General features: G+C 45.4%; 1 pseudogene; it reads right to left on the bottom strand.

Annotated features, from left to right (window-relative positions):
- Window positions 1–48,283: 48,283 nt before the first annotated feature.
- LOC127687811 (60S ribosomal protein L13-like) lies at window positions 48,284–63,558 on the bottom strand (annotated as a pseudogene).
- Window positions 63,559–72,089: the final 8,531 nt, after the last annotated feature.

Here is a 72,089-nt window from a genome sequence, read left to right as displayed (position 1 = left end):
CTCCGCCCACCCCCAGGACTGCACGGAGATTCCCTGCCTTCAGGATTTGGTCACGAACAAAGGAGCAGTACAAGCCCATCATAATTAAGGTTTTTAAGGTTTCTGCTTCAGTTATTCTACTCAAAAAGCATAATCTCTGGGAAGCTCCAATGATGAAACTTGTTTTTACAGAGACTAAGTGGCCCCAACATTACAGGGGCATCTTGGGAGAGTCCAGGAGGACAGAGACCAGGGGAAGACAAGACACGCTTTCTTTTCTGAAAAGGACTTGGCAGGCAGCCTTCCCTGGCTCCCGTGAGTTTTGGGAGATTGATCCTGCCACCCTCCACCCCAGCCATGGTGCCGCCATATCCCCTTCTGAGCTAATCCAGGTCGTGATCTGGTGAATAGATCTGGGAGACAGTCCTCCAACTGCTCACGGGCATTCAGGTCGCTCAAGGAACCCTCCTCTTGCCAGGCCTCTCCCCAGGAATGTGTGTGTTTACACTCAGATCCCACTCACGTCTAGGTACAGTCCATGTCACTGGCCCGCCAAGGGAAGTATGTTCTCTCTAGAATAAACAGGGACTGTGCACAGGACAATGGAGCAGGCATCCATCCATTAGGACGGATGGAGTTAGGGCCCAGATCCTTCCATTCAACTTAATAAACACCCATTTTAGTGGCTCCCTTATGTGATAAACTGTTTATTAGTCAGGTAAGATTCAATAATGCAATATGTAGCTTCTGGGAGGTCACAATTTAATAATTTAACAAGCTTTTAAAACCACTTTTTCAGTATATGTTTGTGTGTGCAGAGGTGTAGGTGGGGTTAGTGTATGTGGTGTGGTAGGTCTGTGTGTCTGTGTATCTGTGTAGTGTGTATGTCTCTCTGTGGGTGTCTGTGTATCTCTATGTGTCTCTGTGTGTAGTTATGTGAGTAGTTGTGTCTCTGCGTGGTATATATGTCTGTGTGTGGGGTGTGTGTGTCTGTGTGTGTGGTATGTGTACCTCTGAGTGTGTGTGTGTGCATCTGTGTCCATGTCTGTGTATATGTCTGTGTCTGTGTGGTATGTCTGTGTGCCTCTGTGTGGTTGTGTGTGGTGTGTGTCTCTGAGTGTCTGTGTGCGTGTCAATGTCTGTGTCTATGTGTGTATGTATGTGTTTGTGTGGTGTGTGTGCTTCTGTGTGGTTGTATGTGTGGTGTGTGTGTGTCTGTGTAATGTCTGTGTCCATGTCTGTATCTATGTGGCATGTGTCTCTGAGTGTGTGTGTGTGTGTGTGTGTCCATGTCTATACTTCTGTGTATGTGTAGTATGGGTGTGCCTCTATGTGGTTGTGTGTGTGGTGTGTCTCTGAGTGTGTGTGTGTGTGTGTGTGTGTGTGGTGTCCATGTCTGTGTCCATGTGGTATATGTGCCTCTGTGTGATGTGTGTGTCCTGTGTCTGTGTGCCTCTGCGTAGTTGTGTGTCCCTGAGTGTGTGTGTGTATGTGCGTGTTGTTTGTGTCCATGTCTGTAGTGTGTGTGTGTGCCTCTATGTGTGTGTGTCTCTCTCTGAGTGTGTGTGTGTGTGTATGTGTGTATGTGTATGCGTGTGTGTGTCAGGGGTGCAGCATATCACATGTGTGTGCACAGGTCTAAGGCAGGAGAAGATATCATATGTCCTGCTTTTCACTCCTCCCTTGCTGCCTTCAGGCAGAACCACTCGCTGAACCCCGAGTTCACTCTTGATTAATCTGGTGACCACCAAGCCCCGTCCTCCATTCTCCATGCTCACAGCTCTGCATTACAGCAACATTTGGCCATGCCAGGTCCACGAGCAGGCTAGGGTGGCGAGCCAGAGAGCCCCAAGCATCCTGTCTCCATCTCCCTAGGGCTGGCATTTCAAGTACGCACCACCACACCCTGCTTTTCACCTTGAGTTTTGAAGATGTAACCAAGGTCCTCACGCCATCAGGGCAAGCACCTCACTGACGGGGCAGCTCCTCCAGCCAGCTGACAATACTCTTCTTTCAGTGTGTGACAGAAGCCTGTCAGGTTCTAGTTACTGATGTCATCTGACAAAGCTACTGAGGCTCAGCTCAGAGACACTTAGTAACTGTATGTGGAAAATACTGGGCTGGAAACCTCCTCTATACTAGGGTGCTGGTGAAGATCTGGACATACCTCAGAGATCTGAAAGATGAATGTCTTGTTTAAACATGACAGGAGTCAGTTTTATTGAGACTAGCCCATATTGATCTCCTATGGTGAATACGCCATCAGCATTTACTATGCAAACAAAATAATGACTGTGTGCTCAAGCAGTCCTGTGGCATATGTGCACACTGCATGACCGATCCAGGCTACATACCACATCACATCCCTTCAGTTTGCACACAACCATGGGAGGAAAATAGAATCTTAGGTCATTCCTCAAAGAGGTTCAGGAGACTTGTCTTAGTTAGGGTTTTACTGCTGTGAACAGACACCATGACCAAGACAACTCTTACAAGGACAACATTTAATTGGGGCTGACTTACAGGTTCAGAGGTTCAGTCCATTATCATCAAGGTGGGAGCATGGCAGCATCCAGGCAGGCATGGTGCAGGCAGAGCTGAGAGTTCCACATCTTCATCTGAAGGCCACTAGCAGAATACTCGTTCCCAGGCAGCTAGGACTAAGGTATTAAAGCCCATGCCCATGATGACACACTGACTCCAACAAGGCCACACCTCCAGATAGAGCCACTTCCTGGGCCAAGCATATCAAAAACCACTACAAAACTCAAGTCAGGCTGGTGAGATGCCTCAGGAAAGGCAATTGCTACTGAGACTGATGATCTGGGGGATGAGAACTAACCGCCACGTGATGTCCTCTGACCTTCACAAGCAGGCTGTGGTATGAATATGCCAAGATCCACACACACAAGCAAATAAATGCAATCTTGAATGTTTAATAAGGAAGGACCATGTCACGATTCAGTAGATCCAAAGATGTTGGATCCTGGCCTCCCAACTCCAGAGCTCATCCACCAGCCTGCTTACATCCCCATAAGTTATTCTAAAGCTTCTGCCACCAAGTACCCAATACTACAGAGATTAATATTCAGAGTTCAGGAGACAGATGTCGGAGGAGGAGGAGGAGGCGGCCATGGGACCACGTACCTACAGAATCCTGGAAGGGACTGGAGGCGATTCCTTTCACCTCAAGTTCCCAGCAACCCCTGACACCGACTCTGCTCTTCCTTGGCTGTATTCACCAACTCCATCTCTGCATGTTGCCATCTCTTTGTGTGTGTCTCTATCTCTTACCCTGTAAGAATCCTGACCTATTAAACTAGGACCTACCCTAATTCAGTGGGACCCCTGTCTTGGTTCCACCTTCAAGAAACCTAACTCCAAATTAGGTCACCTTCTACAGTGTTAGGACTTGACTTTCTGTATCTGAGGGCACATCTCAGCCCACACTGCAACATGGCAACTTTCTCTCTACTTCACACCCAGGTCAGACTCCTGATCATCCATGCCAATGAGAAGCCATTATCCAGCTGAGAATTGACAAGCGTTCACGGATAACAGAAGAGGAACCTGGCCCCTGAAGCTCTCACAATATGGTGGCTGAAGTCTAAACCAGGAATGAGGTGCTTCCAACTCTGGCACAACAGTCTTTATATCTCCATGTTGTTGTTGTTGTTATTATTATTATTATTATTCCAGCACCAATTGAGTGTCTCCTTCCAAATTCAGAAGTATTAACTGTAAACAGAATTGGCCACAATGACACCTTTTCTAAACCTGACTGCAGAAGCTTCCGTCCTTAAAACAAAACCAGGGAAGCATCTATTTATGAGCTAGTAACAATAAATAATGCATGTTTCTGTGTCTACAACTTCCATGTTCCTAACAACAAGTAAGCCTTGTACTCACTGTCGTCTGTGGGGTGTCGTTCATTGCAGATGGTACAGTTCCCTTTGCCTGGGCTGTATGTGTTGAAGGCATACTATGGAAAGCAAATAGCCTGCTGTAAGAGTGGAGGGGAGCCTCCACTATTACCCCCCATCATGTTTGCTTATGCATCTAGCATTGATCAGATTATATTTTAAAAAAAAAACCTCAAAATGTCTATGGCCCAAATAATATTAGTATTCAGAAATAAGTATGAGTATCAAGTTACTCAAAATCTACATGACCCAGGCAGGAATCTTCATTCCCAAAATAAATTGCTCATAAAATGCAATGTCTCAATGAAATAGTCAAGTTCAAACCAATTTTGCATTGCCAATTTTAAATAAACCCACACCATGGCTTCACCTATCATATCTGAAAGTGAGCAGGCGCCTCGAATCAATCAGCTCACATTGGCAAAGAGAAAAATAATCCCCCGTCAGAGTAAATTGCACAAATCCATAAATAAAGCCTAGAGTCATGGAACTCTCTGCCCTATGGGCATCTCAAGACTCAACATGGCCCCCAGCTTGGAGATGGAAGAATCCCATTTTAATAGACAAATATGTGGGAACTTGACTTATACCCAAACCTGGATCCCAATTGTACCCAAACATCTGTAGTTTCTAAACAGAGTTACACTTGGGATCAGGAAATTGAGAGCAAAAGACTGAAGGAGGAATTGATTTTGGTTATTGTTGTTATTGTAATCAGGAATCATTGTGTGCTGGAAGAGGAGAAAATGCAGAGGAAAAAGAGGAGGGGATGGGAGGAAGAGGAGAAGGAAGAGGAGGAGGAAGAAGAGGAGGGAAAGGAGGAGGAAGAGGAGAAAATGAAGAGAAAAAAGAGGAGGGGATGGGAGGAAGAGGATAAGGAAGAGGAGGAAGAAGAGGAGGAAAAGGAGGAGGAAGAGGCAGAAGAAGAGGAAGAAGAGGAGGAGGAAGGGAGGAGGAGGAAGAGAGGAGGAGGAAGAAAAGAAAACATTATCTTCACAGCTCTATGTCTCCCTGTGTCTTGGGCTGTGCACAAACTAACATAAGTCCAAGAAGATTGTTTACAGGAGAAATACTTTAAATGCAGTTGCAGAGTGCTTTGAAGTCACTGGTCCTATTTTGCAACCAGAGAAATGGAGGCGAGGGACACTTGCCAAGATGTCAGGTGCCAGTCATGTTAGGTACCATCACCTTATGCTTGGAATTTTCTCCTTCTAGAATGTTCTGTGCCTTTGAATCCCAATCGCTCATTTCTTCAGAAACTGCCTTTTCTAACACGTGTGACACACTGGAGCTGCAAGCAGCTCCAGCCTGCTCATCCCAGGACAACTTAGCCAGTTCCAGCCAAATGGACCATCTCAGTGTTTGATCCACAATCTCCACTCCTTCACCCAGGTTACACAAGCCACCCACTCCGCCACAGTCACCCAAACAGTCATGTGTAAATATAAACAGAGTTAGATAAACTTGCACAGAAGGGTGGCTTTCACATAGCCAGAACAAGTCATACTCTTTCTGCATCACTAATCAGCATTAGCAGCAGCAATGGATATTGATACCCACACAGAGTCACAGTCCCAGAGACACCTCACCCCTAGAGTGTCCTTGCAGGAGCCTAGGGGCACAAAGAGCCATTCCTCCAAGTCCCCCAGTGCCATCTAGAGACACAGGAAGTATAAGATGCATGAGACTGCTGTTGACAACACATGCCTGATATACCAATACTCTCACTGGCATCCCCAATGGCACTAGGGAGCATCTTGTCACCACGTTATGGGTTGGCAGTAGTGTTTAATCTTAGGTTTGTCATAGGTCAGTGTGCTTGGGTCCTTCCTTTATCAAAATGCCCTGGTGTGGAACACAGTGCCTCACTGTTTTTCATGTGTTTGTTTTCTTACTTTGTGGGTTATTTTCTCCTCTTTATTTTATCTTCTGTAATCCTACCTAATTTTCTTATGTCCCTGCCTTTTCACTGAACTTGATGGTCTTCTAGTTTCCAGCCAGGATTAGTCAAAGGCTCATTTTCTATCCATTGACATAACATTTTAGTTTGGGGTTTGTTTGCCTATCTATCTAATCTATCTATCTATCTATCTATCTATCTATCCATCCATCCATCCATCCATCCATCCATGTATCTATCTACCTACATATCTATCTGTCTATCTATCATCTATCTATCTATCATCCATCTATCTAATGGTTTTGTCTTGCCCAGACTGCCCTCCAACTTACTAAATACCCATGGCTGCCCTTAAACTCCTTATTCTCCTGCCTACACACCTTCAACGCTGTAATTACAAATGTGCACCACCATATCTGGCTTTAATTCACTACTTTGCAGAGCAGGAGGCAGTTTGGGCAGAAGGAGCTTGGGTGAGGGGGGGGTCGCGAAGGCTTGGGCATCTGGTGGGCATCTTGGACGTGGTGAGAGAGGAAAGAAGGGATCATGGGAAATATGAAACAAGTGTCTTTCCAGGCCCCTCCCTGGACCACACCCTCTGACATTCCAGGGCAAGTCAACAACCAGTTACAGGTCACCATCATAAATAGACTATGCCCAGGATGCCAGCCTGGCTGAGGTTTGCCTACCAATCATGAATACCAGCCTAGTCCTGCCCTGTTCTTTTCTCAATCACGTCTCATTGAACCCACAGCTTACAGATTTGGTTAAGTCAACTGGCCAATGAGCTCCAGGGTCCTTCCTCTCTCTCTCTCTCCCCAGCTCTGAGGTTACAGCCACCTGCTGCTGTGCCTGACTTTCCACAGATGTGCTAGAGATCCAACTTGGGTCCTCAGGCTGGCAAGACAAGCGCTCCATTGGTTACCCGGCGTCTCCAGGTCTTTGGCAGGTGATTGTATCACTAAGATTAATGCAATAAGATAAGATAATAAACACCCACGAGGGGAAATGCAGCATCCCTTCCCTTGGCAGTTCCTGGCTGGTGGGAAGGCAAAAGGAACAGATACAAACTTTTCAAGCAAAACACATTTTTAAAGCTAAATATTGAAAAAAATAAATAAGGATACTTCTGGAAGATTCTAGCTCTTTCTCAAAATAGCAGCAGCAGCTGCTTAGTACATTCTTCAGGTACATTAAAAAGAAGAAAGAAAAGATTAAAAACAGAAAGGCAGGGTGGGCAGCCTCCAGGTCCTAAGAAAATCCAACATTACAACTCTCTCTAGATTATAACTTCCCTACTTTTCCTACCCCTTCATGAGAGATTTTTAACTTTTTAATTGGAAGCCTTTTTTCTTGGAAACCTCTCAAATATAAGTCATAGTCAGGGTTTCTTTTCCTGCACAAACATCATGACCAAAAAGCAAGTTGGGAAACAAAGAGTTTATTCAGCTTACAGTTCCACGTTGCTGTTCATCACCAAAGGAGGTCAGGACTGGAACTCAAGCAGGCCAGGAGGCAGGAACTGATGCAGAGGACATGGAGGGATGTTACTTACTGGCTTGCTTCCCCTGGATTGCTCAGCCTGCTCTCTTATAGAACCCAAGACCACCAGCCCAGGGATGGAACCACCCACAAGGGGCCCTCCACCCTTGATCATTAACTGAGAAAATGCCTCACAGCTGGATCTCATGAAGGCATTTCTTCAACTGAAGCTCCTTTCTCTGTGATAACTCCAGCCTGTGTCAAGTTGACACACAAAACTAGCCAGTGTACACACACACACACACACACACACACACACACAGCCCAATGAACACCAAATGGAGGCATGGACAAATCTAACTCAAAGAGGCCAGAGCACATTGGCCATATCAGCATGAGGTATTATCTAATTAACCACAGGCAGCTTCCTCCTCAAATCCTTTCTAAGCAATGAGAACTTCAGTTTCTTTGGACAAATTTCATCCTAAGTAGACCAGTCTCTCTAAGTCTTCCGGTGCCTAAAACCGATAATGATGTTTGGGAAGTAGAAGCCAATGTTTCGAGATGGCTCAAAGTTAGGTCCTTGGCCACCATGGTGGTCTCTGTACCTGCCAGGTTCTTTTCAGAACTTCTCTTTCTTATCATTCTCAAGTGACATTTGACAACCGTAAGCCTCTGGGGCTTAGGGGTCATGGAGGCATTCTCTATCCTAGTTCGTGGGGGAGATCAGCTCTGAGGGTGACACGACTCTCACGATGTACAGGGCCCACCCAAAGGCTCCAGCTCCCTCCTGTGAGAGAACTTGATGTGTGGTTCACCTCAATAGATGCGCCACCCACGTCACTTTGGCATTAAAACTACAGCTACCATTGTCACGCGACCCTGGCTGTGCCTATCAGAGTGTCCTCAGAGACATGTCACATGATACAACATAGTGATGGGTCGTGTGTGTGTGTGTGTGTGTGTGTGTGTGTGTGTGTGTGTGTAACATTTATTTATTTAGGGGCAAAGTCTCACTAAGCTGCTCTTGCTGACCTGGAAGTCACAGAGATAGATCCAAGTACTGGATCCCAAGTACTGGGACTAAAGTTATGCAACACTTCACCCATCTGCATTTTTGCTATTTTCTTTTTCATGCCCTGTACCCTTTTCTGTGCCATCAGGTCTTGTCCTTGCACCAGGGCTTCTCCATCTATTCCCCACAGCACCTGGAGTCATTTGTCTACACTGTGTTGAAAGCGGGGCTTGACACACTATATCTTCTGCATTTCCTCTCTCCAGAGGAGTCTCTCCCCATTCTGGTCTCCAAGTCTACTCAAGAGCTGCCATTGTTTGCCACAGTGTTACCTTGTGCTGACTTGACTTCTGTTGCTGTGATGAAACACTCTGAGCAAAAGCAACATGGAGGAGAGAAGGATTTAGTTAGTTTGTACTTTTTAGTCCTATCACAGGTACAATGAGGGGCATGGAAAATGGATACACAGATACTGCTTGCTGGCTGTGTCACAGACTCATGGTCCCAGGACCACTGCCCAAGGAATGATGCCGCCCACAGTGGACTAGGCCCTCCCACATTAACAATCCAGACAATCCTCCATAGGTATGTCACAATACAATCTGATGTGGCTAATCCCCCACTTGAGACTCCTCCACTCTCAGAAGACTCTAAGCTGTGTCAAACTGACAGCTAATGCCATCTAGAACACTCTTCAGCCAGCATCTCCTCACCTCTGCTCTCTGCTTTGAAGAGAGAGATGCCTTCATTGTTTCCACTGAATACGAATTCTGGGAGGCAGACATAATGACCTAACGTCCAGCTCCATTTAGCCACAAATTCCATAGAGGAGGTAAGATGTGAAGGAATGGGGTCCTGGTTTGTCCAGAACTCAACCAGAAATGTCACGGGGAATCTAGCTAGCAAAGACAAAGTGACAGAGAATATGACGGGTCACAAAGGCCAGCACCATGCAGAAGCTGAATTCCTTGACAGCCTTGCTCCTCAGAAACCCCCAGCGCCCATGGCAAAGCAAAGAGCCCCAGCTGGAAACTGCCATCAGACCCCATGCGTAGCTCTTAATATCCTGCCTCTCGGGTGGCACAGAAATTCCTGACAACTGCTCCACGACAGGATTAAATCTCCTGTTCTTCCCACTCACAAGGGTTCTTCACCACAACCCACATCGAGACAGCTGCTCCCAGTTACCAGCAGCCATTCACCTGCCTCACCACACCCAGAGCACACCGCCTGCTCACTGTCCCATCCTCTCTCCCCTCACCATGGTGAAGTGAATCCTTCAGCTTGCTGTCTTCCTCTGTGTTTTCTGCACTCTTCTCCCTCCTGCCCCGACTGCTTAGTACAGAATAGCCGCCCGCCTTTGCTCCTCTGCTTCTATGCCTCTGGGGAGTGGGGTGACGGGGAGGTGGAGCCCTGCTTTCATAGAAACAGTTTTTAAGCAGAGAAAGGAAGAAGAATCCCAGGGGGGGGGGAAAGAAGAATCTGAGATGAAGATTAAAAATTGGTTATTAAGCATGAGGTAGTTCTCAATCAGCAAATACCAGTTGTGTAACATGCTTCATTCCTAAAAACCTAAAAATATGTCACATCAGCTCTAAAGTGCTGGCATAAGACTCAAACTGAGTGATCAGTAGATGCAAATACGTTTACTATCAAGTCCATTGTCTTAAGCCACAGTCCCTTGATTTTGTTTTCCTGGTTCTGCATATGCCTTCTAAGTTATAAAGTACACAGACATGTACATGTATATGTATATGTGTATGTGCATGTGTATATGTATATGTAAACAAATAAAGTATTCATACACATAAATATTCACCACTGTAGGTATTAAGCTTTAATGAGGCTTCAAGTTTCATTTGTGTTTTAAAATAAAGATAAATATATCCAGAGACTCTACTGTATTTTCCCATATCACAGTATACCAAGTAGGGTCCCATTATCAGCACACTCTACATTGAAGATCATAGATACATGACATGGGTTTTGAGGTATGTCGTGGGGGGAAATGTCTCCTGCCCCATTTACCAAAAGCAACTTGGTGGGGAGAAGAATGTGTGTGGCTTATAGGACACAGTCCATCATGGAGAGAAGCTCTGGAAGCACCCAGTGAGTTCGCATCTCCCACGTTCATTAGACATTAAGAAAATGCCTTCACAGGCTCCAGCCCTAAGTTTGGTCTGATGGAGACAACTCCCGCTTTGAGATTCCCTCCTCTAAGGTGTGCAGCTGACAAGAAAACAAACCAGGACACCTCCCTGGTCCTACACATTCACACCTCTCTTAGGAAAGTCCTACGCTATAAAGATGGCAGCCCAAGTCACAAAGGAGAAGCTGAAAGAGATGAGAAGCATGGGGAATGGAGCTCAGCCTCATCAAGTACAAGGCAAACATGAGTCCAGTGACAAGTTCCTGTCCTCAAAGATCAAGGGCAGTGGTGGGGTGTGGTCTGCAGATGCTGCTGGGGGCGTGTCTGATTCCACCACCTCTCCTTTCATCAGAACGACTATCCAACTCCACCAAAGCTGGAAACATGAACTCCAGAGGCTTCTGCAGTGCACCTGAGAGAAGGGCTGAGTCCCATTTTTTTGTTTTGACAGCCTATGGATGTTGATAAATTGTGTGTGTGTGTGTGTGTGTGTGTGTGTGTGTGTGTGCGCGTGCGCATGGGGGGGTGTCTGTGTGTGTGTGTGTATGTGTATAAATGTAAGGATGTGTATATATGTACACAAACATAAATAATAAAATACACAGGATTGCAAAGCGAGCCAATTACACTGAAAACAGCTATAAATGTTTAAGAAACAGTCTTTGATATTGCAATATATGTGTTCTCTCCTAACCCATTAAAATAGAATCTAGTAACATTCTCATAATTACTGTAATTTGGAAGTGCTGATGCTTGTAAATGATATTTTGAGATACCTTCAACCACTGTAATGTGATTTGAAACTGTATTCCCATTGCCTTTGGAGTCACGGCATTGCAAGTTCTCCCAGATACCACTGCTGCTTTCAAAGCCAGAGCAAATGCTAGGTTTCAGGCCAAGGATGATAAAAATTAAATTTAATTCTTTTTCAAGTCCCGACTCACTGAAGTTCTGTAACTCTTTCCTCCAGAGACTCCCTCTACATGTTTGCAAGAAGACACCCAAAGATGTCCCATGCAGTACTGTTTGTGATAACTAGCAACCAGAAACATCAAATGATACTTAGAGTGAGATCTATTGGCGAAATGGGAAATTACAAAGCAGGTAAAATGGATGAAGCTGCGTGCATGTTAAGCTCCCAAACGTGTGGGAAGCAATTCCTGAGACAGGTGGGACCACAGTACTTTTCTACCTGTGTGCATTTTAAAATGTGACACCCAAAATGGCTGTTTGCTATTTATTGTAAACAATCATTCTACCTATGGATTTGTACCTGCTAACACACAACTAGAGCAGAGACTAAAAGGGTTTACAGGAAATTCCTTTTAATTGCTATTTGGGGGGAAGGAAGGAAGATAATCACAACTATAAAGAAGAAAATAATGACTTTAGCTTGTATATTTTTATATATCCCATAGCAGATATGGGATATATACACATAGCAGATATATGATAAAAGATAAATAGATAAATGGATAGATAGACATATAGATGATAGATAGACAGATGATAGATAGATAGATAGATAGATAGATAGATAGATAGATAGATAGAGATAAATGTATATATGATAGACAGATGGGTAGAGATAGATGATAGATGGATAGATAAATATATATAAAAAAGAGAAGTGATGGATATATAGGTGACAAATGGATGTAAATTGGCAGATATATGGTAGACAAGTGATAAATGGATGGATGGATGGATGGATAGATAGATAGATAGATAGATGCATAGATGCATAGATGCATATAGAGATACATGGATAGATATATAGATACACAGATATAGAAGACAGGATAGAAATATAGATATGAAAGGATAAGTGATAAGCTTGTTGATAGATGATAAATGGATAGACAGAAACATGTGATAGATTATGGGTAGATGATAAATATTAGAAAATAGATGGACATATAGAAAGATTATGGATGGATATAGATAAATGTATTGTACATGGATAGATATATAGTAAATGGATGGCTAGATAGTTAAATAGAAACAGATAGACAATGAGTGATGGCAGCAGGTCGGATGGATGGATGGATGGATGGATGGATGGATGGATGGATGGATGGGTGGATGGATGGATGGATGGATGGATGGATGGATGGGTGGATGGATGGATGGATGGATGGGTGGGTGGATGGATGGATGGATGGATGGATGGATGGAGGGATGGGTGGGTGCGTGGATGGATGGATGGGTGGATGGATGGATGGATGGATGGATGGATGGATGGATGGATGGGTGCGTGGATGGATGGATGGATGGATGGATGGATGGATGGATGGATGGATGGGTAGATGGATGGAGGGATGGGTGGGTGGGTGGATGGATGGGTGGGTAGATGGGTAGGTAGGTAGGTAGGTGGGTGGATGGGTGGATGGATGGGTGGGTAGATGGGTAGGTAGGTAGGTAGGTGGGTGGATGGGTGGATGGATGGGTGGGTAGATGGGTAGGTAGGTAGGTAGGTGGGTGGATGGAAGGAATGGTGGGTGGGTGGTGGATGGATGGATGAATGAGTGGGTGGGTGGATGGATGGATGGGTGAGTGGATAAAATCCTAGTTATTTGTGCATTTTACCTTTTAAAAACTCAGTTATTAGGTGTGTTTTGCAGTTGAACAAGGTTAAAGTTTTCAGAATCATCTTCAACAATCACCTAAAGTCTTTTAAACACCAAAAAGTGTTCAGTGAAAGAAGAAACAGAAAATAAGTGCGGGGTGCCCATTGCTGTGCCATCAGTCTCTGAACAACCCTGACAATGTTAGGAAAACCTTCAAAATCCCAAAGAGCTGGCCACAATATTTGGTCAAGATTCATATAACTCCACAGAGAGCTCATCTTCAGTAATCATGGTTGCTTCCTCCTCAGATGTGAAAATACAAGTAAGGAAGAGAACAGAAGACATCAGTGCACAAGGATGCACCCAAGAGAGGTTGTTGAGCTTTTGTTCAGGTTGTACTTTAATTCTATGGGCAGCATGGGGCATGGGAAATGATCCCAGGATGCTCCAAAGGAGATTTTGGCACCTTCTGTGGCAAAGATGTGTGTCAAATAGCTCAGGAAGCCAAGGCCAGTGAGACAGCTCAGAGAGTAAAGGCTCTTATGGCTAAACCTGATGGTCTGAGTTACATCCCCTCAAAAGAAAACTAGTTCCCTCAACAACTCCTGTGACTTCGACACATGCTTCATGCATGTGTGTGCCTACACATGGGGGGGGGAGAGAGAGAGAGAGAGAGAGAGAGAGAGAGAGAGAGAGAGGGAAGAAGGGGAGAGGGGGGAGAGGGGGAGAGGGAGGGGGGAGGGGGAGGGAGGGGAGAGAAAGAGAGAACAAACAAATACATTTAACAATTAAAAAAACAACTCAGAGCACAGGCTGTGACATGGCTCAATGGATACATGCATTTGCCATCAAGACTGACAACCTAAGTTCCATTCCTATACCTGGGGCTCAAATGCTGGAAAGAGAGAACCAATTCCTCTGGATTATCCTCTGAAATCCACATGTACACACCATGGGTGGTGAGAAAACACACATACACACACACACACACACACACACACACACACACACACACTGAATGAATGAATGAATGAATGAATGAATGAATGAATAAAATTTAACTTTAAAAGTTGTTTGGTTTTTTTTTTTAATCCAGCCATTTCAGAATGCATGTATGAGAATGGAGGTAGAATTCAGGAGAAGCAATAGAAACTATTTCCCATCATGAAAAAATGTCAACCCAGTAAGAGGCCTCAGGTTTTGGAGACCTAGCTGGAAGATCTCAAAAGCCCAAGCAAGCCATCTAGCAGCTGAGCTGTAGCCCAACCCTTTCCAACAGACTGACAGCTTCACAGCACCCCAGTGTCAGAAAAGTGTCTTCAGTGACACATGGTCACAGGTCATTGTCTCTAACTCTTAAATGACAACCAGAAGAAGATGATAAAAACAGTGGTGGGTAAATATTCTCTGGTTTAAGCATCTTCAATGGTCTGAGTTAAGGGTCATGTGCCCCAGCTTGCATAGCCCCAGTGATGGGGACCTACCTAATCACCTTCTGCAGGACATTTGTATCCCAGAGAAGGGAAAAGAAGGGGTTGAGTCTCCTCATCTGAAAAGTTTGACTTCAGTCTTCTTATTTTCAGATTTCAGAATATTTAAATATTCATAATGAAGTATTTTGGAAACTGATGTCTTCATGCAAAATTTGTTAGTGTGGCACACACAGCAAATAGACAGCAGAAACTAACATGACATAATATTTTATTCTGCCTTCAACCTGACTCATGAGGCCCAAGTGCAAGACTTTCTACTTAGGGCTTTGTGGCTGGCATGGGAAAGTGTAGGGATTCAGGACATTTCAAATTTCAGATTCTCATATTGTAGATGCTTAACCTGTCCAAAGCAGTTGGACCAGAGGGAAGAGAATTGCTTTTCTTTTGCATGCTGTGTTCATGTGGTCGGTGGGACTTCTTGGAGGATATATCCAGCAGAGGCCAATCAGACTGGACCCCACTCAGAAAGATCAATTCGGGGATGAATTCCTTAAAAATCTGTACACTCCAGACCATTTTCCTATTATTTAAACAAAAAATAATAATTCCTTTGAACTACTTAAATCCAAATTCTCTGTTGGGATAGGCTATTTTTAAAATAAAATAAAATTCTGTTAAATAAAAGAGGCTAATCTAAATTCACTCTCGGTTTTCAAGTTTGAAATTACTTTCTATTTAAAAAATATATATTGCCTTCAAAGAGCACATTTCATGTGCTTATACACAACAGGCAGCTGGTGATAGCGGCTATTGACATAGCAATGTACTTCCTACAGGTGCTGAGAAATAAGGACAAGGCATAGAAAAGTAACGAAGGAACTTGGAAACCCAGTGGGACGTTCACCTCCTGGAGTAATAACACTTGTGCTCTTGCTCTCATCAGGGCAGACTGCATGCTTCAGAGGTATTTGCACCCAACTTTGTTTCTGTAAAAAGCCTCAAAGTGCTCATAATAAGAGCTGCTGGCAGGATCCTGACAATCTTCAAAAATATCTGTCCTCTGGAAGAGTTTGTCATGCCAGAGACAGCTCTTCCACAGGCAGCCCCTGAAACACCAGGCAAGAGCTGTGTGCAGGGGAAACCTAGAGCATCCAGAGGAAAGACGCCTCAGAGAGAACCCTTGGTGCAGGTGAGAGAACCTCTGTGCCCACGAGTCACAGGGGCTGATGCTGATTTCTGTGACTCTGACCCTAGAGTGCTTCAGGATTCTGTGTCACTTGCTTTGGACAAAGAGGAAGGAGGTGGCTTGGCGGCACAGATGGTGGTGCCATCTACTGTGGAAACCATCCATAAAGGTATAAAGGTGTCATCCCTTCTCCAAGGTCAGGCCTCAGTGTTTCCAAGGCAGTGTGGATGAGCCATACAGCTGGGCACATTTGAAAGTCAGCCTGTAGGGGCTGGAGAGATGGCTCAGCGACCAAGAACACTGACTATTCTTGCAAAAGGCTTGGGTTTATCACTAGTACCCACATGGCTCATAGATACCCATAACTCTAGTTCCAGGATATCCAATACACTATTCTGACCTCTGTGGGCACTGCAAACACATGGTACACAGACATACATGGAGACAAACCGTCATACACAGAGAATGAAAATAAATAAATCTTTAAAGGATCAGCCTACATTGTTCTGGCTTTAAAGAGCTTTAGTTAGCTAGGGTACTGGCTGGCATTCAAGATCTGACTATCAGGAATCTGATCCCAAAGTTACAGATAATACTTTCAAATCGGGACATTTCTGAGCTAGTCAATATGTTGTGACTGTTGTTGTAAGATCACAGCAACTCTCCAAGAACAGTGCTGGGATAATTATTGGCTTATTGGTGCTAGGGAGATAGCCTAGCTGGTAAAGTGTTTGCCTTGCAAGCTCAAGAGGTTTTCAATCCTCAGAACCCGTATAAAAAAATAAGTCATAAAAGCATATGCTTATAATCCCAGAATTAGGTAGGCAGAAACAGACAGATCCTGGAGCTCACTGACTAACTGGCTTGATAGTACCTCAGGTTGTCATATGGCCACACACATATACTCAGGGGAGGAGTGTGGCCAAGAAGGGTCACAGGAGCCCCAAGGTGCCCACAGTCACAGAAAAGGCATCTAGGAACAGAATGAATGATGCAAAAATAGCTCTGATGACAAATATGGGAAGTTTGCCCACTTTTAGAATTCAGCCCCTTATAATCTGAGACAAGATGAGAGAAAGCAACAAAATATCATTAACCATACATATGCACGCATATCTACACACACACACACACACACACACACACACACACAATTATTTTATGAAAGAGAAACCAGAGGCTAAGAAACTCTTACCACAACATAGCCTCCAGGTAGGGTTAATGTTCAACCTCATGAACAAATGAGGCCAGAGAGAAATCTGGTTGTACGACTCAAAGAACAGCATTGAAGATGTCCATGCATGGACCATCCTATTCTAGCATGAATGATAGATGGAGACCATTTACCCAAGGTTGAGAAGAAAATGAAAAGTCCATCCTTCATGGTTATCTGGCACATAAATAATGAAAAATAAAGTCAGAAGGTAATGAGTCATCTGCCACATATTTTCTCTGCTAGGGGTTCATGGTTGCTAAAGTGTAGAATGTGCCATTAGAAATGAGATTAGGAGAAAGATACTACTCAGTGTTTTGAACTGTCAAATGAGAACATCACAGAAATTGTGTGAGCATTCACATAGAGCACGGCACACCACAGCCTTAGCATTCAGCTCTTCCTTGCTGTTATACAGTTTGTAAGAGACAAGAACTCAGGAAACAGATTGAACGTTGAAAATCAAGGCACTTAATGGTCAGTCAGAGAAGCCTTAGGCATGTCAAGTGTGTTGAAAAGGGATAGAGGCTGGGCAACCTTGTGCCACTGCTAACTGGTGGTGTGAGTTGTATAGTCTTGGCCCAAATCAAGACTATGCAGAGATACACCAGGGTTCGCAGGGCCTTCTTTGATGGTCCTACTGGACTATCCAATATTACATGGTGGGCTCCAAGGCCAGAGCTTGTGGTCTTAACTAGCTGGTCGGGCTTGGTCAACCTGTACATTTTGCTGACCCTTGGTCTTCAAAACTTATAAGAATATCCCATTATGGTCTAGAAGGAAGTCTGGAGAAGAATACAAGTTCACATATGTATAATATTTGCCATGGCTGACTATTAGGTATGAATCCTGGATCAGCAGCAGTTATATTTCTACAGGGCTCACTCACTCATATCAGCACATAGAAGGTGTTTGAAAACTAAGAAGCCAGATCACACATGTTCCTTAAATTCACAAGTGTAGAGAAAATGCATCCAGGAATAGTACATATGTCTTGTCTTTTGTTCACAGGGGTCTAGAGAATAAGTCAACAGGAAGGCAGCTGGTGAAAAAGTTCAGCAGTGTTGCTGAGGAGGACATATCCTGAGAGTCAGTTAAAAACACAACACTGAGACTGACTCAATACTACAATGTCTTAAATATGTGAAAATATGTGTGATTGGGCATCTTCTACAAGAGGAAGTCAGAAGTGATGAATAGTAATAAATTCAAAGTCAAGAAACAAGAAAGGGAAAGGGGAGGAGTGTGGTCATGAAGGGTCACAGGTGCTCTGAGGTACTCACGGTCACAGGGAAGGCATTTAGAAATATAATGAATGGTACAAAAATAGTTTTGATGACAAATATGGCAAGCTTGCCCAGGTCTTTTAGTATCCAGTCCCAAATAATCTAAGACAAGACAAGAAAGGACAACAAAAGGAAAAGAATCATTAATCATCCAGGGCTGAAGGCAATGTTGTATATGAAGTTAGGATAATTAAAACAGAAGTGGCTGCTGAATTTGAAAGAAGCTAATATTTTACAGCCAGAAAAGTCGGTCCCACTGGGGAAGAAAACACTCAAAGTAAGGAAAAGCAAATACTAGGAAAATTCATGGGTTAAAAGGACAGGTAGGGAAAAATTTTAAAGAAGTATCTAAGCATACATTCTAGATTGTTGAGGAAGGGATGGGACTCAAAGTAACTGGTACCCATTCTGAAATGAAATGGCAAAGGATTGGGACATGATATCCACAGAGGACTGTGGAACAGAATGTGCAGCCCTGAACACTATTATACCCAGAAAAACTGTCCTTTGTATGAGACTGAAATAGAAAGTCTTCTGTTCTCAGCTAGATGAGAGGTCTGGGCATAGATAAATACAATCCCTACTGATGATGTGGTTTAAGATGTATGGAAGCCATGGACATCTGTCTCATCATGTCAAAATGAGAGATTGAGTAATGACACTTAAAACTTGGAAATGTAAATTTGAGCTGGGAAAAGCTAAAATTAGGTCCAAACTGCTTCTGAATTTTGGTCCTAGACCTATTACTATGCCTGTTTGAGGCATGCACTTTCATCAAAAAATTTACAAAAATTGCGTCTTTCTTCCATAAAAACAATTGGTGATCTATAGCTTAAGGTTTAAACTATCTTTACACATTGATGGGATCAGTTCAACCTAAAACTTTATCTCTTACTCAGCAGCTTTTTCATTCCTTTTGGCTACTTAAATACTCCCCTTGGGCCTCTGAGAAAAACCCAGATAGGCCTGCAACTGGGGTGGGAGGCCCACAAGGGTTTCCCATTTTATCTGTTCTCTCAGAGGTGCTCTGTCCCTCCTCCCCCAGGTGAGAGGGCCCATAATTCTGGCTCTTGGGTGTCTCTGCTCACATTTGTACCTGACACTCCTTTACTCTGAATCTTCTCTCCTTCAGGCTCTTATTCCCTAAACTCTTCCTCAAAGCCTCCCTATGCTCCTCTATCTAGAGCTTTGGTTGGTTCTTTGGTACGAAAGTGGTTTTGTTTTGGTGAAATAAAAGAATGAATACTTATTAAGAGGTCCTAAATGCACAGCCTTATGGCCACCCTACACTCAAAAATGACTTTGTTTTCTTTATTTAAGGAACAATAAACAAATAATTTAGAAGACCAAGAGACTTGAAAGAATTCTTCCTGTCCCTGGAAAGAAAGGGGAGTCATCTGTTGGCAGATCCCATGTTCTTTGAACAGTATGAATACTCGAGAAAATGGCAAGGAGCTTCAAAGACACTGTTCACTATGGATTGAGGAAAGGATGATGGGAAGAGAGGATGGTGGGAAAGAAAGAACTATCATAACACATCGCCTAATCCTCCCCAATATCCTGTACCCTGCAACCAATCACACATGGGAGCAGGATGGAAAAGTGACAATCCATCTTTACCCAAGAGACACATAACTCTGCACTCCATTTCTTCTGTATTGCTCATCACCCCAAGAGTATGATGGATGGGGGTGCTGAACCTGGCAGGACCTAAAGCCACCAGGATCATGAGAGAGAGTCCCTTCTTTCACATATATGAAACTGCAGCTGCATCAAGCAAAGACTTAGAAAAGTGAGTCAACAAAACCCAAGTATTCCTCTTCCTTCATGAAGTCGTCAGTCAAGCCTCATTTTTCTGTTGTAAGAGCCAAAGCAAGCTCCCTGAAGACAAGGCTACTCCAGCCCTCTGATTGGTAAGAGGCCTCATTCTGCATATCTCCTAGGATGCTGAGATTCACAGTCAGTGGAGTTTATTTTCCTAGGGGAAATCAGAAGCCATGACATGGGCAGATTCTCACTGCCTGGCTTCCAAAAAAACAGAACCAAGTGTTTCTGCTGAGCTACAGATCAATATCTCCAGCTGGGAGCTTGTTTTAAATTTAATTGTGTGTGTGTGTGTGTGTGTGTGTGTGTGTGTGTGTGTGTGTGTGTGCCACAACTCGCTTGTGGAGGCTAGAGGAAAACTAGTGGGAGTCAGTTCTTCCCTTGCACCATGTGGGTCCTGTGAAGGAGGATCCAACTCATGACCTCAGGCAGCAAGCACCTTTACCTGCTGGGCCATCCCACTGGCCCATCTGTAGGCACCTCAAACTCAGATTCTCTAAGACTTACTCATAATTGGCTCCTTGAGTCCTTTTCCCTATAAGCTCCATAAAATAAATCACCTACGTTAAAATAAAGAGGTCCTACCAAGGGCTCCTCCTGCCTTCCTCTTCACATCCAAATAGTCACCAGATAATGTCCATTCCAGAACCTACATGTGGGAATGCCTGCCCATTTTTCCATAGCCAATGCTCTCCCTAAGTGTCTGCCATCTGTCCCCAGAATTCTAAGCCTGCTTCCCAACTTGCCTCTGCCTTGGTCTCACCTCTTGCCAATCCATCTCTACTCAACAGTCTGAGTAATTTTCTTAAAACACAATCCAAATGATGTCACCCTCTAGCTTAAAACCCACAACTATCTTCCCATTGCCCCAGGACAGTGTCTACATTCTTCAACAGAGCCTTTGAGGCCACTCCAGTCCCAGCCCTGCCTTCCTCTCCTCTCCACTCCATCCTGCAGTTAATGAAGCTTGTCCTGCTCTCTGTGGCCTCCAGACTGTTACAGAAAAGGCTTTCTCCTTCTGGAAGATTCTTCCCTCTTCTCATTGCCTGGCTGACTATGCATCCCATCTCATTATCACACGCCAGTCAAACTCACTCAGTGATGCAGTGACAGGGACACCTCTTTACATCTGTGTCCCGCAGAAGCCTTGGATACCATGCAATGGCCTCCCCAGGACCACCACACCCCAGATGTTCCCAGGATCCTCAGCAGGTTCTGGCTGCACTTCATTATCACTGCCTCAGTGAGTAACAGCAGCAGTGGCACCCGTCTGCCAAGACAACACATGCACATATCAAACAGGGTGCACGATATGTCACCTTTTGAAATTCCTGAATAACTCAAAAACTCAAATAAGTGCCTGATTACCTTTGGATGACACACTAAGGAGGGCATCATAAATATTTGACTAAAGCCAGGCCAAAAATCTTTTGAGATTTTGCCTCATGAACTTACAAAACCAACTGCTCAAGTATTTCCTGGTCATCCATCCTCTGGGTTCTTGGGGAAGGAGAGTTTTATTCATGGCCAGTTTTCCATGTGTTACTGCTGCTGCTGCTTCTGCCTGAGAGGGCAGCTGCTGTTTCTCTTGACCACTGAGGGACTTTGGGATCATGTTGATTTCAAATCACTTCCCATGTTGGGCTCTTGATTAAGAAGCTTGTGTCCATTCTGAGGGACAGCAAGAAAGGGAAGGATGTTGGGTTACCACCCATTAGAAAATCTGGCTCCCTGCCTGGCCGGTCTGCTCTGCGTCTCTGTTGACTATAGGAAGATCTGTTGAGCAGTCTTGAGCTTCTGTGTTTTCCTTGACAGATGATGAGAAAACAAATGGTGAATGTCCTAGTTTCTTTTTTGTTGCTATGAAAAAATAAATCCCTGACCAAAGCAACTTGAGGGAGAAAGGGTTTATTTCAGACCACAGTTCCAGGTTAATAACTCACTGTTGGTAGGGAGTCACATGCTTGACAAAGCTACTCACACCTCATCCACAGCTGAGGGCAGAAAAAGAATAAACACATGCATGTCAGTTTGCATGTGTGCTTGCAGTCAGCTCCATCTCTACACTCATATGTACTTAAGGACCCCTGCCTAGGGAAAGTTGCCACCGGAAGTGGGCTGGGTCTTCCCATATCAGTTAACTTAGTGAGGACAATCCCCACAGACAGGCTAACACAATGCAGAAAATACCTCGTTGAGACTCTCTTTCTAAGTGATCCTAGGCTGTGTCAAGTTGACAATCAAAGCTAAACATCACTAGTACCCATGTACTAGTGTACCATAGTACACTATGAGGACATCTTGGGCGTTGTTAAAGACAATGTGGACAATTGAGATAACTGAGTAGCAATTCGGCCAGCTTCCTGGACACCTCAGGGGACTCTTCTCCTGGATGAGTTTCCTGGAAACACAGCCCTGATCATATGACAAAGCAAAAGAACTCATTTAGAAAGTCATCTGTATCCAAAGATTGGACGCATTTCATAACGTGAACCCTGTATATCATATATGCTGGTAAAAATGTAATCATTCCAATAGACACGGGTAAGGAATATAGACAGATTAATATATATGTTTGAAATCATCATGCCAACAGGTGAATGAAAAAAGTAAGAATATTTGATATTAATGAAAAGATTAGGACTTATGATTTGTTTTTTAAATGCTGGTGGTTATGGAGTTTAGGGGCTTGTAGAGAAGAGGACATCCTCATACATACATACATATGGACACACATACATACATACATACATACATATGAATAAAAATGTAAAGGCATTCTTTGTAAATGTCAATTTTTTTCCATTTGGTTTGAAGGTTTCATACATGCACGTAATGTGTTTTAATCAAATCAACCTCCACCCATCCAGTGCCTCCTGTACGCCCACCACCATTTTCCCCATCTCCAAGATCACAGACAATTTTAAACCTACTGAATTTACTTCATGCTGCCATTATGCACCTGTGTTATACCACCCACTGGAGCATGGGTCTATTGGTGGCCCCATCCTGAAGATCTCACAGGGTGCTCTTTCAAAACTCCAGAAGGAAGTGTAAAGAAACGGGTTAAATTTTCAGTAGACAGTGATCAAACACCTGGAGAATATCAAGGTTAATAACACAACCACAAAGTCTCCATTGCTCATTTTTAAGGAGTTTTCCTATACAATCAAATACTAAAGCAAACACATGAAGACCCAAGTTTGGGGTAGAGGCAATAAAATAAAGTTTTAAAAACTGGCAAAAAGAATTAGGAGGAAATAAAATTATTATAAGACATGTGAAGACCATACTACTAGCATAATGGTTAACAGCATGAAAGATAGGCTGGAGAAACTGGGGAAACTGGCTGGGAAATAGAATAAAATATTTAAGAGAATAGAAGAAAAACCATAGATACAAAAGAAAATGAGCATGGAAACCCACAATATGTAAAACTGATAACGGGTGAATTTAACAACTCCATTATCAAAATTAGTCAGAAATAAAAGGTAAAACCATCAAGCTCTAGATCTGTCAAAGTATAACTTGAAAAGACTGAAAACACAACCTCTTTATAGATAAAGTGAATCCCTGACCAGAGAATAGAGTTGATTAACTCCGGAAGTAAAGACAATGAAAACATTATTGGGAAGAAACGGCAAAGTAAACTCAGGCACCAGGACCTAACTGACCTACCTTTAACTGCTCCCTGGAACATCCAGGGTTAAAAAAAAATGTAGAACTAGCTCTTATTTGTGGCATCTTCTCTGCAGTTGACTGTGTTAAGATGAAGCTGAGTGTCTCTTCTTCAGCCACTGGCAGAAACTCATTGAAGTGGATGATAAATGCAAGCTTCGTACCCTCTATGAGATGTGAATGACCACAGAAGTAGCTGCTGATGCTCTGGATGAAGAGTAGAAAGATTACATGGTCCAGATCTGTGGTGGGAAGGACAAACAAGGTTTCCCATGAAGTAAGGCATTTCGACCCATGCAGAGGAAGCCTGCTGTTGAGTACAGGGCGTTCTTGTAGAGCAGGCAAAACTGATAAAAGAAAGTGCAAGTCTCTTTGTGGGTGCACTGTAGATCCAATCTGAGTGTTCTCGATTTGGTTATTGTAAAATTGGAGAGAAGGATATTCCCGGACTGACAGATACTTCTGTGCCTCATAGGTTGGGGCCTAAAGAGCTAGTACAATCCAAGAGCTTTTCAATCTCTCTGAAAAAGGTGATATTCACCAATTTGTTGTCTGAAAGCTCTTAAACAAAAAAGGTAAAAAATCTAGGACAATTCAGGGTCTTGTCACTCCAATTCATGTATCCTATAAGGCAATCACTGACTTACTGCTCTGAAGAAAATGTATTAAAACCAAAGCCAAACAAACAAACAAACAACAACGAGGAGGCTGCAGAATATGCTAAACTTTTGGCCAAGAGAATGAAAGAAGCTGAAGAAAAGTGCCAGGAACAGATTGTCAAGCTATGTTAGCTGTCCTCTCTGAGAGTTTCTGCTTCTAAGTCTGAGCCTAGTAAAAAATAAGACTCCATGAGTAATAAATAAATAATCATACCCTCAAAAAAAGTAGAAATATTTCTTGAGCCTTCTGGTAGTGTGTAAGGGATAAGTTTTATACCCAGAAAAATTATCCTATAAAGTATTCCAACAAAAAAAATCCTTAAACACCAACAATTCAGCAAAATGATTTTCCTCTTTTAAATTCTTCTAATTTTCATTTGTTTGTTTGTTTGTTTGTTTTGGTGTTGGATGTAGAATCCAAAATCAGACCCATGCTAGGACAACTGTACCATTGAGCTATATGGCATCCTACCATGACATCCTCTTTAAAAAACAAAATATTCTTTGACAGCTTCCTCCATGTATTGTCCTGGTTTGTGTACTATTGCTGTGATGCACAGTACAACCACAGCAATTTAGGGAGAAAAGGGTATATTTAGCTTATGATTGCAACCATGGTCAATCATTGCAGAAACCTAAGGCAAGAGCTCAAACAGGAGCAGACACAGGAACCATGGAGGCATCCTGCTTAACAGCTTGCTTTTCATTCAGTGTACCTTTCTATACAATCCAGAACCACCTATCCAATTATGTGATGGCTAACAGTGGGCTATGCCCTTCCACGGCTATCATTAATCAAGAAAATGTCCTACAGACATGGAGGCAGTCATGTCTGTACTCAGTGTACAGCCCCTCTTCCCAAATAACCTTTGCTTTGTGTCAAGTTGACAAAATGAAACATTCTGTCCCCATTCATCCCTTGCACTCTCTTATCCCCTTATGACCCCCACCAACCCTTCCCACCTCCCCTAAGTACCCATTCGCTGTCATGTCTTTTATTTAGGTTTTGCTCTTGCATGAGCCACTGGTTTTAGCCATGTGAGTTGGTAGGGAGGTGAGTGTAACAGTGCACCCTCTGCCCAACAGATTCCACATTCCTATATAGAGTTGCTAGTCAAGTCATGTTCGTTGCTATTCACAGTGGAATCAACCTAAAAGTCCATCAGCTGATAAATGGGTAATGGGAGTGTAGCACATATACACAATGGGATTTTATGCAACAACAAAGCAAACAGATCTTATAAAATATGCAGGGGAACTGATGATGAACTTGAAAATAATATTCCAATCGGGTCACCCATGCCCAATGAGTTCCTCTTAGAAATCACACCGCACAACCTAGAATCAGAGAAGACGCTATAAGGAAACTGATAACTATTCTGTGAACTAAAATGAATTTAACAAAGATTATCCAAATATGGGGGAATAAAAAACACTTTCTTTTCTCTAGGACTCTGAACTTGCCAAAAATTGAGAAAGACGATGTGAAAGGTTGCATGTGGTCATCTCATCATCTTGTGAATCTGAAAATGTGTGTGTGTGTGTGTGTGTGTGTGTGTGTGTGTGTGTGTGTTAGGTGTGATTGTGTACAGGTATATTCCTGTGTGCATGCATTTTTTTCTAATTGTCTGTAAAGAATACTGGTGTCTTCATTGCTAGGGGCTCTTTTGTGTCTGTAAGTGCACATAGCATATGTGGCCTTTATGAGGAGGATAAATTCAAGTACAGACTTTGACAGGAGGCAATATAAGGCCACTTAACAAACCAAGTGGCTAAAGCAAGATGAGTCAGCCTTACATGCATGCACTGCACGTCAATTAAAATAGCAGCAGAGCACATAAAACAATGTTGGAAGGAACAGAAATGAAATACAATCAAGTGTTAAGGTATTCAAAGGTATCTCTTTTTGCCACCAATGGGAACAACTCAAACATTAAAAACTACGACCAAACAAACAGTGCAGGGTATCTGCTAATTTGAACACATCTCGTGCAGTTTACATAAAGTGACATAGAATCTATGTGTACGACTGACAGAGCAGTCAGTGTTCATGATCCAGCCATAGAGCCATCCTTACTTGTTGATTGGGAAAGGGGGGAGTTTGTGTGATGTTAGCTCTCACAGAAGCAACAGCAAATCTGGGGTCTCCTGCCATGATCAAGCATCCAGAAAACCTCCTCAAATCCCGAAGCATAATGAGGCCTAGTAAGGGAACTGGCTCCCTGTCACCGCAGTTGAACAGTGGGGAGGCCCACCCAGCCCCATAAACAAGGTCTCCTCAAACTGAGGATACATGGACTTCCCTTTCTCTCCCCCCTCCAATAACGTTGATTAGAAGAACACACAATTTGGAGTGGGATACATCCCTGGGGTGTGTCTGATTGCTGGGTTCTGCACCAGAAACTGGAGCTCTGCAAAGTGTCGGATGTCTTTATAAAGTAAAATTTTCAATGAGACTGCATTTACACCTGGCCCCTACTGGTTTGAAGCCACGTTGAGAACTGAAGGTGCCAAGACAAAGTTTGACTGTTTCAGTCACCAGATTAATTAATAAAAGCAGGAGGAAAAGAGAGCAATAAAACAAGAGGCAGGAAAATAGATGGAAGTTTCGATCCTAAAAAAATGAAAAGGAATGAATTGGAAAGCAGACAACAGTCAACAATGAACACACTAAGAACAAGACTACAAGAGAAAAACCCTTAAATTAGTTAACCAGGGGCATGGGTCTTAGAATGAAGGATGGCTACCTAAGTCGAAAGGTCAGCATCAACACAAACTAAAGATAAAGGAAGAACAGAAGAACAATTGAAATGTTTCAAATAACAAACAGGTCACTGCGTTGCTTCATGCTGTGAGTAATATAGATGCTTATTTTAGAACTCATAACTGAACGCACTGCTTTCAGATGGATACACTTTGGATGTATGTGAAGGCAGAAGACATTTTTTAAATATGAGTTTCCTGGAAGCTCCTGCCTTGGCAGAGATGGCTTTGCCGAGACAGTCCCCAGGGAACCAGTTCTCACCGTTCTTCTTTGCCTCTTTGAGACTGTGGAAAAGGAAGAAGAAGCTACTAAATTTCTTCTGTGAAGCCTGCAAAGTGATGTTGTGAGACCCACCAGAGGAGATATGCTAAAACTACAGCCTGATCTCACCTATGAATATTGATGGGAAATCCTAAATAAAATATTAGCAAATAGAATGGCGCTTCACATTAAACCGACTTGAAGATGGCTGCCCTAGCATAACCCGCAGCCTCTTTGGCTCTCTGCGTCCCAATCCATGGAAACAATAGTAAAGCTATTTTAAAAACAAGCCAATACATCCATGTGCTCAAAACAGGAGCTTCCAGGACGCCAGAGCGATGTGTGAGAGAGAAAGAATGCAAACAAGAGAACTGCTCCTTCAACTGAAGGGCTTGGACATGTTCCTTCCTGAAGCAGCCGCCACACTGGTGACAGTGAGGTCATGGTTTGGGGGGGGGGGGGGAGGGGGCGCGGTGGCGAAGCCTGCGAGGACAAAGAGAAAAGGCTTTAGCTTTATTGCTGTACAGCTAAGCCTCCAAGTCACGGTGACTCAACGCACAAGGTGTTTGCTTAGTCATAGAGAGTACTGTCACTGAACGGAGAGATTTGCAGAGACCAGTCTTCAATGTGTGGTTACCCCACAGACCCCAGGGATCAGCACCCAGCAGGCAGAAGAGCTCATACAGGGAGGAGTGTCCTTGGGAAGTTACCTGAGCCAGCTTGGCATGCAGGCGTATCACTGTCTATGCTCCACTGATCAGTGTTCTCATGCAGGGTTCCAGTCAGCCGCATCTCTGAGAGTCAGCCCTTCATCCAACACATGGCTTAATTTACCCAGGGCATCCATGCTGCTGCTCAGGATCTGTGTCTTAGTCTCAGCCATCTCCATCAGCTGCTTCCGGTGTGAGGCTCAGCTGCTTCCGGTGCGCGAGGCTTTGGAGAGTGGAGACAGAGCTAGCTAGTTCATGTCCTGGAGGGCCCTGAAGATAGAGCAGGCATGGGCAAACAGGCAGTGAGGATTTCAAAGCAAAAGTGGAAATGAAAGTTTGGAGGCAGACAGAGACAATATCCTGGAAGGTAAGTGTGACTAAGGAAGGGGGTACACGTCTATAAGTAAATGGAAATAGCTGCTCAGCCAGGGCAAACTGCAGCTCTGAGAATTAATTTTCAAGAAGATTGAAAACTAAACACGAAACTGGAAGTGGGGGATCCTTTTCAAAGCAAAGGCAGATGCCAACTACAAACATGTGGATAGTAAACAATCAGAGACTCCATTCATCGAAGATTACATTTGTAACAGACAAGAGAAAGTTACCAGAGTACAGAACAGAGAGGTGAAAGGTTGAGGGGGGGGCTCAATGTAAAATTCTTAAGAGGCGTTCCAGAAGAGGTGGAGAACTGGAGCAGAGACGTGGATGCTGGCCCCTGGTGGAGAGGACCCTGAAAAAGCTGAACCTGAGACTGTCCCAGTATAATTCAGAAGTCACTGTGGGAGCCTATTGTAAGAGAGACGGCCAAAGGTCATGGCGATAAAGAAAATCTTATAGGCAGGCAGACAGAAGAAAGTTCATGGTGAGTCTTGATCTGCTGGAGTCACAAGGAAAAAAACTTGGACACTTGGACTAAGTATTGAGTGGAAAAGCCAGGGAAGAGCTGAGGTGCCCAAGAGGAGGAAAGGGGGGATATATTTAAGAGGAGAACACACCAGTTATTTTTTAGTGTTGCTTAGTAGAATTCAACCCTACGGGCAGTCAACATAATCAGCACTATAGGACTAGAGATGCAGTTCAGAGGTTATGAGTACTTGCTGTTCTTCCAGACAACACTGATTCCATTCCCAGGACCTATGTCAGGTTACAACCACCTGTAGCTCCTACAGTCTCCTACAACTCCAGAGATGTGATGCCCTTTTCTGGTCTCCTTGGGCAGGTACACATGCATGTGCACACTCACAAATCATTAAAGAATAAATTAAAAGATCTTCAGTGTTAGAAAATAAAAGTTATTAGTTTATCATGGGAATTTCTTGAAAGGGCATCGAGTGCACTGGAATATCTCTGTGCTTTGATATAAAATAGGTCATGAATGTCCTGGGAAGGGAGAAATGTTATAAGTAAACTACAGTCTCAAAAATAAACCGAAAAGAAGAAAGAAAGAAAGAAAGAAAGAAAGAAAGAAAGAAAGAAAGAAAGAAAGAATAAAGAAAGAAACAAAGAAAGAACAAAGAAAGAAAGAAAGAAACAAAAAAGAAAGATCTGCAGTTTTAAAGAGGAGAAAGGCAAGCTAGGTATATGTAAGAATGTATGTAATCAAACAAAACTGAGTGTAGTGTTTATGAGGAATGCAGGCTATAAGCCTGTGTGCGCACTCCTGGACACTTGAGGGTTCAACCAGGGGAGTAGTTTCTGCTGCTGGTTAGCCAGCTAGAAGCAAATAGAGCTGTTTTCCACCATATTGCCAGTGAACTTGAAAAACACATCTGTACAGTGGCTTTTCAAAACTGTTTTTTTTTTAATTCCCCAAACATGACAGAATTTCACGATGGACCAAAAGTAAACAAACAAAAAAGAAAGAAAGAAGTCGGTGAACTTAATGACATAATATGGAGGGATTGTGGAAGGTATTCTCTACTCTTTGTACTTCTCTTTCTAAATTTCCTATGAAGATTAGATAATGATTCTATAATCAGGGAAAATAAACTAAAATAGAAACAACTATGCCAGTGGAAGTGTAATTTTCGGATAAGTATGCTTTTGTGTAAATATAGGAAACAGCGCGAGCCTCAGCCTGGGGAAGCTCACAGCCGTTGTGGACCTGGACATGACGGGACCACATGGAAGTGCCTGGGATAGAATGTTGAGTGGGAGAAAAGCACACACAAAATGAAGACTCCACCCCTCCCCCAATAGCTGTTGACATAACAGTAGAAATAACGAGTCAATTACAGAGGTAGGGAGTCTATCATTTGACTTTATACATAGAAAAGACTCTGCTGGTTTCCAATCCGTGCCATCATGACGATTATTGGCACACACGGGTCCTAAGAGGGAAGCTCACATCTTGCTTTCACACAAAGAATAGGTGAGGAAGCGTGCTTGTTCCAGAGGCCAGTGTGGCTTGTAAGTGGAATGTTTCCCATGGATTCACTCAGTGGAGGTCTGGTCCAACCTGTGGCACTGTTGAGAAGTGGGTCCCAGTGGGAGACAGTGAGGTCATCAGGGGTGCTGTCCCAGAAGAGATCCATACTCTGTGTCTCTGGTTCATTCTGATAAGTTGCTATGTAAGAGGTCCACCCTCTCCTAACAGTCCTGCCATAATTCTCCACCATGATGTGGTGCAGCCTGGAGGCCCTCTAGAGCGATGCCAGGCAGCATCACAGTCTTGGCTCTCAAAATCCTAGGTACGAAATAAACCACCTTTAAAAACATTTCACTAGTAAACTTTGTCTTTTCAGACATGTATGCTATGTATGCTTTAGTTGTAACTCTGCTGCTATCTATGGCGAAACACCATAGCCAAGGCATTTACAGGAGGAAAAAGTTATTTGGGTTTTGGGTTCCAGAGGGATAAGTCATTCCTGGTGAGGAGGGACGGTGGCAGGCATGGCTGAGAGCTCGTATCTTCCATTGCAGGCACAAAGCAGAGAGAGCAAAGTGGAAGTGGTATAAGTCTTTAAACTCTTGGCACCCCCCCCCCACCCACCCAGGGACAAGGTCCTCCAGAAAGGTCCCACATCCTAACTTTGCCCTAAACAGCACCTCCAATTGCATACCAGGTGCTCAAACATCTGAGCCTATGGGAGACATGCTCATTGAAACCCTCACAATGTATTTCGGACCCTGTTCCCTCAATACCCTAATCTATCTCCCTCTTATGCTCCCTGGACCCCTCTCCATGAGTCACTTTCCTTGATTTGCTGGCCTGGGTTTAGTTCAGTGTCCCATGATCCTATGTTTGGACCAAATCATTAGACCTTGATGGGCTTGCCAGGAGTTACAAAAGCAGATGCCCTGCTACCCTCTTTCCAAGACTATTGGTTGCCACCAGATCAGCACTATGTGTGGTAAGATCCTTTGAGTCTCTTCCCTTCAGCGCCCAACCTCAAGCATTTTGTTATAGCAATGGAAAATGGACCAAGAGGAGGGGGAAAGCATCTAGATACTGGGATGATACTGAGCAGTAAAGATTTGAAAATGACTTTTCTATATGATTTTCATCTGTCTGCTTCAAGAACATGAGAAGAAACCAATAAACTCGCAGAGTACATCTCTTTAACCTTTGACCTCCCACACAGCTAAAGAGCACTTGGTCGATTCTTGGTTAAGAAGTATCTTCAGTCTCCTTGCCCGCTCCCACAGACAGCCTAGGCTGTTCTGGCTCCGATAGTCCATGACTTAACCCAGCTCGTCCCTTTGTCACCTCTGGTACAGTTAATCTTAGTTGTCAACTTGGTTGGATTGAGACACACCTGGGTGTTTAGCAAGTACACTCGGGATAAGTGTTTATGTTTCCAGAGATGACTGACATGAGGAAAAGCAACTGAGGGTGGGGGTGGGCTGCCGTGAATGTCATATCCGATAAGCTGGTCCCAGACTGGAGTGAAAGCGGACGACAGTCGGAAGCCAGCAAATGCCTGCAAGCATCAATCTCTTGGAGACAGCATGTACCATCGCCATACCTGGCTGTGGGCCTCAGACGCCAACTTTTCAATATGGCCTCACACAAGAACTCTCCGGGAAGCATCCATGCCTCCCATGTGGACCTCGGCCTGCTTTTCTGGGCTTGTTCTCCCTTCTGAGGCTTTCGGTTTCTTGAACCAAGCAGCAGCTGCCATTTTGGACCTATACAGCCCCCAACTGTGGAAGCCAGTAGCAAACCCTCTTTTAGACTTGCGTTGCAGATTTCTCTTGCCTGTTGGGTTCTTTCTTTTTTCCTCTTTGGAATACTGACTAGTTTACCTACCTTAAACATCCCCCTTACTCTGCACAAACTGAAGCCTGGGTATTTCTCAATGGCAGTCACTGCTGTCTCCATGTAGACTGAGCTTCCCCAGAGTCTAAGTAGAGAGCACTCGGTGTTCATCCATGGCTCTCTTGCTGATCTACCCATCCAGAAGTCAACTGCAGCACCTTCCTCCATGCTAGACCTGGGTCCCATGGGAACTCCCATGTCTCATGGCCTTACTGCTTTCAGTTGATTCAGAAATGGATTCTCTTGACTCCAAATGTATCTGGAATTGTTTTGCTCAATCAACACACCCACAAAACCCACCCTAAACCATACCACCTGTCCAGATGCCTCCACACTGGGTTGAACATCCTTGGCCTGGGTGGTGGCTTCAGTCTTTTTCATTGTATTTTCTTATTTTAACACAGATTCTGGTTCTGTAGCTTCTCATAGGCCACACACATCTCTCTAACATCTCTCCCTCTCTTCATGAAATGCTCAACTCTTCACTTCCAGTTTGTCCTTGGCATTAGATTGGCTGAATGAGTGATTGATTGATTGATTGATTGATTGATTGATTGATTGATTGATTCTAGAATGTAAGTTCATTAAGGATGAGGCCCTGGTATTGTCTTATTCACAGATAAATTTTCAAAGGCAAAGTCCAGGCTGGTGTGTATCTTGTCTTTAGTAAATTCTGAAGTAAATTAACAAGCAAAGTGCAATGTTCTGTTCTTAGTCTGTCATCGCAACTGGCTTGAAAGCACTGTGTGTTTGTGTGTGTGTGTGTGTGTGTGTGTGTGTGTGTGTGTGTGTGTGTGTGTGTGTGTTATGTCTGTCACCTGGAACACGCATAGGACATTAGAAGCTTTCATTGGATTGATGAGAAGTGGAATATTTATTTCAAGAGTGCATAAGCAAACTGATCCTTGTGGCACAGGCCTGTAATACCAAGTAGTTGTACTTGGGAGACTGAGACAGGAGAATTGAATATTCAAGGTCATTCTGGACACTTAGTGAGAACTTGTCACAAAATCAAAAGTAAAAAGAGGGCTGTGAAAGTAACTCAGTGGCAGAACTCCTATTGAGTCTTCAATAAGCTCACATCCCTGGGTTCAACCCCGAGGGGTTGGGTTGCAAAACTAACCAGAAAGACTTACCTGCATGAAGAGGTGGAGGTGATAAGAAATAGCCTATGCCTTGCATCCCAACTACTTCAGTTCTGTAATGGTATACTATAGGCTCACTACCCTAGGTTTGGACCATATGTCTCACTCTGTCACCTGAGTCCTTCCTCCTGTCCCATGTCCCCCTCGGTTCAGTGGGTGAGAAGGCACAGAATGAAGGACTTGAACTCCAAGAACAGGTAAGAACGCAGCAGCAAGCTCCTTTATTAATTCTCAGGAAGTGCCCTATATACCCTCCATCCATGTCCCATTGGTCCCAAGCAAGCCTGTCCTCTGGTGACTGACATTTCTGTGGAAGCAGCTGCTGCCCTGGCATGGGGCCTTTCTGTCCCTTCTACATCAGTCATTGTCACTCCTGTCTTGAACAGTCCCCCATGACAGGAGCTACCACCCCCCATCTTAGGGATATGAACGCCAAGCACAGAGATGTTGGCTCCATTTGAGGAGGAGGTAGATGTGAGTTAACACTGACCTCAGGCTTCTTGGCAGAGTGCTTGGGATAGGCACTCACTTTGCCATTGGCTTCTCTTGTCTTTTCAGAGTTCTAGTGAGGTGGTTTTCCAGAGCTCTCCAATGCCACTAGACACGCATGGCGTTTAAGTATAAATCAATGACAATTAAATGCATGCTGGATCCAGTTTCTTCATGTTACTAACCACATTTCTTTTCACTAACCACATGTATCCCGTAGCTGTCATACATACCAGAGACCGGAGACCAGAGCATCTCTCTCACACACGGCCTCATGAACAACACTGACTGAAAATACGCAAGGGCAGAGAATCCGTTACATATTTATCCTTTTTTATTTTTTTTGAATGAGCTGGGAAAGAAGAGCTCCAACAATTAGCCTACAGGAAACTTTAATAAATATTAACCACCCACTCCTCAAAGATGTCTTTTTGCATCCTGATAGCAAGCAGGCCTCTCCTTGCTGCAAATAGCCAACATTCATATAAATCAAACTCTCCCCACTGGCACAGGGGGAGACAGCTTCAGGACCAGCATCCCCAGTGTGCCTGTGACATGCACACAAGTCCTTTATCTGCCTATTTTACTCCTAATTAGAGATGTTTATTGTGTTCTTTGTCCACATGGATTTTTTTCTTCACAAATGTATTCTACTACTTAGCAGTTCTGAACTTCCATACTCTAGAGAGAAAGCTTGAAGTCAGAGTCTATTAAGGATGTGTGTAACACTCAAAGTTTTCCAAGACTGATTTGATTTTCTTTCATTTCATTTTCTTTTCCAGTAGCTGTGTTCCAGGAGCTCGATAACCCCTTGGTTCATCACTGGTAGCCAGCATTGTGCTTAACTGCATGCCACAAGTGACAGATGTTCAGGTGTCTTCGCTGAGCTGGGCACAAGGGAATCAGAAAGATCTGCTGCTTTTGGCTTAGAAGTCAGACCCTGGAGCCGCAGGGCCTCCCCATCTTCTGAATAGAGGGAGTGAGTACTGGCATGATCTTGTTCTGCAAATTGTGTGATTAGGATTCATGAAGCATTATGCTGGGCATTAAGAACGGGAGATAGCCCAAGAGATAACCCAGTTCCCACCTCTGAGGGAAAACGGTCTGAAAACCAGTAACACAGGCGCACAGCCTGTGCCAGATGCCAGCAAGTAATTGTAGGAAGTGAAGGCAAGTTATATGGACAGAGTGGCAGGAACAGACTCTGTCAATCTGCATGTTGTGAGAGACTTGATGACACAAGGGACATAGGCAATGAAAAAGCCATGTAGTGCAGGGGCTAACCTTGGTGTGTCTACACAAAGACCCAAAGAAAGAGCAAAGGAGACCTGGACGATGACATCAGAGATGCAGGCAGAAGGTGACAGAGGAGGCTCGTGGGTATCAGAAGGATTTGGATTCAATTTGGAGTTCTGGTCATTGAGTGGTGACTTCATGTGACTGACGTCCTAGGGGAAAAAATGTTGCATACAAGAAATAGATATGATGCAGTTATGAAAGAAAGAGGGGTGGGCGTGAAAAGACAGCAGCGGCAGTCGAGGAAGAGGGCACGCTGTGTGGAGCCTGGTCTGAGGGAGGCCAGCTGCACATGCATGGTGTAGTATGTGGTGTGTTACAAATGATGGCAGAAAGCTTGCAAGGTATGGGAGAAAGGTGCCTGACTGGTCTAGATTCCACGAGCGTGAGAGAGGGGCAAGGAGATGGCTCAGGTGGTAAAGTGTGTGCCTTGCAAACAAGTCAGCCGCATTCCCCAGAGCCTAAACAAACAGTCAAGTGTGTGATGGCTTACACTTCTGACTCCTGTGCTGGGGAAGTGGTGACAGGATGGGGCTCACTGGCCAGTGAGAGACCCCGTTCCCAAAAGTAAAGTGGACAGATGCTGAGGAGCAACGTCCAAAGCTGGCCTCTAATCTCCACCTGCAGGGACATACTTACACAATCTCACACACACACACACACACAGAGAGAGAGAGAGAGAGAGAGAGAGAGAGAGAGAGAGAGAGAGAGAGAGAGAGAGAGAGAGAGAGAGAAATGTGAATTTCAAGTGGACATTCATTCTTCTGTGTCACTATGGACCATATTATATCCAAGAGGTCTTAAGGCAAAAATGAATTTTTCATTTCTCTGGAATGCAAGCTTAAGGGTTCCTCTAGATTTAACTGCAATCAAACTAACTATGCATGTGACACGTGCTGGCCATGCCAAAGTGACATGTTGTTGAGCAAAGCAGGATGAGGAACCGTTAGGCCCCAGACACAGTTTCTGAATGAGTTTCTGAAGGGCCCAGGTAGGCATGGCTCTGATGCCTTGGCAAAGGGACAGTGACACTCAGCCCCTTCCAGTATCACCAGGGCTCAGAGGTCAGACCAATGGCCGCCATTCTAGCTTAGCTCTGGGAAGAGCCTTCTCTCCAAGTCTGTAGTAAGTGAGGCTGACATGTATTTCCTGAGGACGACAGCTGAAGTCGACCATCATGGCCTCCTGTTTATCTCCCAGAAGTCACCTGGATCTTGAATGGGTAGAAATGAGCAGTTTGTTGATGTCACAACTGCTCAGACCTGTAAGGAGGAACTGCCAGTGTTGGAGATGTCACCAAATCGGCTGCTCAAGCTTATGGGGAAAGAAGGGTTCCATTTTCAGTCCTGTCCAGCCCAGACTGGCTACCTTTTCTCCATTGCTTGATTCCCCCAGTACCCCCAAAATGCACTGGCAAAGCGAAAAGGAGCAGTGCACTTGAGCGGTGGTGCACAGGTCCTGGGGCTGTTGAGGAAGTTAGATATCTGAAGAATGCAGATGTGAGTTGATGTCTGTGCTGTGGAGTGCTGGGCTCACGCACATCCACCAGGATGGGAGGTTAGATCTGTGTTAGCGCCTCTTCCCATCGCTGTGAGGAAATATCTCAAAGAAGCCACTCCAGGTAGCAAGGGGTACATTCTGACTCATGGTTTGCAAAGATAAGATCCATCACCGTAGGAAAGGCACAGCAGCAGAGAGCCGCAAGAGCTCCCTCAAGTCTGGACAGACCAGAGAGCGGAAAAGAGAACTGAATGCAAGACCAGGCTGTAAACTGTTAAGGCGCACCCCCCCAGTGACCTGCTTCCTCCTCCTACAGGTCCCTTAGTTGCCCCAAACAGCAAACCAGATGGGACCTACATGTGCAAATCCAGGAGCCTATGGGGAACTTTTTACAACCGAACTATACCAATCAGAGAGGTGGGAAGAAATGGGGAACAGCAGGGAGGTGAGGCAGAGAAAGAGTCTGCCTTCCAGAACCTGTTCACAGAGGGAGCCAAGGTGTGAAATAAGAAAACACCTGCCTTCCTGCGATTGCTACTAAGAAGCAGAATAGGACATTAAATAATGGCTCATTGGCGTGTACATCCTCCAGCAGGGAAACAAGGAATGATTTCCGAGAACTATATTACTACTGTGTGTTTACTTATCTTTTTCTCTTCTTACCTGATAATCATCGGTAACTCCATCTTTCTTTTTAGGGACACTTGAGAAAATGGAAAAGGTTATAGAGGACAAAGACCCACATACAATGACTTGTGTTCCCTGAGCAGACTGTGCAGTTGTTTGTTTTTGATGAGATGACGAGATAGAATTGTTCAAAGAAACTGCTACTCAAATCTCATCAAGCTGTTTCTGACTCCCTCTTGCTTGTGCATAGCCCCACCCAGCACAGATGCTCCTTGGGAAGCCATGAGCCAATGCCAGTGAATGACTGGGGGCAACACACACCTCCCCATTGTGGAGGTCCATGGGGTTTCTGCACCATTGAGGTCTTCTTCAGGTCAAGTGGCAAAATTAGGTCTGTAAATTGTTTCCCAGATAAACTCAGTTGTGGGTTCCTCCACCCCATCTTAGTTTAGCCTTTCTCTCTGGGACACTCTCATTCTCCCAACCCTGCTCTATCTGCTGCCTTAAAGATACTTTGTGTCTGCTGTTCTCTGCCATCACCTGTAGCCCTTAGTTCCAGGGTCTAGCAAGGAGCAAGCTTGCTTTCAAGTTCTTCCATCTATCTTCCCAATCAGCCCTATGCCCCTCAGGATTGGGACCACAGTATATGTATATCTATAGCCTGTGCAAAGCCAAGCCACTGTTCCTTGAGTTTTGTCCGGTACATTGATGCATTTCTAAAATTTGTGAGTTACTCCTAGAGTCCTGGACATGCGCTCTGACACTCTCTGTCCAATAATGCTATCGGATGGCTTTGTGTTTCAGAGGCCACCCTGATGGTTCTTTATGTGCATTGCAGAAGGGACGCCTGCACTACGCTCGATATTGAGACACTGAGAAGGGGTGTCTGCTGCAAATGCTCTTCTGCCTCGTTTCTTGCTCTCACCTAGAAAGCAGAGGACACAGAACATCACAGACTCTGTGCGCCGTGCAATCCCACTGCTGGGGATTATAACACAGCCGTGTCACTGAAATACTCTGCAGCCTTGAGTGAGTAACTTTCCAATCCTGTCCACCTCAGTGTCTAGCTCTGACCAAAGGGAAAAAAGAATGTATCAATCTCGCAAGATCGGATGCTAAATGTAGGCAGGTCACAGCATCCTGCCCGTCACACAGTCCAAAAAGAAAAAGAAAGAAAGAAAGAAAGAAAGAAAGAAAGAAAGAAAGAAAGAAAGGAAGGAAGGAAGGAAGGAAGGAAGGAAGGAAGGAAGGAAGGAAGGAAGGAAGGAAGGAAGAAAAGAAAAGAGAAGAAAAAAGAAAAGAGAAGAAAAGAAAAGAAAAGAAAAGAAAAGAAAAGAAGGCCCCATCCTCACTGTCATCATCTCTGTGCCTCACGGGTAAATTAGGACATTTGATGAAACCCAGAGAAATTTCTGTTGCTCCTCCAGAAAATCTTCCCTATACCTCCTGCAGGCCTTCCATGGGCCTCACCTTCCTGGCCTTGCCTTACGGTGCTCACTTTCACAGAATGCCCCTTTCATAACTGGCTCTGATGTGGCTGTCTCCATCTTGGTCACAGGGCTGGCTCAGTTCTGTCCTCTTACTGTTTAAACACTGTGAGCTGGACCAGTCCATTCCTTCAGACTTCACACCAGGGTGTGAGCTGTCACACAGGCACCCATGGGGGAGGACCTCTCACAGTCTGGTGGAGAACCTCATCGCTTCTGAGTTCTGAGTATGTTCTAGATAGGCTGTTGGGCATGGCCGCTCAGCTGATTGACAGCTGAGTGGGCCAGGGAAGGTAGCAAGGTACCAACTCTGATGGACACGGTGTCCCGGTTACCGCTGCATAGCAAGTGATTTCAAAGCTTAGCAACTTGAAGCAACTCATTATTCCTAACACTTAATGGTTCTGCAGCTCAGGAATGTATTTATGAAGAGACTACAGAATGTGTATGGTATTGGCATAAAATACTTCTAATACTGTCACAATATCATGCCTTCAAAAGTGATAATTAAAATGCTAAAAAACAAACAAACAACATAAAAAACAAAAAAACTCAAGTTGGATTGTATCAGTCATCACATAGAAATGTCTTCCTCAGCTTACTGCTAGTGCGTCTGTCAGCGACCAGATCAGAGTATGAAATTGCTCCACAGACCAGCCTCTATTATTCAAAGAACCCAGAAAGAATAGGCTGTGGAATTATGCTGATTTTTAAATATAATTTTCCAGTAGTTTAAAAAGAATAAGTTTTTCATTTAAAAGAGCCAGCAGGATCAGCAGGCCACTAAGTTCTGTTGTAGTCAGAAATCAGTGGGTGGGAATATAAAGTCACTTTTTTTTTCTCCTCCTAAATGGAACTGGAGAATCAGAAGATCTAACGAGTTGTAATCAGCCAAATTTCCTTTAAAAAAATAAATATAAGAGAGAAGAGTTGGAGTTTCCATCTTACATTACATTTCTTAATCCAACGTAGCAGTGGCAAATTGCTTAGCCCAAGTGCCTTTCTCGATATAAAACCCTTTTGAGTGGGGAGAGGGAGGCCCCTCTGAGAATTCACAATCTATGAAAAACCAAAGATTTAGAGGCCAGGCTACCCCAGGGCCACTTGTATATGAGACCTGTGGACTGTGTTTATCTAGTGGTGCTTCCCCAAATCCCACACCATGGGGCTGCTCAGGGTCACCAACCCTGTATGAAAGGCAGGCATGGTTGGCGTGTGGCCAGTCAGAAGGCATGGGCACAGGGTTCAAGTGCAACCAGAGATCTGCCACAGGAAGCTGAGATTGGAGCCAGAGACTCTACCACCCAAAGGCTGAGGGTTGGCAGGCCACTTGAGCCAGTGCTGCTAACGGCTACGCTTCCCTAGACCGTGTTCTTCATCTTCTCAGCACAACTTGAAGTTCTGCACATTGGTGGCTCAAAGGTCATGTGATAGGAAGGCCCAGAAAGGATGCCCCTGGGCTCCTGGCCTATGTGGGTGCAGGTGAGAACTGTAAAAAGTAAACACGGGGCACATCTGAGCGGTTCTCCGTAGCACTGTGGCGAGTGATGACCCAGTGTGATGGAACACTTACTGATATTCCTTTGTGCCTCAGAGCTCTTCCTCAGTGGCGGGTGTGAGAGCACACGGTGTGTGTCCATGTGTGAGGCTGTGGATACGCAGAGCAGATCCTATTCATGCTGAGATCACTAAGGTGACCTGCAACAGAAAATGCATCGGGGGCCTTCCATGTGAGGAGGTAGGTAGCTGGGTTTTGTGTTTAATGGGGATCTAATCACCATATATATTACAAGAAAAATGCAGAGTCCAGATGTCTGTAAAGCAGTAGGAATGCTGTCAAGTGCTCACTCCAAAGCTCCCAGGAATTTCCTGGGAGAAGCCCAGTTCTGCTCCTGTTGTAACCAGAGGGTGAGGCACAAGTAGAGAATGTCACCAAGAGATGCCTCCTCTCCAACTCCCTGACTTTGGGAGCTTTCCATGTGGCTCTAATTGTGACAGTTTGTATATGCTTGGGCCAGGAAGTGGCACTATTTGGAGGTGTGGCCTTGTTGGAGTAGGTGTGTCACTGTGGGCGTGGGCTTTAAGACCCTACTCCTAACTTCCTGGAAGTGAGTTTTCTTTTTTTTTTTTTTTTTTTTTTTTTTTTTGGTTTTTTTTGTTTGGTTTTTTTTTTTGTTTGTTTGTTTTTAAAAATCATTTTAATATTCTTTTTGTTTAAATTTGTTGATATATTTATTTACATTTCAAATGATTTCCCCTTTTCTGGACCCCCACTCCCTGAAAGTTCCATCAGTTCCCTTCCCTCCCCCTGTTTTCCCACCCAACCCTTCCCACTTCCCTGTTCTGATTTTGCTCTATACTGCTTCACTGAGTCTTTCCAGAACAAGGGGTCAATACTCCGTTCTTCTTGTACCTCATTTGATGTGTGAATGATTTCTGCTAGTAGCCTTCAGATGAAGATGTAGAACTCTCAGCTCTGCCTGCACCATGCCTGCCTGGATGCTGCCATGCTCCCGCCTTGATGACCTCTGAACCTGACCTCTGAACCTGTAAGTCGGCCTCACATATTTGTTGTCCTTTATAAGACTTGCCTTGGTCATGGTGTCTGTTCACAGCAGCAAAACCCTAAGACATTAATCTTGCATTCAAAAGCCACAGGTCCATGTCTAACAAGCTTAGGTAACTCCTCTTCCCCCGGGACATGGGTGGACAACAGAGATCTGGCCAATTAGGACAACCTGTAATTAGATATGGGTGACATTTGGGTTGTGTTCAGGACAATCCACATTAAGCTCCTGATATTGCAAGACACACATAGCTGTAGACAAAGAAGGGTGAAGAGATACGAAGGTGTTTGTGTTCTGTTTGTCCAGGCAATCATGAGAGTTGGGGGAATATAAATTGTGACCAGTGATGCCTAGCTGACACAGGGTTGCAACCAGGAGGAGCTCGGGATCAGTTTTGCCCCAGAACCACACAACTTCCCCAGCCAGGGCAGTGTCAGGCCCCGGATGTGTTTGGAAGATAATCTTGTTTAGCTAATATGTTTAGCTTCTATCCTTTCACGTGGAAGAAGGGAGCAAGAGCTATTATCAAGGAATGCTGTGAGGTTTGAATGGCATCACAGGACTATCAGGGAAAGCATGCCACACTCTATGGAGTCCCGCGGATGACAAGCCACAGCCCGTGATGATTGGCGTTGCTGTTGTTGCTTATAGATGTTGGGTCTCACCTGAGCCCGCCCACCGTGCTGTGGCCTCAAATTCTCCTTCTATACCTCTGTCTATTTACCCGCAAGCTTCGTGTTGCAAGGGGATTTAAGGCAGTTTACAGAAAACGCAATGGCGGAATGTTAGATAGTAACACAAAGCTGAAAATGGGAGAGAAGAGGGAGGAAACATTGTTATATGTCACGTAGTGCAGCCTGGAGCTTCTGGGCCTCACACACTACAAGCACCAACAGAAGGGAGAGAGCTTTAGCAATCCGTTGCTTGGCTAACAAAATGGAGAAACAACAGGTGGATCGAAGGGTTGCACCATTATAGCTGAGAGTTTCAGGGACCCAGACAAGCAGCTGACCCCGGCTGGGTTAGGGCCCAGAGGAAGAGAAGCATGGGATATTTACCAATATATCCACAGGCTACAGGCTGAAGCCTTCTTTGTCTCCCCTGCCATGCAGTCTTTGTGAAAACTGTGCCAGGCAATATGGCTCCTTCTAGAACACTCTAACACCTCTGTGCTTCCTCAGCAGTCACGGATATCAGTCAACTTGGTGAAGCGAGGACTCCCTCCCAGGTGATAATTACAGACTGGATTTTTGAATAAAAGAAAAATTGAAAAGCCTCAAAATCCTCTGGGGATTAGCTGACCCTGATTCTCAGCGATGGAATTTAGTCAGAGAACTTTCTTCTGCTCAGTGGTGTGTCAGATCCACCCTGGGATAGCAGACTTAACTAGTAACAGCAGCCAACAGTGAAGAGCCCCCACCACTGTTTATTTGCAAAGAGAGAAGCCTTCCTTCCACTGAGGACCAGGTAGTGGAGGCACAAGCTCTCCAGACCAATAGCATTTTCCAGTTCCTTCCCTCTAGGCAGGCTGGTCGCCCCTCCCACTCCTTATCCTTACCCTATCTCCTCCATCTCTCTCTGCCTCTTCCCTGTATCCCCTCACCATCTCTCCCTCCCATTCATCTCCTTGTCTCTTTTCTCTTCCTGGCTGATCCCGAATCTCTCTCTGTTTCTCTCTCTCTCTTACTCTGCTTTCTCTCTGTGTCTGTCTCTGTTCTTTCTCTCTCAGATGTGGGCTTATCTTTATTGTTTTGAATGTTGGGTTAGCATTTCTAGCATGTGGTCAATCTGGAAGTGCCCCTCTATGTGGTGCATTTTCGTGTGTGTGTGTGTGTGTGTGTGTGTGTGTGTGTGTGTGTGTGTGTGTGAACACTCCCATGTGTATAGATGAAGGCCAGAGGACAACATCAGGCTCCCTCACTCTCAGCCTTACTCTGAGTCAAGATCCCTCAGTCAACCTGGAGTCAGGCTCGGGTCCAGCAAGCCCCAGGCATCCTCCTGCCTCCTCACACCCCACTGGAGTTACAAGTGCTCATGTGGCCACACCCACTCTTTCCATGGGTGCTGGACTTCTGAATCCAGGTCCCCGTGGTCACAAAGCAAGCAGTTTGCTCACAGAGTCATCTCCATGCATCCTGGAATTAAGATGGCTGATCTGCTCTTCCTACAGATGCGAAGACCATCTCTGAATGTGGCATAGTTACAAAGATCCTTAAAGATGATGGTGAGGGGGTAGTTGAAGAGTATGAGATCCCTTAGCACCGTACTGCTAGCTCCGGGGACAGAAAAGGATGCTATAGGTCAAGGCACATGGGTAGCTTCTTGGAAAGACAAAAAAAAGAAAAAGAATGGATTAACTGGTCTCTTCCAGAAGTCAGTGCTGCCACTAATACCAGTCTTCAGCAACACACAGCTCATGTCAAGCTACTAACCTGTAATACATTACATCATGTTGTCTTAAGCAATTAAACAGGTCCCAGAGGCCAAGGGACAGGCATGCACCTGCCCCAGCTCTTCCCTTCTTTTCTGATCTGCAGCTTTTCTCTTTGACCTTATTGTTGTCCCCATCAGCCACTTCTCTTGGTCAACTTAACACTTACTTTCCAAATGTTGTCTTCCCCTTTCTTAACAGGGGTATTTATTGATACAATGTTGCTTCTAAGAAGCCAGAGCATGGAGCTGATGCCTCGGGTTTTCTCTTTGTTTCTTTGCACCCGGTACCAGTCCTGGTCTATGATAGCTTCCCTTTGGGAGCTGTAGACTCTTTATGTGAGAGATGCTGGTGGTTGAAACCTGAGAGGGAGAATCAGGCCTCCCTCCTCACAGGCCTTACTTCCTTCACAAAAAAGCCGTGAAAGTGGCTGGCATTGTGGAGGAATCTTGGAAATGATCCTCTTACAAACCTAGCTTTGAACAAGAGTAACAAATAGATAAATATAAATAAATAAATAAATAAATAAACAAATAGAACCAGACTGTTACATTGTAACTAAGGCAGCCAGTCAAGGTGTTCATTGCCCTTCCTCATCACAGAAGACACTTGGGTGGAGCACAGAAGTTTGTATTGATGAGACAAAAGGAAGACAGGGACGGGCTTACAGATTATCCAACATTACACACCAACGCCAGTCATGCCAGCCCTTGTGTGAAGCCCAGGGATGCTCACACAATTCCTAAAGCAAGTGTGGTTGCTCTCCACTGTACTCTAAATAGATGCACATTCTCCTCCTTGTACAACCTCTGGATAGCTGGACCTCCCTAGGTAGATTACACCTTCTGTGAGATTCAGGATTATCAAAGCATCAGTACTCTCCTCCATGAGACTATCGAATGGGAATCACCTGGATCAGCACGTGGCAAAGTCACAAGCTCAGTGATGGTGACTCGTCCTCACCTCCACAAAGCTCCTAGGAAATGGATCCCAGACACAGACAGGAGACATCTAATTCAAGGTCCCAAAGAGAGCAAGGTCATTGATTTGTTCCCCTAGATAGGCTTCTGCCACCTCCATCTAGATGTGCCTTAGCATTTAGTGCAACAAACAGGGACCAAGGAACGCCTTCCCGTTGCCATGTGAGTGGGCTCATAAAGAAGTAAGTGGTCCTCGATGTCTTGTCCTCTCCCTGACAAATACCTGGGGTTAGCGACCATCAGAGCCAAAGGGAGCCCAGACATCTCCTTTGCAGAGAAGGGGATCTGTCAGCGACATAGTACTTCTTGAGCCACTACTATCCCCTCAGCAGACCTCTCAGGCTGTCTTCTGAGGCTCTGCTCCCACCCCCCAACCACCATGGAGACAGATCGTTGACACTGTAGGAGCCAGAGCTCTGAATTTCATTTAGCATTTAATTAACTAGAGTAGACCAGGCACTCCACGGCATCACCGTGATTGCAATCTGCGAATGGATGGGCATTTTTATCTGAAAATGATGACCAGCTTATCTTGTGTCGCACAGCTATCACACATGATAGGTATCTCTCGTTATCCCAGCCAATCAAACACAGAAAGTTTATTAAGATTCTATCATGCGAAGTTATCGCCAGCGATAGGTTTTTTTTTTTTTCATCTGAATGTTCGAGGATGCAATACCGTATTTTGTCGAAGAGACCTTCGGGGAGAACACGGGCAGGAAAGTTATCGTTTAGGACGGTCCGTTAATCTCAGTCCATGGCAGAGCAGTTGGCAAGGCTGGCCACCCACATCGTGAGTGAAAGAAATGCATGGCTCTTTTCCTTGGAAAATGATTGGCACCTTAACAGAAAGACATGGGCAAAGAAAACAGCTGTGTGATCTCAGAGTAGGAGGGGAAAGGCTTGCAAGTGGAGTGTAGGCTAGTTAGCTCAGCCTGAAAGATGTGGGCTTTGAGCATCCTAGAGTCCATGGCGAAAGATAAATGAGATGGCTTCTGTGATTTGTGGGGTGCACGAAGTAACTTGTCTGGTACTTCAAAGATGTAAATTTTCAGCAAGACTGGTTTTAGATGGGGAACTTGAAGAAAATCATTCACCCAATTGCTCAGTTGTTCAATAACACTCAACTAACATCATCATCTATTCACATTATATTGGATGCCATATTGGTGCTGGGTCTCCAATGATAGCCAAACTCACTTTCCCGTATAGAGTGGACAGGTCATGAGATGTGACAGGCAGGCAATGTGACCCCACAGTGCCATGATATGGGGGTGCTTCCAGCTTCAGGAGACCAAAGTATAGCTAACCTTATATTCATTCAGAGGCAAGATAGGTCTCTGAAAGAGACATGTTTGTAGAGGAGAAGTGGGTGATGTGTTTACAGGCACTGGGATGGAAAAAAAGCTTTGTACCACTGTGACTGACAACAACATGAGGGGTGAGGAGAAATGATAGCCCCCTCCCATGCTGGGAGCCCTCTGAACCATTTATGACTTCTCCAGACTGCCATCCTTTGGGGTTCTAAATGAAGGAATGATGCAAAAAGGCCCTGAGGGAAGCCACAACTGAGGTGTAGACCAACCTGGTTGGTTTGGGGATAATCACGATTACCTGGGTGCCTTTGGCACTCATCCAAATAAACTGGGAAACGCTGTTCTCCCAAGGCCTCCAAGAACCCCTTGGAAGGATTTGGTAAGTTTTCCTGAGACTTCTGGAGTTTATAAAAACTTTTCCATATCCTTGGTCTCACTTGATGCCCATTACTCTGATGAGAAGGTAACGGCTAGTGGGTTAGAAGGCTGAAAACATCGTCCGACCCCTCACTATGTTGTATGCTTGTTTGGGTACCTACACCAGCCTCCCCTGCTCACGCTGCAAGCTCTCAGAGTCAAGGGAGCCTCTGCATTTCCACAGAGAATTCCAGAAACCTTGAGTGGACTCAGAGTCCCTGGGAGTTGCACAAAGGAAGTTTTAACTCCACCACTGTCAAAGGTAGGAACAATAATAGATAAATTCAAAATACCATTTCAAATCACCTGTTCCCTACACCAAGCCCAACAGGCACGGCTCAGTTTTCCCCTACATTCCTCTACCATCTTCCCTACAGTTGTGGGAGGCATTGGGAGTGCCCAGGCTCCAGCTCCCTGCTCCATAACTCCATGCTATTACCTCAAAATCTCTGACAAGAATGCCTCTTTCGACTCATTAGCTTGGCTTCCTCATTAATTCATTAGCACTTGGGAGCCCCAGAGATGATCTTTCTCTGAGTCTCTGCCCTTACAAATTTCGTTTCTGAGCGTTCCCTCACATTCTGTTTACTGTGACACCGTTTATAAAATTCTCCCTCGACAGGAGAGGAGTCAAAAAAATAACTATATATCATTTTAAATTGCTCTGGCTGGTACCTCTGCATTTTAAGGATATCAAGGTGGGGGAAGTGCGCTTAATGGCAGGACTACACGTGGATAAAAGGCTGACAGGGTGATCGCGGTACCAGATGCTCCCACACACCCGTTAGCTGCTTCCTTCCTGGGCCTGTTTGAAGCAACGGGTGTCAGGTCAGTAATTAGACTCCTGCACACAAACTGGAAGTGCCACCTGACCTCCTATAACACGGCCATCACTTCTGCGCATGCCAACTTCAATCTGAAGTAGACCATCACTGGACGCCATCTTTTCCCTGCAAGGCTGCCAGAAGTTCCCAGGGGCATCTCCTGCCTTGTGCCCACACAGGTTAATGAAGTCTGTGCTTCCCCCAAGTGTCAAAGAACTCATTCCCAGGGAGGCAGTGCCTCCGTGCCCGTGGTGGGTAACACCTAACATCGACTTCCACAGAGTTTTAAAGTCTTCCTTTCTGACTGAGGGCTGGCTGGTTCCTTTGTGTTAATGTCTTTGATTTTTTTTTAATGTGCTTGGTCCTTTGGAATAATACAAATGGTGTAAGAGCCTAGTGACTTAACTCCAGCTCCAAAGGCACTGAGTTGCCTTGGAGCACTGATTGAGGTCTGTTATAGCTGATTCCTAGACATAGCCTAAGGTTCTCAGGGCAGGGAAGGAAGGAGGGTCCAACACGGCACGGATCTCATCATTGCATGGACATAGGAGGATTCCGGCCTGACTGCCGTTCCAGAGCTATGGTTCCAGGTATAGCAGCAGCAGATGCTGTTCCAGGGGGCACCATCTCTGATTACGGGTGGACAGAGAAGTCAGGGGATTATTGAACAGCCTGTCTTTGCAAACCTTTCAGTGTGGTTATCTTTGAAAAGTCCTTCCAGTAGGTATCATGGCTGATCTTTGGCCTCTAGGGCTATCAAAATGGTAGGATTCCAAAAGAAGATGAGCGACAATAGGAAGGGGACACCTGGGCACCTGTTCCTGCGTCCCCTATGATGACAAGCATCCCAGTTTCCTTTAAGAAAATGCCCTCTCTTTATGGAAAATTTATCGCAACTCCCTAGCCATGCATTACCTTTTCTCTGCAGTTTCCTTCGCCCTTTTTGCTCAGATGTCAAAGAGCCTGGCATTGGCACGGGCCGTGCAGAGACTGGCAAAAGCCTTAAAGTTCTTCTCTTCTCCTGTGATGACTCTGGCCTTTTCCTTTTGTACACATTCCAGATGGATGTCACAGGGCCCGTTAGCTGGGTGGCCAATTTAATTTCTTCTGCAGAACTGACTCCCTTCTTAGGAGCAGAAGGCTTCCTGGGGGAAAGTAAGAGCCTGGGGTGGTACTCCTTCAGGTGCTGCATGCTGGCCTGCAGTGATTCAGTGGATTTGTTTCGTCTCCTTGGTCCACAGAGATCCCAATGGTGTGAGCCATTTTCTTGTGGATACTAATCACCCTGAGTTCCTCCAGGCCGAGCCCCTGCCAGCCCGGACCTTGGTGTGGTATCTAACTGTAGGGCAGGCACCTCACGATGGGTTGATGGGGCTGGCTGTGGGAAGAGAAGCAATGAGGCGCACTTTCACCTGCTGGGCCTTGTGTCTGAGGATCTTGTGTGCCCACTGGTTGAATCAAGTGTCCATTCGCTGCTGCCAATCCTTGTGGAAGTGGGACTTCAGGATCATGCCATTCCAGCTGGGCGCTATGGCTCCCATAAAAGAGGCTCTCCTATAAAGGAGAATGGCTGAATGGAAAGGCTTTATCTCTCTGGACTGGAGAGATGGCTCAGCGGTTAAGAGTACTGACTGCTCTTCTGAAGGTCCTGAGTTCAAATCCCAGCAACCACATAGTGGCTCACAACCATTCGTAATGAGATCTGATGCTCTCTTCTGGGGTGTCAAAGACAGCTACAGTGCACTTAGAAATAATAAATCTTGAAAGAAAGAAAGAAAGAAAGAAAGAAAGAAAGAAAGAAAGAAAGAAAGAAAGAAAGAAAGAAAGAAAGAAAGAAAGGAAGGAAGGAAGGAAGGAAAAGAAAGAAAAGAGAAAGAAAGAGAGAGAGAGAGAGAGAGAAAGAAAGAAAGAAAGAAAGAAAGAAAGAAAGAAAGAAAGAAAGAAAGAAAGAAAGAAAGAAAGAAAGAAAAAAGAAAAGACAATGCCTTCTCTCAATGTCAGCCTCTATAGGTCAGGTGCATTTGACTCTTCCTTCCCATGCCAGCAAACAAAGGGACAAATGTGGTCCTTACTTTGAAATGACACGAGATGCTCCAGAATCAGAGCAAAGGGTTCTTACTCTTTGGGTTATGCTATTGGACTAGTTTTAGCATCTGATGAGATCAGTGGTAGCTGGGGGCTAATCATGAAAGATCCCCCTCAAAATAAAGCCAGAAAATGTGTGGAGAAGGGTGAAGACAGACTGGAGCCACTCCACCCCTTGCAGTATAACACAGTAAACAGAACTGTGTCCTGGCCAGCAAAAATCACAGGGATTCAGGGGAACCTTCTCATCAAAGCTAAATGGGAGTGTGGGTCCCACCACAAAGCTGAAACACAGACACCTACACTCCAACATAAGAAAATCTTGGGAATCGACTCTGAGTCCCAAGTGTCAGGGTCTCAAGGGAATGGACTCCACATCCACGCCCAGGTAGTCAGAACAGGACTGACTGACACCACCAGAGAGGCTAGATCACTTACTCTAGATTCATTTCTAACTCTGACAAGCACAGCCCCACTGTGCATTGGGATCAGCATGAAAGGTCAATGACCAGGGTGGGGGCAGGGGAGGAATGCTCTGTCTCAGAAGGAAGCTGTGTGGGGTGGTTGGCAGGGCGGGGTCTTGGAAAACAAGTGGTCTGATTTTATCTTCATCCTAAGGATGAAGCCTGTCAGCACTCGGCTTAACACCCTCACAGCATCGGAGAACCACTCCTAAAATACCCAAGAGATCTGCTTATCTAGACAAAAATGCTCAGAGCTAGAGCGTATATGGAGACTCATGAAAGCCCAAAATAAGGAAAATTCGTAGTAGGGATTTAATTTAAAGCACCCTGCCCATGGAACTTTATGGAACACCGATGTGTGTGTGTATGTGTGTGTGTGTAAGAGAGAGGGGGGGGCGGGTATCTGGGAAGAGGGAACCTTTATTGAAAAAATGCCTTAAGAGTGACCTGTGGGCAAGCCTATGGGGAGATTTCTTGATCAGTTATTGACCTGGGAGGGCGCATCTCACTGTGGGCTGAACCACTCCTGGGCTGGTGGTCCTAGATTCAATAAGAACACAGGTTAAGCAAACCACAACCTCTTCTTCAGTTCCTGCCTTCCAGTTCCTGCCCAGACTTCACTCATAGAGTGTGACCTGAGAGTCATAGGCAGAAACAAATCCTTTCTTCCCCAAGTTGTTTATAGTCATGGTGTTTCCTCACAGCAACAAGAAGCCCCTCACACACGGGTATCACCACTAGGGAACTGAACCTAGGGCTGCCCACATTGTATTTGGAGGCAAGGTCTTGAACTAATTTTGTAGCTTTAGCAGACCTTGGATGTATCATGTTTGAGCCTCAGCCTCCAACATTAGCAGGGGGTTCAGGCCTGGGCCACCATGCCTGAGTTTATAGTCTTCAAAACAAAAACCTAAGTGGCACATGTAAATCACAGGTAATATGATTTTGTAGAGCATACCTTTTTAATCTAGCATTTCTATAAAAGCAGTAGAGAGGCGACAAACATAGAAATGCAGGCTATGGGTCAGGGTGTGAGTGTCGGGTGTGGTGGCCTCCTCTGTCTGTGGAAAGGCAATGTGCTCTCTCTTGAATGCAGTGTTAACTCGGCTATGTTAGATGAAGGCTTTACTGGTCATGGGAGAGAGAAATTCTTTGTCTCCTTGATCATTACAAAGCCAAGGTTGAGATGTGGAAAGCAGCCCCCTGGGTCTGTAAGTGCTGGTCACGACCTTGGCCTCCCAACCGTGCATGCTATGATGAAGCCCTGTGTGGGGCTGAGTCTGCCCAGGCTCAGGGGTCACCCAGAATACAGGTTCCCTCTCTCCCCGCTCTTTAATCAGGAGGATGTCTTTCAAAGTGTGTTCTGTAAACATCACCATTCTCATGATTTTGGTGGTCTGTAAACATACTCTTTCTCATGTTTTCTGCCAGAAACAATCTCTAGGCAATGTGGTTCTCACCATTCTCTGAACTGGAAGTTGGGATAAGAAGTCATTTTGAGAAGATGAAAAACTAAGGAGTTGCGGGGAGGGAATGAGAAAGACAGACCGCACAGATGATTTCAGCGGAATGTGGCAAATACAGAGACAGGGCATCTACAAAGTAGCAGGGGCGGTCAAGCTGAAAACCCAGTTTCAGAGTGAGGAGATCAAGCTCTCGGCCACTGCCTGTGGTGTCTAAGCAACTTTTCTCAATGGGCTCTTGTTATTTTCCAAGATGGAAACTGTTAATCACCCATGAAAATGAGGGTGGGTGTCATATGGAAAGAGCGACTCCACTCCCATTTGAGAAATAGAAAAGCATTTAAGAATCTATGAAACAAACAGACAATTCAAGGACTGTATGACAACAGTCCTCATCACACTGCCAGGACCAAGACAAGCAGAGATAACCATTGGCAGATGCCAGAGACTCCTTGACAAACGAGGATGAATAGAAAGAGGGTCAGCCCCTTTGCCTCTCCTGGTGGCTAGCTAACAGATTGTCCCTTCATCCAAAGCATGCGCAGTTCGGAGAACCTCCAGGTCAGGAAGCACAGCGTGAAGAAGGAGGACAATCTGAAGAACAAGGGAAGATCTGGGTCCTCCCCATGGGAAGATCTGGGTCCTCCCCATCCCAAATCACACGACTGTGTTTGTGACTGCTGTGTGAGTTGAAAGGCTTTGGGCAAATTTGCAGAATAGTGGGAGTTGACCCTCCCCAACCTGGCCCATCATTGGGGATGATGATGGTTAATGTCAACTGTCAACCGGACAGGATCCAGAATCATCTAGGAGACAAACCTTTGGCCACATCTGTGAGGGACTATCTAGATTAGATCTAACCTTGCCCTGGGCAGCACCATTCTGTGGACTTTTGTCCCAGGCTGACTAAAAAGTTAAAGGCAGGCTGAGCAACAGTGTTCCTTGCATCTACATGGGTAGCAAGGCTGCCTCGCACTCCTGCCCCACCCCCACCCTGCTTCCTTGCTGTGAGGGACTATACTCTCAGCCTTTGAGTCAAAGCAAACCTTTCCTTCCTAGAGTTGCCCGTGCCTGGCATTTTGTCACAGCCGTGAGAAAACTAACTACTACATGGAAAGACTAGATTCTTATATATACACTCACACAATTACTCAAATGATCCTTTCTTATCCAAGTACCTCTTATGGATTAGTTGATCAGAAATTAAGTAACAGGCAGATGTTGATAAAAAGTAACCCAAGGAAAACAGAAGCGAGTAGAAGAAATATGATGTTAAAAGAAGTCACCTGTTGTCATGGGAACAGAAATTGAGATCTAGTCATGGGGACGTACGTATACCTGAGATCCTAGGCAGCTGAGGTAGAACAACCTCAAAGCCAGGCTGAGTTACACGGTAAGGCCTCAGAATCCAATGCGCAGAGAAGGAAGCAGTGCAGGGGCTGCAGGAGGAAGAGTGAAAGGCCTTGCTGCAACTTTCACTGATATTTATTTTCAGACCCAGTACACACAGCAGACAGAGAGGAAAGGAATCCAACTGGATTTGCCCATCCAATCTTCCAGGTTCTCAGGTTTCTCTTTCTCCTTTGTTAACATGGGATGAAGGAGCCTCACCTCGGATGTGCTGTCAGATTGGAGTTGAAATGCAGAGCACTAGCCAGAGCCCTGGACCACAGTGGACAGTCAGTCAGCCACCTAATGCTCTCTCTGACCTGCAGACATACCTCCTGGCAAATTTGTATGGACCGAGAATCAATATTGACCCTGTAATCCCTTGGATTCTTAGTTCCATTCCCAATTGTCAATACTTTATCAATTAAAATGGAAGCCCCGGGGCTGCTTATTGCTCTGTCTGACAGCCTTGAGAACTGAGAACTTAAAGATAGGACACAACCTGCTTTTCATTTCTACTGTCAACTCTTGTGCTCTACGAGAAAGGAAGCAGAAAAGCAGGGATACCTCCCCAGACCTCCTCTTCAAACATAAACCATAGCTCATGTTTCCCAAGCACCACCTGGGTGCCACCCACACTTACGACACCCAGGAAAGTGCCACCAAGACAGCCACATCAGTTCTCTGATTAAGAGTCCAGGGTAGTGTGGGGTGCCTAGCCCCAGTAAATGTATATATAATACAACACCTACATCTAAGGCTCATGGAAATTTACAGAGGGGGAATGGGTAGAAAGATTGTAAGAACCGGGGCATTTGAATGTCTACTGTGGAAGGAGCATCTTCTAGACAATACAAGAAAACGGAAACCATCCTGTGAAATCCCAGTAATATAGCTACTTAAACAAGACTCAACAATGAGATCAGTTGACACTCTAACACGGGTGGAGGTGATCTTGGAAATCTCATAGGAACTCGCTTATAGGTAAAGAGCTGTGGGTAATGATTTCTGAGAGAGAGAGACAGACAGAAAGATAGAGAGAGACAGAGACAGAAAGAGACAGAGAGAGAGAGAGAGAGAATCAGTCTTCTCTGGTAACGAGCCCTTTAATTGGTTATGTGATACCAAGTGGTCAACTCTAAACACACACACACACACACACACACACACACACACACCACTAAATGGACTTGACAAGTTGTATGTATCTGTGTGTATAAGTGTAATAATAATTAAGCCATAAATTGGAAAGGGAGTTGGAGAGGACAGGCGAGGGAGGAGATGGGGTAGGAATGATGTAAAACACGGTACATATACATATTTTTAAATAAATTTTAAAAAATATTTAATATATACATATATGTATACATGTATAGACATGTTATATGTGCCTATATGTGTGTTTTTATATAATATATACATGCATGTGTATATATAATATAAGTATATAATATACATAAAAATATAGAGAGACATAACCCTAAGGGATGATAATATACCTGAATAATTATATACATATAATTATATAATATACATAAAAATAGAGAGAGGCATAACTCTAAGAGATGATAATAAACCTGAATAAATGGTCCTATAGAAACTCACACTACAAGACTAACCACATCATGGTCTCTAAGGTGACAAATGCTGGGGCATGCCAGTGAGATCCCAAAAGAGGGGGAAGGCAGGTCACCTCAGAGTGCACTTTGCCACTGACACAATGACACCCCAAGTCAGTCTCCCGGGATGCAGGTTATAATAGGTCTTTTAAAGAACCCATGGTAACAGGTTAGTTTGGCTTCTGTCTGTCTCAACTCACTCTCCCCCTTTCACACCATTCGTTTGCAAATAGACGGAAACAATTATAACGATGACAAACAATTAGAAATACCAGGAGCAGAGACTAGAAATGAGATATGAGCAAGGGACACACAGGCTGCGGGGGAAATGACTCACACAGTTGTGGAGGCAGCTTCACGGAGGAGACTGCTTCCTGCCTTAGTGGATTCAAAGAAGCCAGAGCCGTCAAAGAAAAAAAAAAAAAAACAGACAGGAAGATGTGCTGGTAAACTGAAAAAAAAAACAAAAGAGAAAGTGACGGCAGAGGCGAAAGCATGGCAAGGGCCAGGAAACAATGAAGAACAAAACCACCTAGAGAATAAACATGAAGGAATCACATAGAACCCAGTGGAAAATAAAGCAGACAAAAGTGTCCACACCAACGATAACTGATATTTTCAAAAGCTAGGCAGGAACTGATGCCCATGTCACTGAAGGCAGGCAGGGGGCGGGGGGAGTACTCAGTGGCATCTTGAGAGGGAAATGTCCAAGGTAAAGAGATGAAAACACTGTTATCTCAGGTGGAAAAGAGAAAATAGAAGCAGAAAACCAAAGCCTCGTGAGAGCACTGGTCAGCAGAGACGGAGGGAGAAAGAGTTACATAAGGAGAGCTTCAGAACAGAGGCAATGGCCGCCAACAGTGCCTCAGTGGGTAAAGACAGTTGGCCCCAGGTGTGAGGACCTGAAGTCAGTTCCAATCCCTGGTGGTAGAAGGAGAAAACCAGCTCCTGCAAGTTGTCCCTTGACCTCCATGATAGCATGATTACCTAGGAATGCATATCCACACATACATACATACATACATACATACATACATACATACATACACACATACACACATATATACATACATACATTAATTAATTAATGTAAGAATGCTTTTTCAAAGAGAAATAAGCTAACCAGAATGGATCAAAGATTTCTTTTCCCTTGATGATTTTTTTTATTTTGATTAACATAATTACATCACTTCTGTTCTCCCAACTCCTCCTGTGTGATGCAGAAGAGGGCTGACCATTGTGGACACGTTTCTGAGAACACTGGTGTGTATCCCCAGATGTACAGAGCAGAGATTAGACTTCAGCCTTCAGTGCAGCCGACACCCTAAGTGAGCCGTTGACATCTGACAACAGCAGCCACAGAGGAGTCCCAACGACCTTCTTAGACACTTCAGTGTTAGTACCACAAAAAATAGAGACTCTATGTTCAAAAGTCTAATCAAAAACAGGGATGTGTTCAAATATAGACGTGAAATTACACGCCTGTAAAAAGCGTGGTTTAAGAAAACAGGAAGGGGGACAGTAAAGAGAGGACACTAAAGGACCTGAGTTCAATTCCCAGAACCTGCATAAAATTCTGAGTGTCGTGGCATGTATTTGCAGTCCCAGCACTGATGATGAGGACACAGACCTTTGGTTCCCTAGCAACCACCAGCCAGCTTCCTCTACTCAGTGATCTCTCAGGCAATGAGGCAGACCTTGTCTCAAAAACAACTGGTGGCCAGCACCTGAAGAATGATGCTGGAGACTGATGTCTGCCCTCCACACACACACACATGCATGCATGCACATGTATACACACACATACCATGCATGCTTGTACACATACATGCATATACATGCATACACATGTATGAACACATGCACACACATGTATACATGCATGTGTCTATACATGTACAACACATACGTGTACACACATGCATATGTAAATACACATGCATGTTTGAACATGTACACACATATACATGCATATATGCCCATGTACACAGACACCTACATGCTTGCACATGTACACACACAGGCACACAGGCACACACAAACACACAAACACATGCATGCATGTACCAAGAAAAGAACCCATGAGTATGAAATGTATGAATTACAAAATTTCAATAAAGTAAAATTCAAAACTACACAATCAGCAAAACTCTGCCACCAGAGATCAGGAATAAGAGAAATACAAATGTCCTAATTATTCACTTTCCTAACAAAAGTCAAATAGAGACTGGAAAGATGATTTGGTGGTTAAGAACACTGGTTGATCTTCCAGAGGACCTAAGTTCAATTCCCAGCACCCACATGGTAGCTCACAACTGTCTGTAACTTCAGTTCCAGGTGATACAATGACCTCTTCTGGTACCAGGCATGCATGTGGTACACAGACATACATGAGGCAAAACACTAACACATACAAAAAAATGAAAATAAAATGAGTCACCTTCAAATCTGAATTTGCCTGGGACGTAAGACCATTCTCCCCCACAGGATGTTTTTAGTTTCTCACAACTTTATTTTCAGTTGTTGAAGAGACACTTCTCTGAAGATCAAATTGTTCTTTGGTTTCTTTTCACTTTCAGTGTGATAAAGGTAAAACAAAGGAAAACAAAAACCATTAAATTTTTCATTGAAATCATTATACTTTCTCCTCTTCTGCTTGCTCTAATGCAAGCACCCCAAAAGTCAATAGAAGCCAGCCTGCAGTAGAAGGCAGCTTGTGATGAATCACCCCACAACCCACAGAGCCTATGACTTGCACAAATCTACATCAAGCAGAAGAAAAAACTGTCCTTTCCCCCAGTACGTCCCAAGTTCCTTCTTCCCATGGAAGGCTGCCTGTGGCGCTTGAATGGGTGGCGAGGACACTGAGCCACCCAGCCTTTTGCCAGCTTCCCTCTCTGACAGTTATTACTTCAGCAATAAATTCTTCTAGAAAACAAACAGGCATGGCTATAAATTTATTAGCCTGGGCACTGTGTTACTTAACATAACGGCAAGTCTTAAACAGGTAACGGGGCAGTAAATAAACTGTTTTATTTAGGCCCTGTCAGCCCTAAGTGTTTTCGGGGGCCTGGAGAAATGGCGTTGGCCTTTATAAGCATGAAGCATGCCTACATAAATCACACGTGCCCACTCTGGTCTTTGATGGCAACACATCTCCTGAGAAGGGTACGGTACCTCGTGCGACTCTGCGAGCTTCGAAGGTCTATTTCACGGGAGATGCGGCGCTCTATAAAGAACACAGGAATTGACGTAAGCAGCACTGGTATAGGCTGTGTGAAATAAACAAGTACAAGTGCTTGCAGGCTACAGGAATGTGGGCAAGGAAGGTTGAGTGAGATACGTCTGCCGACCTGTTTGTCTAGCCCTGAAAACACAGGGAGAGAAGGGGTTCTTACCACCTGCCTGGGCCCCTTCCTATTAGGGATCCACCTTACCTTAATCAGAGGTCATTCTATCTTGGAGGCTAATACCGACTGTCAGATTGACATCGTCTGGAATTTCCTGGTGTCCTGCTCTGCTTTCTCTTCCTGGGATAAAACACTGCAATTGAAAGCAACCTGGAAAGAAAAGAGGTTTTGTTTATTTGTTTGTTTTGGGGTTTTTTTTTGTTTTGTTTTGTCACATGCATCCCAATCTGTCATCCTGAGGAGCCCAGACAGAAACCTGGAGGCAGGAGCTGAAGCAGATACTATGGGGGGGGGGGGGGGTTTCTTACTGGCTTGCTCAGTTTTCTTTCCTATACAACCTAAGACCACCTTCTCTGGGAGGGCACCACCCACAACGGGCTGTGCCCTCCCATATCAATCACTAATCATGAGAATACCCTACAGACATGCCTACAGGCCAACTGATGGAAGCATTTTCTCAAATAAAGTTCCCATTTTCCATATGATTCTTGGCATACCCGTGATGGCTTTTCTTCACTAAGCTACTTGAGATATCGCCATTCTCTGGGCTGCGCTCCCAAACTACATGCAGATATAAAGCGAGCTGAGCACCAGTCTCTGTAGCTCTCCGTCTCCTAGACGCAGATGCACTGGGACCAACTGCCTCATGCTTCTCCGGTCATCCTCTCCCTGACATGGTAGGCTGTGCCCAGGAACTGAGAGCCTAAACGAATCCTTCTAATGCTCTTGTCAGGATATCACAGTGCTTAGACGTGTCCAAAAGCCAGTTGGTAAACTAACAATAGGTGCCGGGCCTCCTTGTCAAGTTCTGTGCCGAGTGAGTGCTTCATTAAAATACCCCTGGTGGCAGACTTGTTTCCTAGGGTGGTCCTGGCAAATCACCACACACAGAGTTCTTGGTTTGGGGTACCAGAAGTCAAGGTGTTGGCAGTGTTGGGAGAGTCTTTATTTCATCTTCCTAGTAACTGTCTGTCTTCCATCTCTGCTGTCTTCCTGTGACTTTCATCTGTCTGGGCTGTTCAGCATTCTTTCAAGAATAGGATAGCTGGTTAAAGAGTTCACTCACACTCTGTGTAACTAGTTACCTAGCGTGTGTCTGTTAACTAAGTTACACACGGAATGACATCACTTCCAAATATGTTCTGAAGTCCTACAAGAGAAGTGAATCTTAGGGCTGCTACTCAACCCAGCCCAGATGCCGCTAAGGATCAAGCTACCAGGCATCATAGACCGAGCCTTCCTCTTCCCTCACAGCCTCCCTACGGGAAAATCCTTAGGCTCATTTATAGATGGGGAAACCAACTCTTGATGAGATAGAAAAACCCTTTGAACAATATTCTAGACATAGAAATTGATAAAAACTATCTCAACTCAGCTTTATCACCAAAGTCCCCAGGACGCTCACAGATGATTATCTGGAAAGCGTTCAGTCCATTCCAGTCTTCCTCCAGGACACCAAAGATGTCAGTAATTGTGCAGATACATCTACATACTTGTCTAATGCGGCTCACCATTGGAACACTGCTCCATTTATTTAAAGGCCCATTCTAAAAGCTAGAAGAGTCTGGGCCAGGAGAAGATGAAGACAGTATATAATGGAACCAAAGTTTTCTCCAGACCATATTTGGACTCAGTCTCCTGTAACCCAGAGCCCTGAAAATAAATGTACCGATAAATAATTATTTCCTGCCCCATACATAACCAAATATGACTGTGCCCAGTCTGGTGGCCAAGGAGACAATCCATTGTTCAAATGCCTTTCCCTAACACCCCCTTGGCTGAAAAAAATGTGGCTTTGCTTTCCTGTGAATCTCAACTCAAAAAATAGAATGGAACAGAGTCAGCAAATGTCTTGCTTTGGCTCAATACTGCCCAGCCCTGGGATCAATTAAATAAATAGAGCAAGTAGGTTTCCACCAAATATGGTCAGGAAAATAACCTCCTTGGAGAAGGGTAATTCTGGCACCTTCTGTTTCAGACAGGACAGATGCAGTGCCCTCCAACTAAACAATCTCCTGCTCAGAGCCACCCTTTACAGTAGAGCAGTGGCCTGTGGCCATTCTGTCCACAGTGTCCATCCCAGGTAAGAGCTTTGACTATTAACGCATGCCACGTGGGACGGCAGAGTTCACTGGTAACAGCAGTCACAGCAGAATCCATGGGGCCTTGGGTACAAACAGGTGCAGGTTCTGAACCTACTCCACAAAACACTGTGCGATCTAGAACAAGTCACATCACCTCCTTCTCTCGCTCTTTCTGTGAAACATTGCTTGACTATCTATCTGAATCATGTGAACTTGTGGAACTCACATGCCACTGAGGTAGTCCTCAGTGACAGGACCTCACGAGTGACAGAGGAGCAACTGCCAGCAGTGTTGACATTGGAAGCAACACAGTTAGTACCTGGGTCATGGTGAGAGCCAATGCTACAGGTCAGAGGCATGGGAGCCCCTTCTAGGGCACTGACTCATGAAATTCCTTTTCTACTCCAGTGTCTACACTGTTCTGGGACTCTATTCACGTGTCTTAGTTAGGGTTTTACTGTTGTGAGCAGACACCATGACCAAGACAACTCTTACAAAGAACAACATTCAATTGGGGCTGACTTACAGGTTCAGAGGTTCAGCCCATTATCAGCAAGATGGGAACATAGCAGCATCCAGGCAGGCATGGTACAGGAGGAGCTGAGAGTTCTACATCTTCATCTGAGGGCTGCTAGCAGATTACTGGCTTCCAGGCAGCTAGGATGAGGGTCTTAAAGCCTACAACCAGAGTGACACACATCCTCTAAGAAGGCCATATCTATTCCAACAGGACCACATCTTCTAGTAGTGCCACTCTCCGGGCCCAGCATATGCAAACCATAGCACCCTTGAACACACAACGTATGCCTCAGGCACACCCAGACACCAAGTGCCGGGAAAGATGGTCGAGCAAATTGGAGGATTTTGATGAATATTCATTAAATGATGAAAGTTGATAGAACCCTTTTCATGTCCTCTGGGCTTTTCCTGCCATGGCGGGGGCCATTCGGGGGCATCTATTTGTCTATCTGGACAGTGAAAGGGATGTTGTATCTGAGCATATTCAGTGACCTTCCCATGGCGTTCAGCACACAGTAGGTGCCCAACAGTCACTTTCTCAAAAGAGGTAGAGAGAGATTTAACAACTCACTGGAGGAAGGAGAGAGAGGATGGGTAAACATGGGGTCAGTGAGATGGCTCAGCAGTTAAGGGGGCTTGTAGCCAAACCCAACAGATGACCTGACTTTCAATCCCTGGGACTCAGATGGTGGAAGCAAAAACCTGACTCCTGCAAGTCTTCTGACCTTCACAAGTACATGGTTACATGCACAAGCACACACAGACACACACAGACACACACACACACACACACACGTGCACACACACACGCGCGCGCGTACATGCACATGCGCACACATGCACGTGCGCGTACACACGTGCATGTGCACAGATACACACACACACAAGTGCATGTGCATAGATACACACACACACACACACACAGATAAATAGATTTAAAAAGTATTTTAAAGAGGAGCACAAGCTGACTCACTTTTCAGGAACACATGCTACGAGCCAGGTTCTCTGTCAGGTTCCTTCTTCCTTGTCACACACACACACACACACACATGTGGGCACACATGCACACTTGCCCACAGAGCACATACCACTCCCACTGCCACACAGGAGACCCTTGAGCTGGAGAAGGTACTGAGAGCATGTTCGACTGTCAGAGTCCTCATCTCCACTGTGCCTGGAGCCAGTGGGAGAGTCCCCCGTTGCCACACCGCCATCTCCTACCTGGGGGAAGTGGGGACCCTGGCAGTCTCCTGGGTGGACGGTCCATTACCCTGGCTATGGGCAGAAGCCAGCAGCTGGGTGACCCGAGTAACACCCAGCAGCTACACTGAGCCTGATTTTTGCCTGCACCCGGGAACTATAACCAGGGAACAATTTAAGGGAAGGGATGTCCCTCTTCCAGATCCCAGCAGGGAGGTGAAGCCTCATGCCAACACATGTCTAGCCCGGCCCATGTCCCTGTGGCCAGCTGCCACAGGCTAGGGAATGGAATGCTGTTTGTGGTGGCCGTGTCTTTCCAGGCATGTGGGAGGTCACCTAGCAGCGGGAAACTGAGCCTTCCACATCTGCCTTTTCCCCCTTTGTACCCTGTGGCAGGGGCAGGGGGCAGGGGGGGCAGGGGGCAGGGGGCAGGGGAACAGGGACAGGGGCAGTGGGGTGGGGCAGGGGGGCAGGGGAAGGGGGCAGGGGCAGTGGCAGGGGCAGGGGCAGGGGCAGGGGCAATGGCAGGGGCAGAGGCAGGGGCAGGGGCAGGGGCAGGGACAGGGGCAGGGGCAGGGGCAGGGGCAGGGGCAGGGGCAGGGGCAGGGGCAGGCAGCAGCATAGGCCTATGGAAGAGGTACTTAGAAAGACAGAAAGTGACGCCAGAGGGCACAGGTCCACAGGTCACATCAAGCCTCCAGGCAGGGCTGGCTTTGCTGGCCATTCTGCCTAGCAGGAGACGGAGGCCCTGCCCCTTGCTCTGTGGACCAAGAGCTCTAACATGGAAGCCACTCACAGGGTTGCCTTCCCTGTCTGTTGCGGAGAAATGGGTCTCATCATGTCCATTCCCGTTCCTCTGGGTGACACGTGGGCTCTTCTGAGCCAAGTGCTCTGTGGCTTTCTCATTTGCAGATTGTGCCCCAAATTTTCACAGTCTCAACTACAAAGCCACTGACTATTATAGGTTCCTATGTTGGCAAAGTAGAGGGATGCCCATCTGATAGGAGAGAGAGACAGAGACAGAAAGAGACAGAGAGACAGAGACAAACAGAGACAAAGAGACAGAGAGAGATAGACAGAGATAGACATAGACAGAGAGAGACAGAGACAAAGACAGAGACAGAGAGAGACAAAGAAACAGAGAGAGAGACAGAGAGAGATAGACAGAGACAGAGAGAGACAGAGACAGGGACAAAGACAGAGACAGAGAGACAGAGAGAGACAAAGAAACAGAGAGAAAGACAGAGAGAGATAGACAGACAGAGATGGAGACAGAGAGAGACAGAAAGAGGCAAAGAGACAGAGAGAGTCAGAGAGATAGACAGAGAGATAGACAGAGACAGAGAGAAACAGAGACAGAGAGACAGAGACAGAGAGAGACAAAGAGAAACAGAGAGAGATAGACAGAGAGATAAACAGAGACATAGAGAGACAGAGACAAATACAGAGACAGAGAGACAGAGAGAGACAGAGACAGAGAAAGATAAAGATAGAGATGGAGACAGAGACAGAGAGACAGAGAGAGGCAAAGAGACAGAGAGAGACAGAGAGATAGACAGAGAGAGACAGAGACTGGCAAAGCTGCTCTGTAAGCAATGGAGTGCAGAGAACAGAGCACACCCTCCTCCATACCCATTGCATCAGATGCTGTGGGCTGTGCCGTCCACAGAAGCCCCTGGAGAGTCACCTGCCAGCTATGGGATCTCTGGTCTCCATCACCCCAGCCTCTGCTACAGACATGATCTGAGCAAACTAGACTTGTCCTCCCCCTCCTCCTCCCTCTCCTAACTCTTCTCCTCCTCCTCCTTTTCTTCTTCAGCATGCTGGACACATCAGTCTGACATGTCTTTCCAATTAGGCCAGTCCTGAGATACAGGGAAACAGGAAACCACTTGCAACCTCAGACCCATCCAGACGCAGGAAACTGGGCAGAGACAGTAGCGGCCTGGCCATGGCGTCAGCCCTAAGACACAGTGCAGGGCAGGCAGCCTCCACCAGCCTCCTCCCACCAGACACTGCCCACCCTCCTGGAATGGGCCAGAGCCAGGGCCAGGGCCGGGGCCAGGGAAGGGAAGGCTGGACACACCGGAGATCTCTCAGGAGTGACCTCCCCACGCCAGGAGTCTGGAAGAAGGCAAACACTTCAGTGAGAGCCATGCAGACACAGGAATTCACCATGAAACCTTGCACAGTTCTCTGAGACTCCTGATGGCTCCTATAAGGCGATGTGGTCCTGCTGTTAAGCACCCTGCAGGAGACAGCAGTATTCTCCAGTGTTCCCACAGCCCAAGCCTGTGCCAGGGATCCAGCCAATGCACATCCATGCCAAGCACCAGGCGAACACTGCACAAACCATCCGCGGGTCCTCATGGCTGCCCTGGGAAGATGGTGTTTGACATTCCATAGAGAACAACTGAATCCAGGGATACAATACTGCATTCTAAGGGCAGGTACTCCCCAGTCCCAGAGTACAGATCTGAGCTTCAGCCTCATCGTTGGCTACTTAGGTTCAAGCTTACCTCGGGACAGGAGCAAAACATCTCTGTCCCCGACTGCCAGACCCTGTCACTTGAAGTCCGGAAGGCTCATGTTTTTTATGCCCAGACCCCAGCTTGGAAGAAAAGGAGGCTGATTCAGGACGTGGGCATCTGGGGCAGGTCTCCAGAGCTTGGAAGCTCTCGCCTACTTGCTCTCACAGCACACCAAACGATCTCTGTGGGAGCTCTGTCAGAGGGCTCTCCTGGCATCTCATGTTCCAGAAAACTCGAACGAGACAAAAATGAATCCTGCTGGAGCCGAATGCACCAGTATGGATCTGAACAAGTATTCCCATGTCAGGGAGAAAAGTCCTTGAAACCTCTTGAAGCCCTTTAGCCCCAGTTACCACTGTGAAGATTCTCACACAACATCTTTGCACCTGATCCCAAGACTCGTAGGTCAACTTTCATTGTTAGAGATCTTCATAAAGCTAAACAAGACTTCTCATGTGGCCAGACAATGCTCCTCTGGCTATGCAGCCTAAAGCATTGCAGCTTAAAGTACTGGCAGTACTAGGTAGGACCTGCATTCACATACCTTCACCTGTAGTAGTATCATTTACAACAGCCAAAAATCAGAGGCAAACCTGATAAACTCATGTTGCATATCCGTGTAGTAGAATATCCTTAAAAGAGACGACTATGCCAAAACATGGTCTAGCTTGGCGACAGGATGCCCAGTGAATGAACAAAACTTGGCCACAGAAAGAAGACAAGTTATGTGGAATCCCATCATGTACTATGTATGCTGCCTAGAGGAGCCTCATTTGTAGGCCTGAGAAGAGTTTGGTTCTATGAATAGGGGAGAGAGAATGGATTCTAATGGTGACGGTCTCTGTTTGAGATGGAAGACATGATGACTGTTTAACATTCTGAACTGTACACTTTAAAATGTTAAAATGGTAAGCCTTGTGGTATGTTCATTTTTGCCATTTTTTTTAAGAAAAGAAAAGCCAGAAGTGAAAAATGCATTTACCAAGGATTTTTCTCCCAAATGCTCAGTTCGGTGTCCCTGTGATGAGTCTCCATCTGGGACAATACATGTCCAGTTATGGCAGTGGGTCTGGAGATTGCCCCAGCCTCAGAGCTGTCCAGAGAGAGGGGGGCTTTCCTCTCAAGGACTCTCAGCTACCCTTCCTGTCTGCCTACTCTGAGCCTGCCTGAGCGGGAGGCGGGAGACCTTTCAGAGTTAGAGGCCAGAGGCCTGGAACCCTGTTTAGGGGTGGAAAGGAACACTAGAACAGAGCAAGACTGGAAGGGGCGGTTCAGAGTCTCCGTGCATGGGGGTGAAGGGTTAACATGCAAAGGGAAGATCAACGTTTCCCTCTGAAACTTTACAGTCACAGATTTTAATGCAAAGAAGCTGTCGTGTGTGAGCCATGGATCTTTGATGAGAACTAGGAGCGCAAGTTAAATGCCTTCCACATTTCTCTGCCACCAGCACCCAGCACTCAGCGGCAGCAGGCTCCTACCCTCCCTTTATTTTAAAGAACGTGTTTTTCTGTTATTTAAAGGGATTTTAAAAAACACTCTGCTAAAATACAGTGCTATTAAAAGCTAGCCAGAGTGGAAGGTCCCAAGCTTGATGGGTTTAATCTCAGAGAAATAGCAAACTCCTCCAAAGCCAAGGGCCGCCCTCAGAGCAGGCACTCATGGGCACTGTCTGCAGTCTGGGTTGTATGTGCACCCAAGAGCCACATGCCCATCCCTCCCTCCAGTAGCCAGCCGGACTCTTGCTTTATGTCAAGTTAAAATGTGTTCAATGAGATTTAGGTCCTCAGTGTTTAGGGTGTGTGTGTGTGTGTGTGTGTGTGTGTGTGTGTGTGTGTGTGTGTGTGTGTATCTGTCTGTTGGTCTGTCGGTTGGTCAGTCAGTATGTACATTTTTCTGTCTCTGTGTTTATTATGTGTGTGTGTATGTGTGTGTCTATGTCTGTGTCTCTGTCTCTCTATCTCTATATATGTCTGTATGTCTGTCTGTCTGTGTCTGGTTTCAGCTGTCTGGTTTTGGTTGTGTGTATGGGGCTGTGTTTCTATGTGTGTCTGTGTCTGACTGTCTCTGTGTCTGTGTGTATGTCTGTCTCTGTGTCTATCTGTCCGTCTCTCTATATGTCTGTGTCTTTTTATGTGTGTCTATGTATATAGGTTCTAGTGTTTTTCTCTATCTCTCTCTGTCTATCTCTGTCTCTCTGTCTTTCTGTCTCTCTCTCTCTCTCTCTCTCTCTCTCTCTCTCTGTGTGTGTGTGTGTGTGTGTGTGTGTGTGTGTTCTTCACATGGGCAGAGATTTTGTATTTATAGATACAAATGTTCTTCAGAGCTGAAGGACTCTCCATACTGCCTAGTACAGGTTTATATTTCTGAAGAGAAATAAAGTCCCAGAGAACCTGTGACCTTTCCCAAGATCACGATCAGGGCTTTCTTTTCTCCATCACTATTGCCCAACAGCACACACGGCCATGGTTCAGGGAACGATTTATTTGAGTTTGGCGATGAGACAGCCTCCCATCCCCGTAAACTACCTCCATGCAGGTCTCTCTATATTGTTTTGTTTAGCTTTAACATTTGTCTGAGACATCACACTGCTTTAGTGAATATTATTTCCAAGTCACTGTGCACTTCAGACCCAGGCTTCTCGAAGTAACTCAGCACCAGGACACTGGGCACAATGCAGGGCCCTGTTTAGTGCAATCTCCCACCCAGAGTGGTTGGATGGGCAGCATTAACATTTTTAATCATTCAGAGTCCTTCGTTGGGGTTGCCGGGCTCTGTCAACACTGTGGCTTGTGTGTTGTTCTTCTCTTTAAGAAGGAAAAAAATCAATACACTGTTTGTGAGACTGTAATTGAGTCCACATGGCCATGCTGTAGATGCAGCACACTTGCCTTGCACAGTGAACCTGCTTTTTCAGGCACTCTCGACCAGGGAATCACTAAGAAAACAAAACAGTACAATGTAATGCAAGCATGTGTGTGCGTTCACACACACACACACACACACACACTAGCAGTGTCAGAACTAAAGTTTCCTGAGCTCTTTCTGTGCACCCAAAACTCCCCTGACTCTGTCAGCCCCCCATGGGTATCACTTCGATGCATCTGAACCCAGCCCAGGAAGTGGCAGTCATCTCTGACTATTTCTACATTCTCGGCACCCTGCTTTTCCCTTGCTACCCTGAATCCCCTTCTCGATCTCTAGCTTCTGTTTAATCCAATACATGGTGGTTTGTGTCTCTTCCATAGCAGGTGCCAGGAGTAGCCATTTCCCCCTCTGTTTTTCCCCATCTTCGGCCCCCCGCTCTCTGTCCCTGTGGGCTGTGACATCTCTCTGACAGTATACTTTCTCCATCAGAGTTTCCTCCTAGGTATTATCTTCCAGGAATCCCTTCTCTAGCTTTTGGAAGTGAGTCAGAAAACATAGTAGGACCCTCCAGGGAGCAGATATCACAATCTTGGCCTCGGAATGCTGATCTTTAGGCCACCAAAGGGCACCTTTAACCTTCCACATATAGCAAGGTCAGGTGACTCCCCATCCCTGTGGGCCTTTCCCCACTGCCCTTTTGGAAACCTAGGCCGCCCTGCACAGAGCCAGGTGCAACCCCAAGAGATACTTGACGTACCCTAGGCATCCATTGCTTCCGTCATCCCAAGGCCTATGCTTCCGTTTATAGAGCTAAACCCATACAATCCTTCTTAACTGCACAGTACCCAACTGCGCTTTGCAAAATTCAGTGTACTATAGATTTGGAACTTTCAGAATCCCAAGGAATCTTTAACTTCACAGTTTCTCACTCTTGCTCCAAAGACCCAGGCCTATCTTCTTATATATATATATATATAAAAAAAAAAAGCAGTCTACCCCCAAAACATGTCTAGACTAGGATTCACAGACCCAGGCTCGTGTTATGGTCTCAACCATCCTCACTGTGTCTGGGACCAGATGATGTTCTATTCCCGCCACCTGAAGAATAAGAGCTTCCCCGAAGCCCTCTTCTCCAGGTGCGCTTTACGTTCCCAGCGTTCCAGCCGATGGTCCTCCACGTAGCTGGAGCCACTGCCACCAACACCTAGCAGCGATCTTGCAAGTTCGAACAAGTCCATTATAATATACTGCACAGAGAAACTGATAGAAAGGGGCCCTGTGGCCCTTCATCAAGTCACCGGCGCATCTGAGACGTGTGTGCACCTTGTCTTCTCAAAGTTGCTATCATGCAGTCAGCCCATCAACTGACTTCCTGAGAGAAACTTCGAATCGGATGGGGACTGGATGACCATGGCAACAGACTCTCCGGCATGCATGAGCTGGCATCTGCCAAGAGCCATTTCTGAAATAGGGGTTTCAACATCTCTTATTTCACCATCGAAATCACCCATGTTTCTCTCAGCACAATTAAAAAGAAACTCAAAAGTAGACCATTCGTTCGGCTCTGAAATCCCCTTCAAGGCTGTCATCCTGTTCTTGACTCCCCTCCCTGGAGCATCGGTCACCTTCCTATCCAGCTCCCCCACCAGCCACTTCAGAAGAGCCCAGCCTTCCCGCTCCCCCATCTTTTTGCATCGAGATTCAACGCCCCCCTGCTCAGCCTGCCCTTGTTGTTGGACTCTGTTCAATTCCTATTGTCTACAAGATAGGGGATTTTTAAAAGTTGCTTTGTTAATCAAATGGCTTCTTTTAAAAAGTTTGCTCAGCATCGTGTGCCTCTTAATATATGTCAACTCCTGTTTGGATCAATGGACGTGGGATGCGGTATTAATTATTCATTTTTTTACAGAATGGAAATTAATTATTGTGCATGGGATTCTGAACACATATGGCAACAGTGCCGGCTGGACCAGCCCCCCTGCCAGGATTTCGGAGACTCAGATTCCGAGGTAATATGTTGTTTTGCAAAGCCAAGACCTCCTAAGGGTTCCAAGATAGAAGAATTGAAAACCTGACATGTTTCTGTACGTGGTCCAACTCCCGAGCCTCCTCCAGTGCGCCCTGACTTCTCGCTATCTCTCCTATCCGTGCAGGGATGGGGAGCTTCCCTGTCCATCACAATGTCTGCAGCCATCCAAAGCCTCCCATCATCAGCGCTGCTTCCCAGCCTTCTTCCTGCTACAAAGGATAGCAGTGGTCCCTTCTCCCTGACTTTACGCAAGTGAGCCTTCTGGGGCAGTGACTGGGTCCCCTGGCAGTAGGTCCTGCCTCTAACACTTTGTTTGGCAATGGATTATCTGGCTGGACCATGGCTGCAGGCACCTTCACAGAACCTCACTCCTTCTTCCCTGTCCTTGCATCCACTAACAAGGGCTTAAGACGACGCTGAGATGCAACTATTATCAACTATTGCTCCCAGAGGTACCCGTCCTCTTCAGCAATATTGAAGGATAATAATTCCTGGAATGGAGAGGTCTGAGAAGAACAATTAAGAATCCACTTGGGACATGCCTGTGGAGACCTTGAGCACAAAAGAGGAGAAATGTTTCCATAGTCATCAAGGCAGTTACTGTGTGTGTTACCTTGTTGTGATTGCTACTGTTGCTGTGACAAGATGCCCGAGAAGAGTGACCTAGGGAAGGGAGGGTGTGTTTTGTCTCATGGTTGGAGGGCACAGTCTGTGGTGGAGGGAAGGCGTGGTGGCAGAAGTGTGAGGCAGCTGGCTACATCACATCTGTAGTCAGGAAGCAGAAAAGGGTAGTCATCAGAGCTCTGTGCTTTTTTCCCAGTTCAGTCTGGACCCAGGGTCTTGGGATGATGATGCCCATGTTCAGGATGGATTTTCTTTTCTTGGTTCTCTCTTTCTCTCTCTCTCTTTCTCCCTCTCTCTCTCTCTCTCTCTCTCTCTCTCTCTCTCTCTCTCTCTGGAAACACTCTCACATACAAGGACAAAGGGGAGTCTCCTAAATCATCTAATCCAGGTCAAGTTGACGATGCAGATTAGTTTTCATAGTGTTTAGTTCCCCTTTGTGACCAACCTCTCACTTTTCTACTTTGTTACCTGCAACAGTAGTCAAGAAGAATGAAACCCTCCAATAACTATGTGCTGCTGAATGAGCCATGACCTTAAAAAAATACATTGAAGAATGAATGGAATCCAATGGCTTTCAACTGGCAAAAAGAAAAAAAACCACTACCACCACCACTACCACTACCACCACCACCACCACCACCAACAACAACAACAACAACAACAAACCCTAAACAGCCTAGGCTTGACCATTTAGATGCCTATGAAATATGCAGGTAAGCTTGATGTGGGGTATGTGATGATGTCATGGTGCCACTGGGGACAGCATCCTCTTACCAGCTCTCAGGCCCATTTTCCTACTGATTCTCATTGATGTTTGACAACATCTCAGGCAGATCAGAGGGGTGTAAAGGGAGCACCCGCACACCCCGGCCCTGTTCCCTCATCTGAGGCAGCAACTGGTGCTGCTGGTGCAGGTGCCAAACAAAAATGGTGGCATGAGCTGGAACTGTGTGGGGGCCTGGGGCGGGGACTAAAGGGTCCCAGACCCCACCCCCAGAAGGACAGAGGCAGAGGGAGGCCCCATAACTCTTTACCCAGATTCTCTTACCGTAACTACAGGGTAGCACCAAGGAACATGACTAGACTGATCTGTCTGTCTCTCCAGTGTCCTCTGGTCTGTCTCTCCCTACTTTTAATGGCTTTGACGTTCTGTCCAGACACCTTGTAGCAGATCCCCTCTAGGGTTCATCTGGTCACGTTTTCTCTGCTGGACCACAGTTCTTGACATTTGGGGAAAGCACAGTAAAGAGAGAAGCTGCCTCTCTCCTTCCATCAGATCAGGAGTTTCTGCTATTCACATCATTTTATTGCAAAAACAGAAAGTTACACAATCTCTTCCTTCATTAAATGCACATTTCCTCCTAAAACAACCAGAATTCACATCTTATTTCATTTCTGTTTTATCAGGCGCATCCCAATATTGAATAGGGCCAACCCCACAGTCAACTAATAATCTCTAAGTCTTTTTCATATTAAAGCCATTAAGCCGCAGCACCCCATCCAATTTTCTGGTCCTTGTTTGGGGGTTTTATCTGTTTATTTTTAATAAGTATAGAAATGTATCTTTCCCCTGCTTAATGAGTCTCTGTCTTGGTTAGATTCGCCCACCCGATGTCCTTGCCCACTGTATGGTGGTGGACCTGGCCAGCCAGCCCTTCAACCACTTTCCCAGTAATCCTTGCTATTCATGTAAAATTACTGAGCAAGGCAGAGCTGAGGGCTGAGCCCCAGCTTTATAGATCTTAAGTGACGGCCTTTGTTCTGGACCAGGTCAAGGCCAGAGGGCAACCCCACCCCACTCCCACCCCGTGCAGTATCATTTGCTTAGTTTGGCTGCCTAGTGGCAGCCTCTAGTAAAGAGGGTTAAAGGCAGGACTTGCTAACTGCCAACACATGCTCAGAGTAGCATTTCTCAGCACCAGTGTTAGGAGGGGATCTGCATCTGGGGCTCCAGTTTGAAAGAATTCCATTCATCCCACAGACATTTTATGCATAACCACTTTGGGTATGAGTGCTCTTTTTTCTTTCTTTTTTTTTTTAAATTCTCTGTTTTTCATCCTTTAATTTATCATCCAGTTTAGACTCAGAAACATCTTAAGCTGGAAGAAATAAAAAGGAAGGACCCTTCAGCCCCATGTAGGTGGGTACAAATGGGTCAAGAAGAGGGTTGGAATGTGTCTCTGATGCTGCCTGCCTCTCACTGGGACGTCTCCCCGTGTATCTTTGACTGACTTGGATTGGGGGCCCCATCTATAAATCACGAGTTGGTAACCATCCTTTATCTCTCACTGAGAGCGGTCGTATAGAGGAGTAAGCGAGAGGAAGCCAGACTAGGCAAACCCTGACTCCTTTAGAATTCATCTACTTCCTGTGGCCCAAGGAGCTACGAAAGTCCCAATACTGCTTACTCCCAAAAGAGGAAACCAAGGCCCAGG

The sequence above is a fragment of the Apodemus sylvaticus genome, chromosome 6 (assembly GCF_947179515.1).
Source record: "Apodemus sylvaticus chromosome 6, mApoSyl1.1, whole genome shotgun sequence".
In the NCBI taxonomy this organism is placed as follows: Eukaryota; Metazoa; Chordata; class Mammalia; order Rodentia; family Muridae; genus Apodemus; species Apodemus sylvaticus.
Note: the sequence above shows the minus strand (reverse complement) of the source record. Positions and strands in the feature narration are given on the sequence as shown.